The sequence below is a fragment of the Bombus terrestris genome, chromosome 4, assembly GCF_910591885.1.
Source record: "Bombus terrestris chromosome 4, iyBomTerr1.2, whole genome shotgun sequence".
In the NCBI taxonomy this organism is placed as follows: domain Eukaryota; kingdom Metazoa; phylum Arthropoda; class Insecta; order Hymenoptera; family Apidae; genus Bombus; species Bombus terrestris.
The window spans coordinates 11,153,863-11,224,115 of NC_063272.1; the positions used below are offsets into that span (position 1 = coordinate 11,153,863).

Sequence of the window (70,253 nt, forward strand, 5' to 3'; positions counted from 1 at the left end):
TTTTCGTATACGAGATGAAAACAAAGAATTATTTGTTGGCTCTTGATCGGTGATGCATTTTTCCATGCTTTTTATAACTTTTTATTTTTCTTTTTAGTCCTTCGACAGGCGAACAATTTCTATTGTTTTGAACTTAGCTTCCACAGCAACTACACTGATAGATGAAAACCAGACGAAAAGAACATTGGTTCAATTGCAGATGAATGTTTGTGAGTATTGAAGCGGATCTTTTCCTGATCTCTCACACTCTTATTGCATTGGGAACAAGAAAGATTTTTTCATTGTAACGCAGAATTTTATAATATGCAATTGATTCTTATTTCTTGCATACGATGAATGCAAAACCATTTTTCTTCGGTTTGACGTATTCTTCACGTAGAGATGTTCGAGGACGTTAAAGGAACACCTTGACGATCAATTTGTCTTCTTTGTTTGCCATTTTTCATTTCTAGTGAATCGTTAACCGTTTTCCTCTTTTTAAAATGCATCTTTTCTTAGAATGTGTTCACGCAAGAATAGTTTCGAAATGATTAATATCTATGGCACTCATATTAAAAGATATCACTTTCTTCTAAAGATTAAGAAAATCTTCACTATAAAAGAGTATAAAAGATTTATTTATCTTTCAATGAATAACTCTTGCATGCATCGAGTTTCTCATTACAATATTGTCTTTTATGTTAGTGTTATTTCAATAATAGTCAACGATATATGATTGTTTCAAAGCAATAATTTACTTAAAAAGTACAACATTTGACAATTTTCTGTCATCGATTTAAAATCAAGGATTATTCAATTAATAAATTTAAAATGTAATAGTACACTTTCTGCGTGCATGAAACGAAAGAAATAGAAATTAAAATCCAGTTAGTAACTGTACAATGAAGTTATGAATAATTGAGTTAGGACAAATGAGTTTTCTGCTGTAAGTAATAGAAAACTGTTTCAGAAATAGAATTGAAAATTTCATGTCATGAGCTTGCTTAGATATTATAATGTTAAGCATAACAAAACCCATATGAATTGTTCATAATGTAAATGCATATTTCAGTTATATAAGCTTTTCAACGTAGCATACACCGATATAAAATGCAGAATATATTTCCACGTAACAGTACTTTTATTTCGTCAGTGAAAAATACAGATTTAATTATTTCTACCTTACTTAGCAAATGAAAGATACGTAAAGAATAATGAATTTGATAATATATAAAATTTATATTACTACGGGGATCTTTTAATTCTTAAAACAACTTTAATTCCTACACACTTTCAGTGGTGGTACCGTATTCATTTTTTATGTCATTTCCAGAAAGCAAGGGAAATGGTTCGAAAATGCGAGCGACACTGGCGAAGGGGACAGAACGCAACAATACCGTACCATTATCAAAACGATCTGATAATAATAATAATACCCTGTTATCGTCCTCTTTTATAATTTTCCGCGTAAAATATTTCTCTTGCGTCTTTCTTTACGGTCTGTTGCACATGCAAATGTCATATACATATGTATTTAGAATACGCGATACGCAAACAACATAACTTATTTTCTTAATCTCATAAATTATAATATTGCTGAACAACGTGTTCTATAATTTAGTAGAATACGCTATGTATATGCTAAAAAAGTTCATTGAAGATTTCGAGATGCTGGATGCAAACGATGCAAAGTGGAACAGATGCAATTTTCCAAAAATAAAGTAAACAAAAAACGACACTTATTGTTTATATTTACCTGTGAGGAACGAAGGATATAAAAAGTAAACGATCAACTTGGTATAATTATAGTTTCCGAACGTTCATGAGAAATATATTGGAATTTTTCGATAACAAAAGAGAGAAGAAGAAAGACCATTTCGCTCATATTTATATCGAATTGAAATGAAATTTCAATTATCGAGTTCCTGTGCAAAGCATAATAAATTTAAATCTTTAATGACGAAGGTAAAAATCAAACAATAGCATTAGTCATCGCGATACGTGTTGCGTTATCGAATCGTATAATCCAGGATATTTGGCGCGGTGGCTAATGGATCTGCTAGCGCGATGTTATCACAAAGACTAAGATTGAACGAACGACAAACACGAGGGCGGTCTTGGCCGATAAGGGTCAAAGGACCAGACTAACCTTCGTACCATTCCCGAACTGTCGGTGAAATTGTTTGCGAATGAAAGCGAGATACAGAATATATTCCGGTGAATATTCATGATCAAACGAACACGAATCGTGAACCTTTAATATTTGCTAATGTGGGGAATATTTAATTACGTGAGATATTTTGCGTATCAACGCTGGAAAATGAACGTTACGTTTTAATTGGCGTTGCTATTTGTTCGCATGTTTTCATTCTCTTTACGCTCAACTACCCGAGCAAATTATAATTACAATCTTCTATCGCACATACATTGAAATTTACGTAAGAAACTCTTCGAGTCTTTTCGAGTCTTCGTCTATTGTAACATCTCTATTGTGCTCTCTGTGCATTGTGCTCATGCGGAGTATGAACACCGTAATTTTTGAAAGTAATATGCGATGATATGCAAAGAAGACCGGACGAAAGATTCGCTTTTAACTTTACCTCGGAGGAAGGAAGGTAAGATGAATTTTGAATAACGTAAGATTAAAGTATGGTAAGGAGGAAAGACAAAGTACAGTCGAGATATACGCTTTTCCTTTGCTGGAATGTTTATAAGCCTGTCAGTTTAATATACTGAATCCCAAGAAGAGGTACTATTGTGCACCGTTATAAAACGTTTTGCTGATTAAATATATACATCTACCTGGAGGAAATGTGCATAACGTTCTATATGTATCAAGAAATATTGCAGTAACATAAATACACGTATGTACGTGTAACTAGAACAGTAAGTTCCGGTAGACTGAAAATTTTATCAAAATCGTAACACGAAATATTTATTGAAGTTGTGAAAAATATTTAATCTCGCGAACTGCTAATTCCAGCGTACATTATATAACTTTGTATGTTGCCAATAAACTGAGTATTTTCTAAAATTTTAATTAGTATCGTATCACAAAATGTATACAATTTTATTAATGTTAATACTGCTTATTTTATTAATCAAAGATTCGAAACGATTCAAGTACCATCAAATGAGAATACAGAAAGAAGGAAGAAATATTGAAGTTTCCTATATTCTATAAAAAAAATGTATTATTTAACGGTTTAATAGTCATTTTTTATTACTTATTTTTGAATTCTCGAAATATTATAAATTCATTATAAATTTGAACGAATATCAAATAAATTTATTAATTTTCATAGGTTCTGAAAATAATTTATGACAATTAGATATATTAGGCCACCGTTTTCTAAAGGATATGATATTTTAAAGAAAATAGATGCTTGAAATTTTATTTTATAAAAAGAGCACTAAAAACGTTTCATATGGACCAATTAAATAATCTTTACGCGAAAGAAAATAGATATCGCGCAATATATATGTGCAATAGTAAAATATTAACAATTGTTATACTTCAGTTTCTAAAAAACTAATGTTTCTACGATCCAGACTCTAATCGTCAGGAGCAAGAGCACGGAGACTTTAAAGTTATTTCAACAATAAGTAACGATACCATTGAGGCATATTATGACAAAAGAGACGTTCAAGATAATTAATTAATCATACAATATTTGCATATATCATGCACTGTAATTGGCAACTAACATTTAGCTCACACGAATAGTTAGAGACGTCGAAATTCTCGGTGCAGACGGAAATGAAAGGGTTAACGACGGAACAATACGAGCCTGCTCCAAGCTACCCCATAATGACGTCGTCCGTCCGCGGAATATGGTTAATTATGTGCTAGCAGGCTTGCCTGACATCGACTCGAACAGGGGGAGACGTGTCGTTAATTTTATAGATAATTAGTGGAACAGAGGCGTTCAAGTGCTTGCGCAGGCAGGAATGAAATGCAAAAGTGCGCGGTGAAACCTGCTGATTGCATTACAGGAAAGACGAATAGCCGTTTCGGTGAATGGGCTCGTTAACTTGCACGCTTACAAATTGGCCACCATTTTGGTCGGCCGTTCTCCCCTTTTTCCGTAGTTTTACTTTTTTTCCTTCGCTCCTTCACCGCGCCGCGCCAACGAAAATCCACTGAAGCTAGATAAGAAGGCCAGAGATTAGACGCTTATGCCAATGCCGAACCTTACATTAGGTATCTCGTATTAAGTCTCGTATCTGCGTAGGAAAACGAGATGCCATCTAATGGCTCTATAAAAACCGTCCACCGTGAGAGATAATAAATGGAATCTTATTAATTCATTTGCTGAGCTGTGAATATTCGATGCCTGTCAAATTATATTGTTTGCTTTATAAAAATATTTCGAGGAAGGACAGATAGCGTTTAATTTATATAAAATTTGTGGAGTCAAAAAATTGTAAGTTTCTCTGATAGTATTTCACATGTATTTCCAAACTACTTAATTTCGGCGTAACGAAGTGGAATAATTTTGGATGTCAAAAAGGTGACGCTTATTTCCAATTCTTTTTGTGATTACCAATCTTCGCGGAAACACATTATTACGATGTATAAATTATAATGTAGGTACATCAGTGTGGTCATTGGGGACATGTTTTTTATCTGTTCGTAACGTAATAGAATACTAAATAAGGCAGTCAAATCATAATTTTCGATTTTCGTTCAAAATTTTCGAATCATGGAACTTGTTTTGATAATAAACAATCAGGAATGTTGATTACTGGTTTTTCTGCAAATTTGCATATCCAATGATGAGCAAAAGTATTGACGTGGATCAGCTGCTTTTGTGAAACTGTGTGTAAATTTATAAAACTCGTGATTCTTTATGTAACCTCTTTTTGTAAAATATAATTTTCGAATTCGACGTTTAAATATATCGGAAGCAAAGGTTGAAAATAATTATATTAATTATATCTTTTAAAAAATTAGATAGACAATCGTACATTTTACAGGTTTACACAGTATTGTTAATATGTCAGGAAAACCTTGCTTATGTCAGTACTTTTATCCAATACTATATTATTATTGTTTATTATTTGTGTATTGTTACTATATTACACTTTATATCGTAGGTTGTTTGAAACATAATTATTTTTTTATACATTGCATAAACATAAAAATATCGTCACGTATATTATTCGCTCAATTTTTTTCTGTTACTTTTTAAAAAAATACCTCTCGTATTTGCACATATTTTTCCAGGATTACTACTAGAGTCAGTGTCCAAATATTTGGAAACTATTTTATTTGTTTTGCAATGATCGCAGTAGTTGACAGAAGCGTGATTTTCGACCGGAATTCAAACGCATGTGTGGCAATTGTTAACAAGTGAGTGCAACAAGAAGCTGACACGGTCCTTGATTTTTTGATACGATACAATATGACGTTTCGTGACCCAATCCATCATGATTCTGTACGCACACAGCAGTTCACATAGGAGTGCGTTGAACGTGAACATTATGTAAAAGTTAAAAAATCAATATCTCGACATGTGTTTCTATCTTGTAAGATACAAACTCATACGAACTATGTATAAAATAGTACAAAGTTATATGTTAAGCAATTTAAAAAATAGACGTTTCTTAAAGTAAAATGAAGAGAATTTTAAACAATTTTTTTTCTCCAAATTATCTTGCAATTTATTATGCGAAAATACTTTACAATATTATATTTTTATTTTAATCGATGTTAGTGTTTAGAACAGAGAGTTTTACAGAAGCATTTGAAAGTATGTCAAAAAGACGAAGAATTTTTCTAATTTATTGAATTTAATACAGCATTTAATATACTTTATCAGCATAATTTTGCATTATAATCTTTTTGATGTTGTTACGAGAAAGAAATTTATTAAAGGCTTCCCTACTTAATTAGATTTTTAGCTGCTGATTTAAGATTTAATAATCTGCACGTACAATTTTTTGTTTAATTTGCAATAATGTTAATATCTCCGAATAAAAATGATTATATCTCCAAATTCTGTGACGCCAATTCACAATGAATAAAATAAATCTATAATACTTGGTGTCTTTAGTAATCATTATTGACAACTTCACATACGCTTCCGCTCAAAAATCCTGGGACATTCTTTATTTTTAATAAAGTTTGGATCTTTAATGTAGATTATGAACTTGAAGTTACACGTATTTTATAGTATAAATTATAATACATTATCGTCTTATAATACATTAGATACTTTTCTCCATTCCTTCCAACCGCATACACTTCTCGATCATTAGCGACAAAGTTGATACTGCTTTCGATTAAATTTGACAGTATTGACCAGAGTCATCGAGTAATTTGATGCTTTGTCGTGTCAAGCATCGAATTAAACGATACTCTTGCATATCTTTTAATCACTGTTTATAGTGATACTCGATTGAACTTCTAATTATACGAAGCTTTCTAGCTGTGTAAGAAAATTAATAAACGTTTTATTTTGATAATTAATAACAAGAAATTTCAAAATTAACTTCATTGTATATTGAGGAATATTATTGATTAATTAACGTTGTTAATACAACGTTGTGTGAAAATTGAAAATTATTTATCGTAAATGGCGTAATGGAAAATTCGCCCATGAGATTAACATCTATTATATTGAAAGTATCAGTTTCTTATTTATCTTGCACCGATAGACGCGAGGCACATCCCACGCCTGATTACATATTCGATTAAATGTTTGCATCGTTGTTGGATCGCCCTAAATTATATGATAGCATAGAAAATGCAAAAGTAGTTGTGTACACAGCGAAATTATACCAACACAGTCGTAGTTTTCTTGTCTGACAGTATACATAGTTGCCATAATGTTAGTTCAGTTGGAAAACGCAACACCTCGGCTGGCCTCAAGGGAAATGTCGGAAAAAGGACCCAACATTGCTCGACTGTTGCTTTCACACGTTCGAATAATGTATATCCTTCTCGAATGCTTATGTAGCAGCCCCTTGGCCCATTAAAAATGTATCCCTGTCCACATAGTTACGATGTTGACTCATTTGCAGACATCGTTTACAAGAAAACCTTTTGCACCGTTGCCGTTTCCATGTAATCCGCATTCTTTCTTTCCTCGAGCCTGTCCTTCCTTAAATAATTTATGGGGTGGATTCGGTGGTGATATCACTTATTAGGGGTTCTGCTATACGTAAAAAATGTATATCACGTCGTAGCTCAAAATGTTCTTCATTCGTTATTATTTCGACCCTCCCTTAAGTGAATATCCCTCTTCAAAGCCATGCTTAGCCTTTTCCGGACTATAAATAAGACCTTTTTATTACTTCTTGCGTAAAAGGAGTCGAAGTTTTCATGTAGTTTTCATTATATCAGCTTCTTACTCTGGTTGAATGTCCATTCCGTTATTTAAAAATGTAAATTTGTTTGAACGTTCATTGTATGAATACTTTTTATAATATTATTTTGATAAAAATTGTCAAAATATCCTACAAACTTATTCTAAAAATCGAACTTATTACTACAAAATATCTATCAGTACAAATCATATTTTGATTTTATTTCATCGCAATGAACCAATAAACTCTCTCCATCAATTCACCATATGTATTGATACATGTTTCATATATCTTTCATTTTTTAAGCTATCCTCGCATAAAAGTCCAATAGGAGACGATAAAATTGAAGACGATATTAGAGTCCTACTGTTCTTTTCGAATTTCGTATTTTTATTATAAGTTTTTAATAAAGCTTTAAATGTCTCATATTTGTATAATATTTTTTGCTCGATTATACTCACAGAATACTGACAAAGTTAGTGTTAAAACCTAAGCGGATATAACCATTTTGCTGCTATTAAATAATATGGAGCCCATTTTGCGAAAAGCAGGTAATAAATAAAAAGAAAATTTACACCGCAAATTTTGTTTTATCAACCATTTCTTCTATATACGATATAATGGATAGTATTATTAATTAAAGTACTGAAGGTAAATGACTTCAGCACACCATAAGAGTTATTAATATCAATTCAATTAATTTGATGCTTATAATATTGTTTATTATTAATTTTATATTTATTGCTTAAAAGCAAAGCTAAACGGGCGGGCGATCCATAACTTTATAATGTTTTATGGGCATTCTATCATTTCCATATAATAACATAATCAAAACGTTAGATTTAACAATCGTGTATCAAAAATATCTACGAATACAAAGATATATTCTTGTCGTTACTAGTAAATTGAGTTAAAATTTGGTTAATTGAAATTTAATTTTCAGTTCCGAATAACAAATGAAAGTCATGACGATTTACATAAATTTTTAGCGAATTTAACTATAAACATACTTCAGTTTAGAATAAAATATTTAGTTCTCATAATATTATCATAAATACAGCCTACAGTATAAAAGTATTAACATTTACACTGTAAAATATAATAAATATATGGTTTAATTCAAATCAACATACTTTCTACTTGAAGACTACAGAAAAAAGAAACGTGAGGAGAAAGAAACCAGAACATTTTTGTTGACTTTCTGATTTTGTTATTTTGTGATTAAAAAATAATATTCTGATATGATATAGTTGAAGACAAAAACAACCTATTACATGCATATAAGCTTTTTAAATGTAATTTTTAGTTTATAACAAAGTTTTGAAAAAAATGTACGACTATTGAGATAAACATATTTGAATATCTTCCATATTTTAATATTTTGACAAGCGATATCTGTAAAATTATGAAGTAGGTGAAACAATACACGTTTAGTTCCAAAATTAAATACAAAAACAATTTCGGTAATATAGGATTGACTGAGACAACGTATTTAAATTTTGAAACTACACTCTCGTAAAAAATATTCGGGTTCTTTTCCTGCAATCTTCTCGTTTATAAAGATAGTCAATATTATATGTACGTATTATTTAGCTTTCACGTATTTGTCTCAGTATTACCGAGCAAATGCGATTCAAGCTGTTTATTAAGAATTTTATCCGATTCTAGTTACGGTCGATGATCGGTACCGAGTGGATGAATCGCTTTAAATTCGCTGAGGAACTGAATGAGGATAAACGTAAAATATATAGTATATAAGAGGTAGCCGTATGATCTTCGTGCTATAGACCCGGTAATGTTTAAGTAAATAATAGACGTTATTAACGAGCACAGAAGGAAAGCTAAACAACCAGGTGCCATATCGCTCATTCTCATGTTTGTACGATGATCTGGTTGTTTGCTGGCTGCCATTCCGTAAGTTAGTCCCAATCCCAAGAGTGTATTGAACATCGGTCCGCCAAAGCAAGCTGCATATCCCATTCGTGGAAATCCTTGTCTAGCTATGGCAACGTTCGATATGAGATCTATAAACAGATTTCAGTTAATATCTGGTCAATAGTTAACGTTCAAGTGAAATATTAGATGATTGGATCCACAACCAAGAGCTACACAGTTCGTGTAACTACTTTTTAAATATCCAACAGCTAGTGGGGTGCGTTATGGAGTTTGCTTCTTTTATTTATACTTTATTGAACGGTTTTTAATGGAAAGTAAAGACGATAAAAACATGCGATGGTGGAATGTAGTTTAAGCGTCATGAGGATAATATTTACACTGGCTACAAAAAGTAATTTGCACACTATTGTATTTATTATAGCATTTACATACTAATAATTAATTAGGTTCAGGTATATTAAATTTCACATCATTTAGCAGTACCTTCATATGACTAGAAAAATTTGAAATGTAAAATGATAGAAAGAAAATACACAGTTTTTCGTCGCATGAGACGTGTCAATATTAAAAAGTATGTAGACAGTAAGCACAAAAGTCTATGACGCTTGACATCTTAATTTTAAATTCAAGCATAAGTTCCAATAATTTGTAAGTGTAACTTTGTGAAGTGTGTAATTATACATGATTTACTTATATTAAGTTTCAAATAACCTCAAGGGTTAACGTATAATGTAATTACGTGGTTTCAGTCGACCATGTCAAACAACAGGAAAGCTAGAGGCAATTCAACGCACGAATTATTTTACAATAATATTGTTCCACTCACCACCTACGCTGTTTCCCCACGCGAGCAACGTAATACCGAGCATGGCGTCCGATATACTGAAAGCGTATCCTACACATTGGAGGACTGCCATCACCTCCCCGGCTACCAAATAGACAGTCAGCATAGCAGCCAAGAATCCGAAAAATGCAAAAGCCTGCAATTAATTTGTCGCCGGCCGTTATGAGCAAGCAGTTGTACGAGAGCGCAGCGAATACGAAAGCTTGGCGCGAATGGCGAAAAGGTAGAAAAAGTACTCACGTTATGAAACTTTGGTACGCGATCCACGTGGGTCATTAGAAATACAATTACACCAATTACGGTACCGACCACCAGGAATATTGGCACCACTGAAACCGGGCCAAAATGTGTTTTCCAAACTACGGAACGAGGGTGAAAATGAGATGGCAGTTGTGATAGCTGACCGAAGATATTTTTAACTACTAATGAAAGCTAGAAAACTTCTTATTACTTCGGTAATTATCGTTTTCAACAACGCATGTGAGAAATTCTCGATTAAATTAATCTTAAGATCAAAACTCAAGTATGTATAAAACGTAAAGGATCTTTTATATAAGAGACTTCTTTTCTGGATCTAGAGTTCATTAAAATAAGTGTTTATTTGGTTGATAGTATACATCACACACGCTGTATGATTGTTACACGACTATGTAATTTTTAATAATAATTTATCTTCCTGGATAGTCATATAGAAAAAAAAGAACAAAAGATCAGTTGGAATGGGTACGTTTATATTACGTAATATATTAATATTAAAAAAGTGGTGGAAAGAAGTGGAATCGGTGTATAAACATCTGTGACAGTTTGTTTTAATTTCGACTAAACTCTGGCAATTTGTATGTTACAAAAAAGGGCATGCTTACCTATATTTCACCACGTGAAAATTTTTCCGCGAAATCTCCAGCTTTTATTAGTGCTGGCAATTTATAACGGCGGCCGTAAAAGGCGCGACAATTAATACAACTAACCGTTTAATAGAAACAACGACAACGTCGGTGTCACACACAGCTGGAAGCAATTTAGCAACTTGGTCCAACCTCTCTTTACCGTAGTCATGTTCACAAGCGGAATAAATAATTGAAGAAGAAGCATGACAGGCGAACGTATGATTAAAATAAATTTAACGAGTCGATTTGCACTTGTCCAATCTTCTTCTCCTATCGGATTAATGTCATAGAGAAATTCCTTAAAAAGTCCCTTTGGCCTGTCAACGTCTTCTGCCACGATCTCTTCTGGCAGTGTTGTTCTGTTTTGCCTTTGTTCTTTTCCCAGCTCGACCGCAATTGCAATATCTGATACGTGGAAGATTTATTATTGTACGAAAGATCTGCAGAAAGGAATAAATGTCTTACTAATAAATAACATCTCTATAATATAATATTAGTTATATTAAACAACATCTCTCTAATAAAATGTAATTTTTTAATGTGCGACTTGGTTTGCGTAAAATATAGCTATAAGAACTTGTTTCTGTAGGAACTATCGTACTAAAGATAAGAAAATCTTTCTATGATATTTTATAATCCATTGGGACGTTTTCCGTGAGAAATGGTATATTGGTGTCTATTCTCCAAGGAGTGAAAGTCCAGAAATTGAACCTACCTTCCTTAATTTATTTGGCTTGACACGTAAGTTTCTACATTCTTTAATAATCCCTTAACGGAAATTAATATTTCCATAGAAATTATTTGTATAACATATATATAGTATACAGTGTATTAAATAAACGATCAAAAAAAAAAAGATTACCTACGTGATATCGGATAAATTTGAGGTATAGTATAGATATACGTATACCAAAACAGCGTAAGAAAGAAAAGTTGACGAATTAGAATGCGATTCTAGACGAATACTATACTATACTATACTCTAACTTGATTGTTAAACATTTGTGAAAGGTCTATTTCAAAATTCATGAAAGCGTACTGTACGATTTTGATTTAATGAAAGTGAGAAAAGTGTATGATCAATTGGGGAAACAACATGCATACCCATCTTAGTTCGCAAGCTAACGGCACGACCCTTTACGGGAATCCTGGGAATGATGTCTTTGTCCTTGTTCGCCAAGTAAGTGCGCAGGATATCTGGATCGGGTACACTTGGGATCCTGCCTGCGAAAGTACATAAGGGAACCTTGCAGGGAAAGGATCGATAACTACACTTGCGTCGACATCCTTTTTTGTCTTCGCAAGTAGAAGTATTCATTTCGAAATGCTTTCAGCCTTTGCATAGGCTGACATTAGTCCGCGTAATGTTTTACTTCGGTTGCAAACCGAGCAAAGAACGTAACAAACAGTACATATCGTACATGTTAAACAGCATTCAAACACGATTCCTTCGTGTTTTGTTTCTCTGGTCGGTGGAAATTATTCTTTTTCTTAAATCGTAGGTATTGTTTGAGAAAACAAAAGTACTTATTTTCCTCGTGTTTGTATTTAATGAGTTGAGAATTATAGAGTGATGTAAATCAGTCGATTGAGTGTTCTCATAAAACTATTATTTTTGTAAAATTCATTTCATATTCATTATATTTTTTAAGCCATTGGCAATCTATCGTGGCTGATATTAAAGTTATATTTTATTTTATTATGAAACAACAGTAAAAGTTATGCAAATATTTTGTACATTTTATAACATTATATTTACTAGGTACGAATATGAAATTCTAGTGCTTTGGGTTAGGTCTATTAAAATCTATTAAAACTCGCGGAATATCTTTCCACTCGTATTTTGAATACTGTTCTCGTCGTATGTTATTAAACTTCTCTCGAAACAATTTTCTCATTTGCATATAATGTAAACAAAATTATAGCTATAAATGTAAAAATATTCACGTTCTCGTCATTATCCGAGAACTATAGGCAACGGATTTATGAAATGTATTCAGACATCGCATTAGCTATAGAAAATATTAAAACTTTGTTTCCTTGTTTGCTTCTCTCACGAATCTATGCTATTTCTAAAAAAAATATGTCGAGAATTAATGACGTGAACAACCTGTATAGCTAGTATGTAAAGAAGATTTATATTGTTTGAGACGGAAAACAAGATGTGTATTAACAAGGAAAATACAGATGGCTGTGAAATCGAGTAAATATTTGTTTCATTATTTTTTATCGGAAAAATCTATCGTCAGCCACATTCGTTACTGTGCAACGTCGATATAGTCGACTGAAACTTTATCGAGGAGTTTCTCCTCCACTCGTTACAACGCGTAATTGTAATCGAACAATATCGTTTTCTTAATTAAGTCGGGTTTTCAAGCTGCTTTTGTTGTTTCCAGTTTATGTTTCCTTTCATATTCTCATTTTCGAGAATAACGTTACACGTCTGAATTACGTTTATATCTAGGGAAAGTTATTCGTTTGAATAGGGCTTGTCAAGGATTCAATATGAAACCCTTTGTTTCCCATGGAAATTCTGGGAAACCCCTTTCTTCCGGCCCGGATTTGGTCACACCACTGAATGATGCTTTATCAAGCGTTTCGGAAAGTTATGCAGCATTAAACGCACTTTTTAGCCTCTCCTCCCGGTTCTCGTATATCTGCATTATCACCACCAGGCTGATGAACAATAGGTAGCAAAGAACAAAGCCTGCAATTAAAATGTATCAGCATTAAAAAGCATTACCGTCGTTTGGTCATGCAGGTGCGCACAAAAGTCAGAGTAATTAATTGCCACAAAAGCGCAATGTGACACGGAAAAACTTGCGGCGCATTGTAAATCTCTCCTTAAATTAGGGAATGGTAAAAAGGACTTATTAGTTTTGCTTGTTTTTGCATCGCAGAGAGCCGGATGTTTTATTCGAGCCCATTATGCGTGAAATTATTCTGAGAAACTCACAACAATGGAACAGTTGGGCTAATAATTAGTAGCGTTGTTCTAATGATCAATATTAATAAATTTATCGATTGAAATTAACAATCGTGGAGCTTTCTGGAGATTATGTGTTAAGATGATGAATTGAATTAATCTCATTGGAAATTTTATTTTCTTTCTTTTTCATTCAAAGCTAAATTTCAAATAAATAAGTAATTTTTTAAAAAAGTCTGTTGTTCGTACGAAAAGGAAAATTTAATTTCTTGCCTGTTATCTAGAAAATGAACTAATATTTTACAACCGCTCTGCCGTTTTTTGTAACAGACGTATGTATTTTTTCCATAAATTAAAAGAAATATTGAATATTTTCAATAACAACTAACGCAGTAATGAAATGTACATACATATATGTACGAAATAAATAAAAATAATATAAATTTTCGAGTGAGTTGTGCTTCTATGGGAAATATAATAAGTATCATTCTTTATTAATAATTTCTAATAATTAGTAAATATTACAATACTGGCATGCATATTCCTCAATCTACTGCAATACTGATCATTTCAGCATTAAGTACTTCAATATATTAACTAGATACGAATCGAGAATAAGTACCGACTTCAATTGTTGGATCATTGAAATGAAATTTTGACGAAATATTTGTAAATTTTTTATCAACTTTTTTAGTCTTTTAAAGTTTGAGAGGCTTACGAATCGCAGCAGAAATTCGCGGGGGTTAAATTGTGAGGAAGCCGGGACGATGGCAGAAGGATCGTGGCTTTGCTTAATTAAATTCATTCCAGAGTTATCGTTATTGCCAAATTAAACTGCATACGTATGGCTCACCCACAGATAAATTTTTCCGTTTCTGAGCATGAGCATGAAGCATGGCATATTTGATCGCCACCCCGTTTTTACCCCCTTTATATCTCTTTTACACTTCGTCCAGATAATTTCATGCAGATCTAGAGGGCGTACTATTATTTTTTGCTCCTCAATCCTTTTTCAAGGAATAGCGAAAAACGAATAAATAAACGGAGATATATGAAATTCATGCACATAAGATACTCAGTAATCTCCAAATAATTCTATTATTATAATTCCAAGTCTTATAAAATAATGATAACGAATGATGAAAACTTTTATTTTTAAAGTAATTTAGAAAAACTAAAATAAAACTAAATAAAAAGAACAATATTTCTTCTGAATAGTTGAACGAATATTTTACTTGTTAAATACGGGATGTCAAAGAAAAGAGCTTAAAAGCATTGGGAAAAATTAAAGGAAATCGTCATATAGAGGAAAAAGATCACAGTAAACATGGATCAAAAAAGAAGAAAATGTTTTCGATGTTATAGACAATAGAAATATCGTTCCGTTTGAAATCCTTCCCGATTTTTTATTTTCAATTCCGTGAACCCTTTGTTGAATTTCAAAAATGTTCCACTAAAAAAGGCGAAAAATGTAACATATCGTGTTTTTCTGGTCTGCAATTAAAATGTAACGATTTATTTCGATTAAATTTTATGAAACTAAATTTCCAGAAAAGATCGAAAATTACAGGAGCGACCAAACGCATTGATTTTAACTCAGTTACCAAAGCCCCTTCTAAAACAGGCTTCGTAACGTAACATGCAACGTTCCAAAGAACTCTCTAGAGTTTCCTCAAAGTTCCACGCTTTCTCGGAACATTCGACTCGAGAGGTTCCTCCATGTGAAAGTTGAGGGGATTGCGAATCCAGCGTTCGAGTCGGGTAACAAAGATAACGGAATAAAAGGCGCGATTTGATTCTCGTAAAGGTTCGATATTGAGAGAGGTGTACGTACTGATAGCTTCCCAAAGGTGAACCGTGCCATCTTTTATGACGTAGCTGATCCAGCATACCGTAACGATGTAAAAGCATGCGTCTCTCATCAAGGGTTTCAACAGGACTCGAAAGGGCTTGACTACCGCAACAGAGCCGGCGATAATCGCCGTCACGAAGACACCGGCGCCGATTAATTCCGTGAACATTATTATCCCTTCGTCGGTACCCGATACGAGGGACGTGAAGATGTCAGGAGCACCGTTTCCGAATGCCAATATCGTCACCCCGGCTATATTGTCCGACAGCTGCAAAACACTGGCTATCACCGCCAGTGACGGGCAGAAGCTACACAGACAGAGGAAATGAAAAAATGGTGGGACAATCGTAGGATGTTTGGTGTTGAGAATGGGCAACATGGTTCGGACAAACATCGTCTCCTGTTAATCGGATTTACATTATAGGTGTTACATCCAATATGGTATGGTAACAAATCAGTTTAGATGAAATCTATCTCTGTAGGATGTCCCAGATCTTTTATGCAAAATTGGGTTATACTCTACAAGTAAAAGTAAGAAAAAGCGTGCAACACAGGATCGTGTGGTCTTTCGGTCGATATAACGATTAAACGAGCATTAACTTTAATGACGAACAGTTCAAATAAAATTGACTCTTTGATCCTCAAGATCGTTAAATACCACGGCACTAAACTTCCTCTTGCGAGAAACTTTCAAAGAGAAAGATTTTACCAAAAATTAATAGACATCGGAAATTAATATAAAAAATTCGTAATACTTATTTAAAAATGAGGAAACATCGATAGAAAATTTATAATGTAATAAGTTCGATTTTTCATAAATATCAGCTCTGTAACTATAAGAATAACTGTAAGAATAAATTACGCTTCGAAGCGGAATTAATATAAATATCGGTAATTTGTTTCCATTCATTTCGTTTCACCGAATATAAGATTGGTCTATTGTTATTTTTATGAAAGTAACAAACCTTTTAGAAGCTATTTAATTACAAATTCCCTTACAATTTTCATTCCAAGAAGGAAAACCTAATTAAAACTGTCAGTGCAGTTTATTCAATTAACCATCATTTTCTGTGCTTTTCTTCCAAAAAATTCCCAATACCTATGAAAGTTTCTCCCAATATTTCCTAACTTTTAATTTGCCTCCCGCGGCCAAATCGATATCATGTACATATCGTAAAAGCGTGTGTCGAAATATACACAGTGATCGTATTAAAAGGTGAAACGTGACAAGAACTAGAGAAGAAGAACGGTAATGATTAATTTACGACGATCGCAATTGCTTTGGTTCGATATTTAATTTGGGAACGTGGAGCAACAAATTACTCACGTTATCTCATTTCTGCCTATTTTATTCCCATGTACATAGATATGTGCGTTTTTCTTTATCGTGAATCGAATTTCGATATAACCGCATTTCTAAGTACACTCCGTACGGCACGTTAAATGAATTAGGTTTCATCCGATACGCGTTTAGCTGTAAGCGTTGAAGGAGGAGCAAAGAAGAGAAGAAAGCAATGGAGGACGTGTTATACGACAAAAAAGTTGGCGAGCAAATTCGTAATTAATTCCTTTCCTTTGTCACGTCCGGCAGAAAGGTCCTTCACGTAGAAAGAGATATTGGATTTAATTGTTTTAATAAATTTCACAGGAAAGATTATCCTTCAATAACGATCTTGTCATGTCATTTTATCATAATTAAAAATTAATTCTATTAAATGTTTTTCAAAGATAAAAGGACAAACTCTAGCCATTTAATACCAATACGACACGCAAACGTATTTTATGTCAAAAGTATCTATATTGAGTCATATTCTTCAGCTTTACTTATGTATCATCTGTCTTCCATACGTGTTAATACAATATAATCAAATAAAGTAAATAGTTAAGCCTCGAATCTTAGATTTTTGACACAAATCAGTATTGATATTTTTACGTTGAAATAAATGTTGGACCGTTTCGCAGGGAGACGTGTTTATAGTATAACGCGTCAACGAGGATCATAAATTCTCGTTACGATATAATAATCGACACTACGAATCAACCGATCCCCTATTTTGTTTAAGATAATAGAAATAAAAGACAAAACAGAATTGCTCGAATGATCATAACATTGAGTTAACAGTTTAAATATACACTTTATTTCCAACAACTTTGGAAGAATGCGAGTGATACGTGTAAAAGTGTTTTCAGCAAAGAGTTAATAGCAAGTGAATTGTCTTCTGTGACAGTGGCCCTAGATTTAGAAGGAACTAGTGATGTGTGCTGGCAGCCACCCACCAACGGTCGCTCGTGGGTGCAAGTGGCCGTCCAACATTGTACATGGAAAAAACCCACTTTTCCCATTATTTATCAGAATGAACGATAACCCGAAGAAACGTTTCGACTTGAAATATGCTTGTAGTAATTAAGCGCCTTGACCGTAAAAGATGGTAAATTTTATAACAGTCCTTAGGATTATTGTGGGTCTGAATAAGTAGGTTTATATAGTTGATGGCCATCTTGATCGAGGAATGGATTATAGTATATGGTAGAGTCTTGGGATGTAACAATAAACGTGGAGCATCTAACTTTCGAAAATTTACTAAAAAATTGCTATTTTCTATGTAGAATAGTCGAAAGTAATAAAAGATAAATGGAAAGTACTCGAATACCCTTAGATACTTTTTATATGCTTAGTTAAAACATTTTTGAAATCTCGTTAGCATTGAGACACGACTATCGTGATTATGTTGGTAAAATTTGAATCGGATCTGAAATAGTATAAGATACAAGATGTTAATTGGAAGTATACTTTTCGCAAAGATCACAAGAATATTTGAACAGTAAACAATTCGCTGTATTAATAAGTTAGAATACCTATCTAGTGAGACAATCTTTAGCACTAATTATTGTATCATATTGTATTTCGAATTGATTTCAAATTTTACTATTATAATCACGATAGTCGTAAGTCATTACGATGCTAACAGTATTTCAAACAAAGTCGTACAATGCACATAATGTATTCATGTAATGTAGCAAGTGTACGAATATTTTCATGAACCACTGTATATGTATATTAGTAACAGAGTATACTTCTGTTGAATCCTATTGTGAAATCATATCACTCGACTATTTGATCCTTTCCATGTGGGACGGACTATTGCTTTTGACCCATTGCATCGAATGTTCTGGATGATCATAGCTATATCTATTGAGAGCAGTCACAATAGGCAATAGATTGTAACTGCTTAAGTCGCATTTAAGTTATGTACGTGATACATACGTGTTAGAATTTTATTAGGGATGAAAGAGGCCGGCAACCGTGTTGCAGGAGCAGATGGTTTCTTTTTAATGACGGAGCATAAAGCTTTCGCCGACCATTTGGATTAAAATTGAATCGCTTTCCGCATGAGAATATGTCGATTCGCACGCACACGATGAGCTATAATTCACCCTTTACTGAACACAATGTGCCGTGAAAGACTTTATGCGTCACCTAACCATCGATATCGGCACTTTTATGGAAAATCATAGAAATTTTATTTCCCTCATAACTATTTTATTAACTATCATTCTGCGATTTTCCTCGCTTTTGATCAAACTTACGTACAACGTCTATGACGTATAAAATATCGAAATAAGCAACGTTGCTAGATGCCTTAGTACCTTGACAAAAAAAAAAGTAATTACGCTTCCTACGACGAGAATTTAAAAACTAAAGAAAAAGAAAAGTGAATTTTGAAAATGGAGATGTGAATGTATATTTGCATTTCGTTAAAGAGGAGAAACACATATATATGAGAAAAATAATAATTAGCAAAATAAGATATATGTCTCTGAGATTATAATATATGAGATTATAATAAATGAAACAAAATATCTGCAAAATGAAATCTATTTTGTAAATCTTAATCGGATTCTACAAAATAATTTATATTGAGGATGATAATTGAATAATTAATTGAAGTGCATATCTACGATTGTGTTACATTAATACTTAAATAATTAAATTAGTTTTACTTAATTAGCTAAGAATTCATAACGCAGATGAAGAATAATTCGAAATCTCGAATCAGACCAAATCAAAATTAAAAGATGTCGTTATGAAATTCAATATAAAGATACCATATTCTTTGTCCAATTTAATTTCAGAAACAATTATGAATATCATCATAAATTATTCCTAGTCTCTTTGTTTCATCTTATGAATAAAATGAGATAATACAAAGAATGAAAAATCGTAAACAGAGCAGTGAATAATAATCTAATATCGTAACTTTATAAAACTAGTACTTTTCTGTTCTTTATACGAGAAACAAAATGTTTAAGGTACTACAAACATTTGGAAATATTTAGCAAAGGCGATTCTCCTTAATTTCGATAAAAGAATTGAGATGAATGAAATTTTAAGAAACAAATTTTCAACTCTTGTATAGACAATCAAAATCGTTATCACGCATCCTACTCCTATAGATAAGATACGTAGCGATAATATTACTTTCATACATTCCCGAATATTCTAACTATTTCTTGTAACCTATTAAATATATCATTTTAAACGGTTTGAATAGGGGGACTTATATAATATTATAGAAGATAAAATTATATAAAGATACCTATTTTTCGTGTAAGAAAGGACGGAATCTTTTTAAAAGATTATTAAAGAATTTATAAATGGCTATTCGGATATCCAGTTGCCCACGCAAGGTTAAATATAAAGTATTTTAATCATTAGCCAGAAAGATATAAAGTCTTTAATCTTAGAAATAGCTACTCACAAATTGTCCGCAGTAGTTCCTAAAATTAAAAACAGATATAAAAGCCATATGACCATTATCACCAGTCCTATAGCGAATAAAAACGTGTTCTCCGAACCAAAGGAACAAAAAAGGATTTCCGTATATTGAATTACGGAATCCGTGAAACAATCTTTGGTTTCTTTCACCCATCTACAACGATCTTCAGTGGGAATGTTCCAAACGTATGAACAATCGTCCTATAAATGAGAAAGTTAGATTAGAACTATAAAATAGAATATAAATTAGAAGCATAGAATAGAACTGGCAAACTATGAGTTCGATATAATAAAATATGCCAGTTGGAAGATTATGAATACTTATGCAAATTTATACATTTATGATCATAGTTAACGAAAACCGAGATTTGTTTCGGTCTTTAAATATTATGATGAATACTTTAATTTGAATATTTTGTACATGTACATATCTATATTCTGTGCATTTTTGCATATGTACTTACATATTTAAATGTACAAAAATTCATCATCCGATAATGAGAGAATGTTTTATGAGTAATGTAACGGTTGTTTAAATTCAATTCTACGTATCGTGGACAAACCAAATGATACTCAGAAACTAAAATATTTTACAGTGCAAAAACGTCATATGACAGTGATACATTAAATGGTACCCTTTCAATGCTAATTTGGAGAACAAAATGGAAAATATGTATTATGTAAATGTCATTGTACCTTACGTATCGGTAAGTACCCATGTCTCAAAAAAGCGTTCGAATTCATCTGGAGTTTCCACTTATATTTTCTTTAATATTAATATAACTTTCAACTTATTTTTTATGAAATTGAAATGATAGATACTGTCAGTATTGTGACAATATTGAATTGAGATACAATTGAGTAAGATTTCAACTGTTTATTGGAAGTGATATTTTATTGAATTTTTCGACAAGAAATATTTGACTCAAATTACTGACACGGATGGCACCATGTGACATTTAAATAGGGTTCTGTGTCTAATGTTCTCAAATAACGATCTCGAAAAAATCATAGTGCTTTTCACGTTGTGTACAATTTAGAACGTCGCGTCGTTGCGACGATTGTAATTATAAATTCGTTTGAATCATAAATTTGAAGGTGCTCCGCTCATTCGAACAGAAGTTTCGTTAATCCCCGATTAAATAAACATAATTGAATTGATTTATCTGATCGTGATATCTATTATATGAAGGAGAAATAGTAAGAACAGATTCGAGTAAAGGAAATTGTACCGTACTTTTAATATAAATTACAGACGTCATTAAATTAAATAACACAAGCAATTAAATTAATAATTCAACGTGTTCGACAGTTTCGCAGGGAAACGCGTTCACAGTATAGCGCGTCAACGAGAGGCGTAATTTCTCGTTTTGATACGATAATCGACGTCACGAATCAGCCGATCCCCTACTTTGGTTAAGATAATGGGGGTGGTTGAATGATTGAAACACTGAGTTAGCAGTTTAATTATACACATTATTTCCAACAACTTTGAAGAATGCGAGTGGTGCGTGTAGAAGTGTTTTCAGCAACGGGTTAATAGCAAGTGAAATGTCTTCTGTGACAGTGGCCCTAGATTTAGAAGGAAATAGTGATGTGTGCTGGCAGCCACCCATCAACGGTCGCTCGTGGGTGCAAGTGGCCGTCCAACATTGTACATGGAAAAAACCCGCTTTACCCATGATTTATCAGAATGAACGATAACCCGAAGAAACGTTTCGACTTGAAATATGCTTATAGTAATTAAGCGCCTTGACCGTAAAAGATGGTAAATTTTATAACAGTCCTTAGAATTATTGCGGGTCTGAATAAGTAGGTTCATATAGCTGATGGCCATTTTGATCGAGGAATGGATTATAATTCATGGTGGGATCACGGAACGTAACACAACAAAACCAATGAAATTAATTGTTGAAGAACAGAATATGCTTAGAATTGAGTTAAGAGAATTAATAATGTACTATTGTGGAAGATCCATTGGCCACAGGCTGTGAAGAATGGGAAATTCCGAAGGACCATATATCTGAAAAATTGAAAAAGGTGTACGTGATCATCTTGGGTTATTAACAGCTGTGAAAACAAGTGTACGTTGTAAGAGTACCGAAAACACAGGTATAAAATGGGTGTCTTGGTGGGAAGAATAATCAGTAGTTGGACTCATAACTGAGTTGCGACTAGTTGCAGTTACAAGTAAGCTGCGAGTAGTTGCGGGTCAATCGTTGCTCATGAGTTGTGGAATCATAATCAGTATGAGTTGTGGAAACAATGTGATTTGTGGGATCATTGCGAGTTGTGGAGTTGTGTTGGAATTGTACCGGAGCTGTGGTGGACTTGTGTCGGAGTTGTGTCGGAGTTGTACCGGAGGTGGAGTTATGGCGGAGTTGTGGTGGAGTTGTTTTGATACAATAAAATAACAAAATTTTAAGACAAGATAATGTAAAGATTACGAAAATGTAAATTTAGTTTTAACTTGTAAACAATATAAAAGTTATAAAAATCGGTATTGTAACAAATTGTTGAACGCGTCACTTTACAATAAAAATAAAAAAATTAATTAATTTGTTTGTCTCATGGTGGAAAAGTGATAATCGGCAAACACTAAGCATCGTTAACGGTTGACCTTCTGGATTGCTGTTAGTGATACGAGCCCCGGGTATATAAGAAACAACTGACTCCGGTGAGTGCTGGGACACTCCGGTGGGACACGGTGGGACACGGTGGGACACGGTGGGACACGGTGGGACACGGTGGGACACGGTGGGACACGGTGGGACACGGTGGGACACGGTGGGACACCGTGGGACACGGTGGGACACCGTGGGACACGGTGGGACACCGTGGGACACCGTGGGACACCGTGGGACACCGTGGGACACCGTGGGACACCGTGGGACACCGTGGGACACCGTGGGACACCGTGGGACACCGTGGGACACCGTGGGACACCGTGGGACACCGTGGGACACCGTGGGACACCGTGGGACACCGTGGGACACCGTGGGACACCGTGGGACACCGTGGGACACCGTGGGACACCGTGGGACACCGTGGGACACCGTGAAATGCGTGCGTTTTAGGCTTAATTAATCTTAAGATAGATACCTATGTTTAGTGCATTGTGAGCTCATTCTGTACAACGATACTTATCCATCTTGGAACGAAAAATTATACCCGCGATTTGTCGGTTCGCGATCGCTCGGTTGTTTCAAACTGTCGCGTGACGTACTCGCTCGTGCGTATTCCGGGTACGTGCGGGTCAACGTGCACTGGACAACTCTTTGGATTCGTAAGGCGGCCCAAGCACACCTCAGTCTTGGTGACTGTTCGAGGACTGCTCGACGTTCGCACCGGGTCGTGGGAGTTGTCGCGCCGTTGATGCTTGCGAATCCGTTGGGGATTCAGTCGTGGATCTGCACTCCTGTCCGATTGGTACTTCGGTACTCGGGCAGGGACCTGTAATTTAACGTCCTCCGTAATCCTGATCGGGCCCGCGGGGGTGGGCCCCACTGTTCAGTTGAGGCCTATGCCTTCGTAATCCTGTTCAGCGGCCCCTCCCCGGGTTCCACATGTTCAGTTGGAGTGTGTTAAGTTGCCGGCCTATGTGCTGGATCCACGGATGGATCACCAGCGGATCACTGGCATCATCGGTCGGCGCCATCGACCGCGACTCGTATAAGTTTCGAACGGCGAAACAGGAATCGAGTTATGGTCAATACTTGGGCTTTCCGCTAATCCTTCGGGTTATCCGGTGCACGGGGGTACGTCGCGTAAGTTTGTTAGTTCGTTCGTTAGTTTCACTTTCCTTCATTCGTTCCAAGTTAGATAAATGTGTCTTTGATACCGAATGCTGCCAATAGGGATGCCAATTATTGTACAATATTTGTACGGATCTATGTAATCGTTGTGTGGGAGATAGATGTCGCGTTATGTATGTTTTGTTCTACGTTTGTAAAGATTCATGTAAGTGCTGCGTTGGAGATATGTGTTTCGCAGTTAGGCTACGAAACAACTATTTCTTTACGCAGGCCCATGGTCAAGTAGAGTCGTAACTCGACATTCTGCCAATGGGTTGAACGTCGAGATGGATGTGTAATGTTAAATAACCCATGGGCGGGTCTCTTGCGTAGTCACCTCCTCGTGGTGAGACCTGGTAATTGGCATCGTTTTCCAAGGATTAATCAACTGATTAATTTTTGGAAAGCGATGCCAAGCTAAGAACTACGCAGCAGTCCGGTTTGTATCTCCAAATGCCGCGAAAAGAATTTTGGATGATCTAGGCTGGACTGCAACGTGGGATACCGTGGGACACCGTTGGACGACTTTGGACGACGTTGGACAACGTTGGAAGGCGTTGGACATCGTGGGCAAAGTTGGACACCGTGGGACACCGTGGGACTTCGTGGAACATCGTGGTACATCCTGGGACATCATCGGACATCCTGGGGTATCCTGGGACATCGATAATTTTTTGAAATGATTTGTGTAGTCGTTCTATACAAAATGAATTTTATGTGGTGCATGTTTACTTTTAAGATTCTATTGATTCATGTAATCGTCACGTTAGAGATATATATTATGTGATATTTTGTTACTTTCAAGATTTTAAAGATCCATGTGATCAGTCTATGCGAGATAGATGGTGCGTAATGTTTGCTGAATTTTAAGTTTTAGATTTAACCATTAATCGTAATTTTCAGCCGATATAACCAACGTCTTACCTTTAATTGATCATAATATAGGTCTTATACCTTAGTAAGGTACCTTAATAATCCTACGTACCTAAGTGAATTATTAGCGTACGCTGTGAGACGTCGCCTACCGTCGTGGGGCATCGCAGGAATATCGTGGGATGAGCGTGTTTTAGTTTTAATTAAATCTAAGATATATATATATGTCGGAGATGAAAGAACGCCGGAGCTCCTCCTTGGATTCGCGGGAACACCGCAACTCTGTAACTTAGATTAAACAAATGCCGCTCCGATTGTTCGAGATTTATGATCATGAGCTTGGGCTCGAGGCGACAATCAGTCGCCGAACGTAGCCGCGGTCAAAGGGATGAACGTTTTATCTAACAAAGGCACAGAGTAACTCTATTCCTCTCCTTAAAAGAAATAGTCGTAGCGACACGTGGCAGTAAATACTTCAATAGTTTCTATCCCGCGGCCCGCCACACGCAGATTTCGTCCTCCGAGTAAGATGATCGCCGGGTGTCGGCATGCCTTTGTGGCGTATGTTTAGCTAACGTGAGGACCCGCTATAGATCTTAAGATTTAGTCAAGCGAAGTCCGTCAAATAGACTTTGTTGCAACTACGGGAAGATAGGAGAAACCTATCCTCCACGAGCGTTGCCCCCCGTCAACAACCTCCCCTCAAGGGCGGCCAGCATCTCTTTCAAAACGCCGATATGGAGATCGACCAATTAGCAATAGCGCTAATTTCCCTCACCTTTGGAACGAAAGCTTTCTTTGACGAATCCGAGGATCTCATGTCCTTAGACCCACCCATTATAGTTTTCCTCGACGGCATCGTCGAGACGGAGAGTCACTCTCCGGTACGATCTCGACGACGATTCAAGTAACTCTCGGATACGTAGTGATTGCCCCACGCATTAACATTGAGTACAACTTAGACGCTAAAGAAGCGTAGAGTTCGTCATCCCGTTGACCGTGGATTCGTTATTGAGCCTAGGATCATTGTCATTAGCTTCTCGAGTATCAATTTATCGCGATTACTTGTCCAATTCCAACATGGTCATGTTTGCACTAGTAAATATCTCCTCTATTGCATAGTGATCACGTCTAGTGTCAATAGGAATTCGTTTACGCCCTTAACCCTAACTCTAATCGTAACGCCAACCCGACATCAGAAGTGGGATCAGTGCCGATTATAACAGTGTTAGAACTTACGACCATCGTGCGCGAGTAACCCAGTCGCTAGTGCAAAATCGAGTGTGAAACCTAACAAGTTTTCGCTACCACGTTTTAACCCTTAAAATCGCACGTTCCGACCCCGCTGCACGGGGCGCAACTGTCAACCTGATTATGAAAGAAAACCATAATTTCAATAACGAGTGGCGAGTCGACTTCTACGTACTGGAAGCATCATCGGGTAGATCAAGTCATCTGGGTGAGTCGTTTCCATTTTACTCCGATTCGGGAGCCGAGCGTTCACTAATTAAAGAGTCCGTGGCCTCGAGATTTCTGGCAAAAGAATGACTGACATATTAGTAATGCGAGGGGCAGGAAATACTTGTATTAAACATACGCCTCCCATTTGTTCATCGTGTGTATTAATGATTTTTACATCGAAGATAATTTCTCATGTCCTTGCTGATAGTTATCTAAAATATGATATCGCGATTAGTTGCGGAACTCTAAGTCTGGGTTTTGACGTAACATTACACAAAATAGCCTCGCTATGTGTAAAACAAAAATAATTAATGTCTGTAATGAAACCACTGCAAACGAGATTGTCGTTAATGAAGCTGAAACTGATGTACATGGTAATAATAAAAGTCGATCAATTTCTCTTCTCGACAAATTCAAAGATTCATTCGTTACGGATTCCCTACGTATTCGCGTAAATACAGGCTGGTTAGAAATACGATTAATTGATCCTAACATCACCGTATGAGGAAGTCCTTATAGATTTAGTGAGGAGGACCGAAGAGCGGTACGTGAGAAAATAAGCGTTTTAATTAAAGCAAAGAACATAAGGCCTAGTAATTCGCCATTCGCGAGCCCTACGTAACTCGTGAAGAGAAAAGCGGCTCAGATATATTACGAGTGGATCCCCGAGAACTAAATCAAAGTACCGTCGCGGATCGGTACCCTTTACTCCTTATTGCGGATCAAGTCGCGAGATTGCAAGAGGCGAGATATTTTATTAGCCTGGATATGGCCAGCGGGTTTCACCAAATTCCTACTTATCCTAATTCAGCGGAGTATACAGCGTTCGTTACTCCCGACAGACAATATGAGTAGATAACGATGCCGTTGAACTGAAAAAATTGCGCCGTCCGTCTTTCGGAGGGCCATTCGCAAGGCCCTAGGCAACCTCGCTCATTCGTACGTTGTTATTTATTTCGATAACGTTCTAATTATTGCCGACTCGATAGATCAAGCTTTAGGAAGATTGAACACCGTATTAGATACCCTCGTAAAAGCAGGATTCTCTGTTAACATTGCGAACTGTTCCTTTTCTAAAGACATCGGTGCTCTATTTGAGATATGTAATTCATAACGAAGAAGTTCGTCCGAACCCGGGTAAAATACACACCTTAAGCTCTTTACCTGTGCCAACAGCCGTCACACAGTCCAGGCAGTTCATAGGGTTAGCTTCGTACTTCCGAAAGTTCATCCCTAAATTCTCACAGGTGATGAAACCCCTGTATGCGCTCATCTCAAATAACAGAAATATAACTTGGACAGATAGGCACGAGAAAATAAGACAACAGGCAGTTTCCGCCCTGACCGACGCGCCGGTGTTAATGATATTCGACCCCAATTACCCGATAGAACTACATACTGACGCTAGCTCGGAGAGTTACGGGGCGATTTTGACGCATCAAGTCGAAGGTAAAGGCAAAGCAATAGAGTATTACAGCAAAAGAACTACCCTCACAGAATCTAGGTATAATTCCTACGAACTAGAGACGTTAGCAGTCGTAAACGCAGTCGAGCGTTTCCGTCACTATCTACATGGATGGGAATTTCTTGTCGTCACGGATTGCGACTCGTCGAAAGCGTCGAGTAATAAAGTACATTTAAATGACAGGGACCATCGGTGATGGGCCTACTTGCAGACTTTTGTTTTTTGACATTATGTATCTGGAAAGTAAACGGACAGCCCACGTAGATTTCTTCTCGCGAAACCCCGTAGATTTAGACCACCGTAAAATTGATAAAATTGCGGAGAAAGAAATCAATCTGGCCGAAATATCGGAATACTGGCTACTAGTCGAACAACGTCGTGATTCTCAAACCTTGGGAATCGTCAAGAAATTGCAAAACGATGAGCTCGCGGAAGACATCGCGAATACATACGAATTACGGTCCGATACTCTTTACCGTAGGATACAAAGAAAAGGCAGGACTCTCTGTTTACCTATAGTCCTAAGAGGTTTTAGATAGTCTGTTATTAACCATGTGCACCAGTCAATTATGCACTTGGGTTGGGAGAAAACGCTCGAGAGACTGTACGAGTATTACTGGTTCGAAGGGATGGCGAAGTACGTTCGCCGATTCATTGAGAACTGTCATGCTTGTCAAGTTTCGAAAGCTAGTTCAGGTAAGATACAAGCCGAACTACATCCTATACCTAAGACCAGCATACCCTGGCATACGGTCCACATGGACATAACAGGCAAGTTGAGTGGTAAAAGCGATTCAAAGGAGTACGTCATTGTTTGATCGATGTGTTCACTAAATTCGTATACCTGCATCGTACTCGTAAGATAGATTTCCGTAACACCATTAAAGCGCTTAAACCCGCTATATTTTATTCGGAAGTCCCTGCCGGATAGTAGCAGATCAGGAAAGATGTCCTAAGGGTAATGAATTTCGAGAATTCTGTGAAAGCAAACGAATTAAAGTTCACTCGATAGCGACCGATGATAGAGCCAATAGACAGGTAGAGCGTGTTATGCGTACATTGAAAATACGTTCACGACAGTAGAAACGACCGGGCGGCCGTGGCAAGACGCGATTGGGGAAATGCAGCTAGCGTTGAACTGCACCGTCAACCGCGTGACCAATTCGAGTCCTTTACAACTACTAATCGGTAGATCGGCGAGACCGTATGACCTATTGCTACCCGACAATATCGAAGAAAAAGAAGTCGATATCTCCGATGTAAGGCAGCAGGCCGTACAGAACATAGAAAGTAACGCCCAATACGACAAAGAAAGATTTGATAGGAACAAAGCTAAAGTGGTTAGGTTTAACCTCGGCGACTTCGTACTACGCAAGAACGAGGAAAGAAACCAAACCAAGCTAGAGCCGAAATTCAAGGGTCCATTTGTAATAACCGAGATTTTGGAAGGAGATAGATATATTCTAAAAACGCTAGACGGCAAACGATCGTATAAAGACAGTCACGACAGATTAAGAAAAATGCCGGACAGTCGCGTTCCCGCTGAGTTGGACGTCGGTAGTGACGGCAATAACAGTGACCACGACGACATGAGTGCCTCGATCTCGGAAGATCCTTAGCACAAAGACCGTAGCACCTTACGGAGTACGTTATGAAGCTCGGTAAAGGGGCAAGTGATGTGTTCACGCGCACCATGAGCTATAGAGTTGTGAAGCTCGGTAAAGGGGCAAGTGATGTGTTCACGCGCACCATGAGCTATAGTGTTATGAAGCTCGACTAAGGGGCAAGTGATGTGTTCACGCGCACCATGAGCTACAGTGTTACGAAGTTTGGTGCGGTCGTGCGATCTAGAAAAACGAGATCCATTGGGGTACGAAATCGAGACTGGTCCATTTTGCCGTTATGACCCGACTGATAACCCACAGGATGCAACTAGCACTTCCGATACTAATTACAACGTTACTAATTCATGTTCTCTTCTATTCCTTTTGTTGTCAAACCCCCGAACAAAACTTTGTTGTTACACTGGACCCTCAGCTTATTTAGACATTAAGTTAAATTTTAAACAATGTTAATTGTACCGAGACTAACGTTAAGAAAACTCAATATTGTAGCTACACCCGAGGACGTGTGATAGTCAGAATGGCCGTGTCGGAGATGAAAGAACGCCGGAGCTCCTCCTTGGATTCGCGGGAACACCGCAACTCTGTAACTTAGATTAAACAAATGCCGCTCCGATTGTTCGAGATTTATGATCATGAGCTTGGGCTCGAGGCGACAATCAGTCGCCGAACGTAGCCGCGGTCAAAGGGATGAACGTTTTATCTAACAAAGGCACAGAGTAACTCTATTCCTCTCCTTAAAAGAAATAGTCGTAGCGACACGTGGCAGTAAATACTTCAATAGTTTCTATCCCGCGGCCCGCCACACGCAGATTTCGTCCTCCGAGTAAGATGATCGCCGGGTGTCGGCATGCCTTTGTGGCGTATGTTTAGCTAACGTGAGGACCCGCTATAGATCTTAAGATTTAGTCAAGCGAAGTCCGTCAAATAGACTTTGTTGCAACTACGGGAAGATAGGAGAAACCTATCCTCCACGAGCGTTGCCCCCCGTCAACAACCTCCCCTCAAGGGCGGCCAGCATCTCTTTCAAAACGCCGATATGGAGATCGACCAATTAGCAATAGCGCTAATTTCCCTCACCTTTGGAACGAAAGCTTTCTTTGACGAATCCGAGGATCTCATGTCCTTAGACCCACCCATTATAGTTTTCCTCGACGGCATCGTCGAGACGGAGAGTCACTCTCCGGTACGATCTCGACGACGATTCAAGTAACTCTCGGATACGTAGTGATTGCCCCACGCATTAACATTGAGTACAACTTAGACGCTAAAGAAGCGTAGAGTTCGTCATCCCGTTGACCGTGGATTCGTTATTGAGCCTAGGATCATTGTCATTAGCTTCTCGAGTATCAATTTATCGCGATTACTTGTCCAATTCCAACATGGTCATGTTTGCACTAGTAAATATCTCCTCTATTGCATAGTGATCACGTCTAGTGTCAATAGGAATTCGTTTACGCCCTTAACCCTAACTCTAATCGTAACGCCAACCCGACATATATATATATATATATATCTGCTAGGCTAAGTCCATTGTAAGCGCTGCTTGTACAGAAGCGAAAAGTTAAGGGCTCCTTTATTTAATCCTTTTAAATATGAAACTATTAAATAGAACAATTGATTTCACAGTGTTTCTAGTTTCAGTTTTTAAACTTCGCAGCAAGTTAAAGTCCTTCATACGAAAGGTTGCCAGTATGACTGTAATTTAATGTACTTTAGTTTAAGTAAGTTTTAGTTCTGAGACTTCGATTAAGTTAATTTTAAGCCTCATTGTTGGACGGTAAAGGCGGACGAGAAACAGCGAAGGACTTAATCTTTGTTTTAAGTTTTAATTTTAAACCCTAGTCCAAGTCTTAACTTTAAGTCCAAGTTATAAACATTAATATTAGAATTAATTTTTTAAGTCTTAGTTTTAAGCCTTGTTTTTATGTTTCAAGTCAGGTCAACATTACTGTCAAGTTTTAATTAGAAGTCGCGTCGTATTTGTTTCATTCCTTAGTTTTAGTTTATTTGCGAAGATTGATGTATTTAATTGATATATTTATACAGAAGAACAAGATTTTGGTGATCATTCTGCTCTTTTTGTTGATTTTTTACTATTTTCATTGGCCGTAATTTGTTTATTTGAATTATCGGGAATGTGTGTAGCGAGTTTCTGAGACAGAGTACTTATACTTGATAATATATTTTATTTATAATTTTGTATGTACAAAACATTATGTGGTTTCAATATAAACCACAACTACATTACATCGGTGACGTCGTATGTGGTACAAAAATAATATGTATCACGTCTGTTCTCACATCTCTTTTAAACAAATTGGATTTGATTTTAAGATATAGTAATTTTTAATTTTATAGAATTATTGCAATACTGTTAAAACAATGCTACAAATAGTATACAAATTTTCTTTTTCTTTTTTTGGTAATTCATAATTAAGTCATTATTAATCAACGCAGAATCTTCACTTTAACAAATCAGATTCATGATATAATAAAAACAGCTTTGTGATAACTAGAAATTTAGTTTCGCCTTTTTTAATTAATTTACATTAACAGAATCGAAATTCTTTTAGTTCCAGTGTAAAGTAGGAATATGATTTAAGATTTCAGAATATTAATAATAGTGTAATGTAACAACATAAATTCAAGATATTACAGTTAATATCATTATCTATTTTAATTGTAATAATTATAGAAACCAACGGAGACTGATTAATCTTTTACTATTTACAAAATAAGCGGCACTAATGCTGGTCATGTAAAATATGGTCATTTGGAAACTGCTAAGTTTGTTCTTTTACTAGCTCCTAGTTCGAAACCAAAAAGTTGCCAGGATGAAAATGTGCGATGCGAAGTTTATTCTTTCAACTCGCGATATTGTTCGCAAATGCAACTTCATCTCGTTGCTCGGGCAGAACACAACATAAACGGTCTTTCATGGGAGTTAAATGAGTGCACGAGGCTCATTAGACAGTAACAGCTCATCCTCTTCCTGTTGTTTCTTGTTGTCATGTCACAATGAGAAAAAGATCATAGAACGAGCTAATGAGCGCAGGAGGAGCGAGCTAGACTCGTCTAGTTTCAGTAAACTGATTAGTTTGACAAAAGTAATTCATGGTGGGATCACGGAACGTAACACAACAAAACCAATGAAATTAATTGTTGAAGAACAGAATATGCTTAGAATTGAGTTAAGAGAATTAATAATGTACTATTGTGGAAGATCCATTGGCCACAGGCTGTGAAGAATGGGAAATTCCGAAGGACCATATATCTGAAAAATTGAAAAAGGTGTACGTGATCATCTTGGGTTATTAACAGCTGTGAAAACAAGTGTACGTTGTAAGAGTACCGAAAACACAGGTATAAAATGGGTGTCTTGGTGGGAAGAATAATCAGTAGTTGGACTCATAACTGAGTTGCGACTAGTTGCAGTTACAAGTAAGCTGCGAGTAGTTGCGGGTCAATCGTTGCTCATGAGTTGTGGAATCATAATCAGTATGAGTTGTGGAAACAATGTGATTTGTGGGATCATTGCGAGTTGTGGAGTTGTGTTGGAATTGTACCGGAGCTGTGGTGGACTTGTGTCGGAGTTGTGTCGGAGTTGTACCGGAGGTGGAGTTATGGCGGAGTTGTGGTGGAGTTGTTTTGATACAATAAAATAACAAAATTTTAAGACAAGATAATGTAAAGATTACGAAAATGTAAATTTAGTTTTAACTTGTAAACAATATAAAAGTTATAAAAATCGGTATTGTAACAAATTGTTGAACGCGTCACTTTACAATAAAAATAAAAAAATTAATTAATTTGTTTGTCTCATGGTGGAAAAGTGATAATCGGCAAACACTAAGCATCGTTAACGGTTGACCTTCTGGATTGCTGTTAGTGATACGAGCCCCGGGTATATAAGAAACAACTGACTCCGGTGAGTGCTGGGACACTCCGGTGGGACACGGTGGGACACGGTGGGACACGGTGGGACACGGTGGGACACGGTGGGACACGGTGGGACACGGTGGGACACGGTGGGACACGGTGGGACACGGTGGGACACGGTGGGACACGGTGGGACACCGTGGGACACGGTGGGACACCGTGGGACACCGTGGGACACCGTGGGACACCGTGGGACACCGTGGGACACCGTGGGACACCGTGGGACACGGTGGGACACCGTGGGACACCGTGGGACACCGTGGGACACCGTGGGACACCGTGGGACACCGTGGGACACCGTGGGACACCGTGGGACACCGTGGGACACCGTGGGACACCGTGGGACACCGTGGGACACCGTGGGACACCGTGGGACACCGTGGGACACCGTGGGACACCGTGGGACACCGTGGGACACCGTGGGACACCGTGAAATGCGTGCGTTTTAGGCTTAATTAATCTTAAGATAGATACCTATGTTTAGTGCATTGTGAGCTCATTCTGTACAACGATACTTATCCATCTTGGAACGAAAAATTATACCCGCGATTTGTCGGTTCGCGATCGCTCGGTTGTTTCAAACTGTCGCGTGACGTACTCGCTCGTGCGTATTCCGGGTACGTGCGGGTCAACGTGCACTGGACAACTCTTTGGATTCGTAAGGCGGCCCAAGCACACCTCAGTCTTGGTGACTGTTCGAGGACTGCTCGACGTTCGCACCGGGTCGTGGGAGTTGTCGCGCCGTTGATGCTTGCGAATCCGTTGGGGATTCAGTCGTGGATCTGCACTCCTGTCCGATTGGTACTTCGGTACTCGGGCAGGGACCTGTAATTTAACGTCCTCCGTAATCCTGATCGGGCCCGCGGGGGTGGGCCCCACTGTTCAGTTGAGGCCTATGCCTTCGTAATCCTGTTCAGCGGCCCCTCCCCGGGTTCCACATGTTCAGTTGGAGTGTGTTAAGTTGCCGGCCTATGTGCTGGATCCACGGATGGATCACCAGCGGATCACTGGCATCATCGGTCGGCGCCATCGACCGCGACTCGTATAAGTTTCGAACGGCGAAACAGGAATCGAGTTATGGTCAATACTTGGGCTTTCCGCTAATCCTTCGGGTTATCCGGTGCACGGGGGTACGTCGCGTAAGTTTGTTAGTTCGTTCGTTAGTTTCACTTTCCTTCATTCGTTCCAAGTTAGATAAATGTGTCTTTGATACCGAATGCTGCCAATAGGGATGCCAATTATTGTACAATATTTGTACGGATCTATGTAATCGTTGTGTGGGAGATAGATGTCGCGTTATGTATGTTTTGTTCTACGTTTGTAAAGATTCATGTAAGTGCTGCGTTGGAGATATGTGTTTCGCAGTTAGGCTACGAAACAACTATTTCTTTACGCAGGCCCATGGTCAAGTAGAGTCGTAACTCGACATTCTGCCAATGGGTTGAACGTCGAGATGGATGTGTAATGTTAAATAACCCATGGGCGGGTCTCTTGCGTAGTCACCTCCTCGTGGTGAGACCTGGTAATTGGCATCGCTTTCCAAAGATTAATCAACTGATTAATTTTTGGAAAACGATGCCAAGCTAAGAACTACGCAGCAGTCCGGTTTGTATCTCCAAATGCCGCGAAAAGAATTTTGGATGATCTAGGCTGGACTGCAACGTGGGATACCGTGGGACACCGTTGGACGACTTTGGACGACGTTGGACAACGTTGGAAGGCGTTGGACATCGTGGGCAAAGTTGGACACCGTGGGACACCGTGGGACTTCGTGGAACATCGTGGTACATCCTGGGACATCATCGGACATCCTGGGGTATCCTGGGACATCGATAATTTTTTGAAATGATTTGTGTAGTCGTTCTATACAAAATGAATTTTATGTGGTGCATGTTTACTTTTAAGATTCTATTGATTCATGTAATCGTCACGTTAGAGATATATATTATGTGATATTTTGTTACTTTCAAGATTTTAAAGATCCATGTGATCAGTCTATGCGAGATAGATGGTGCGTAATGTTTGCTGAATTTTAAGTTTTAGATTTAACCATTAATCGTAATTTTCAGCCGATATAACCAACGTCTTACCTTTAATTGATCATAATATAGGTCTTATACCTTAGTAAGGTACCTTAATAATCCTACGTACCTAAGTGAATTATTAGCGTACGCTGTGAGACGTCGCCTACCGTCGTGGGGCATCGCAGGAATATCGTGGGATGAGCGTGTTTTAGTTTTAATTAAATCTAAGATATATATATATATATATATATATATCTGCTAGGCTAAGTCCATTGTAAGCGCTGCTTGTACAGAAGCGAAAAGTTAAGGGCTCCTTTATTTAATCCTTTTAAATATGAAACTATTAAATAGAACAATTGATTTCACAGTGTTTCTAGTTTCAGTTTTTAAACTTCGCAGCAAGTTAAAGTCCTTCATACGAAAGGTTGCCAGTATGACTGTAATTTAATGTACTTTAGTTTAAGTAAGTTTTAGTTCTGAGACTTCGATTAAGTTAATTTTAAGCCTCATTGTTGGACGGTAAAGGCGGACGAGAAACAGCGAAGGACTTAATCTTTGTTTTAAGTTTTAATTTTAAACCCTAGTCCAAGTCTTAACTTTAAGTCCAAGTTATAAACATTAATATTAGAATTAATTTTTTAAGTCTTAGTTTTAAGCCTTGTTTTTATGTTTCAAGTCAGGTCAACATTACTGTCAAGTTTTAATTAGAAGTCGCGTCGTATTTGTTTCATTCCTTAGTTTTAGTTTATTTGCGAAGATTGATGTATTTAATTGATATATTTATACAGAAGAACAAGATTTTGGTGATCATTCTGCTCTTTTTGTTGATTTTTTACTATTTTCATTGGCCGTAATTTGTTTATTTGAATTATCGGGAATGTGTGTAGCGAGTTTCTGAGACAGAGTACTTATACTTGATAATATATTTTATTTATAATTTTGTATGTACAAAACATTATGTGGTTTCAATATAAACCACAACTACATTACATCGGTGACGTCGTATGTGGTACAAAAATAATATGTATCACGTCTGTTCTCACATCTCTTTTAAACAAATTGGATTTGATTTTAAGATATAGTAATTTTTAATTTTATAGAATTATTGCAATACTGTTAAAACAATGCTACAAATAGTATACAAATTTTCTTTTTCTTTTTTTGGTAATTCATAATTAAGTCATTATTAATCAACGCAGAATCTTCACTTTAACAAATCAGATTCATGATATAATAAAAACAGCTTTGTGATAACTAGAAATTTAGTTTCGCCTTTTTTAATTAATTTACATTAACAGAATCGAAATTCTTTTAGTTCCAGTGTAAAGTAGGAATATGATTTAAGATTTCAGAATATTAATAATAGTGTAATGTAACAACATAAATTCAAGATATTACAGTTAATATCATTATCTATTTTAATTGTAATAATTATAGAAACCAACGGAGACTGATTAATCTTTTACTATTTACAAAATAAGCGGCACTAATGCTGGTCATGTAAAATATGGTCATTTGGAAACTGCTAAGTTTGTTCTTTTACTAGCTCCTAGTTCGAAACCAAAAAGTTGCCAGGATGAAAATGTGCGATGCGAAGTTTATTCTTTCAACTCGCGATATTGTTCGCAAATGCAACTTCATCTCGTTGCTCGGGCAGAACACAACATAAACGGTCTTTCATGGGAGTTAAATGAGTGCACGAGGCTCATTAGACAGTAACAGCTCATCCTCTTCCTGTTGTTTCTTGTTGTCATGTCACAATGAGAAAAAGATCATAGAACGAGCTAATGAGCGCAGGAGGAGCGAGCTAGACTCGTCTAGTTTCAGTAAACTGATTAGTTTGACAAAAGTAATTCATGGTGGGATCACGGAACGTAACACAACAAAACCAATGAAATTAATTGTTGAAGAACAGAATATGCTTAGAATTGAGTTAAGAGAATTAATAATGTACTATTGTGGAAGATCCATTGGCCACAGGCTGTGAAGAATGGGAAATTCCGAAGGACCATATATCTGAAAAATTGAAAAAGGTGTACGTGATCATCTTGGGTTATTAACAGCTGTGAAAACAAGTGTACGTTGTAAGAGTACCGAAAACACAGGTATAAAATGGGTGTCTTGGTGGGAAGAATAATCAGTAGTTGGACTCATAACTGAGTTGCGACTAGTTGCAGTTACAAGTAAGCTGCGAGTAGTTGCGGGTCAATCGTTGCTCATGAGTTGTGGAATCATAATCAGTATGAGTTGTGGAAACAATGTGATTTGTGGGATCATTGCGAGTTGTGGAGTTGTGTTGGAATTGTACCGGAGCTGTGGTGGACTTGTGTCGGAGTTGTGTCGGAGTTGTACCGGAGGTGGAGTTATGGCGGAGTTGTGGTGGAGTTGTTTTGATACAATAAAATAACAAAATTTTAAGACAAGATAATGTAAAGATTACGAAAATGTAAATTTAGTTTTAACTTGTAAACAATATAAAAGTTATAAAAATCGGTATTGTAACAAATTGTTGAACGCGTCACTTTACAATAAAAATAAAAAAATTAATTAATTTGTTTGTCTCATGGTGGAAAAGTGATAATCGGCAAACACTAAGCATCGTTAACGGTTGACCTTCTGGATTGCTGTTAGTGATACGAGCCCCGGGTATATAAGAAACAACTGACTCCGGTGAGTGCTGGGACACTCCGGTGGGACACGGTGGGACACGGTGGGACACGGTGGGACACGGTGGGACACGGTGGGACACGGTGGGACACGGTGGGACACGGTGGGACACGGTGGGACACGGTGGGACACGGTGGGACACGGTGGGACACGGTGGGACACGGTGGGACACGGTGGGACACGGTGGGACACGGTGGGACACGGTGGGACACCGTGGGACACCGTGGGACACCGTGGGACACCGTGGGACACCGTGGGACACCGTGGGACACCGTGGGACACCGTGGGACACCGTGGGACACCGTGGGACACCGTGGGACACCGTGGGACACCGTGGGACACCGTGGGACACCGTGGGACACCGTGGGACACCGTGGGACACCGTGGGACACCGTGGGACACCGTGGGACACCGTGGGACACCGTGGGACACCGTGGGACACCGTGGGACACCGTGGGACACCGTGAAATGCGTGCGTTTTAGGCTTAATTAATCTTAAGATAGATACCTATGTTTAGTGCATTGTGAGCTCATTCTGTACAACGATACTTATCCATCTTGGAACGAAAAATTATACCCGCGATTTGTCGGTTCGCGATCGCTCGGTTGTTTCAAACTGTCGCGTGACGTACTCGCTCGTGCGTATTCCGGGTACGTGCGGGTCAACGTGCACTGGACAACTCTTTGGATTCGTAAGGCGGCCCAAGCACACCTCAGTCTTGGTGACTGTTCGAGGACTGCTCGACGTTCGCACCGGGTCGTGGGAGTTGTCGCGCCGTTGATGCTTGCGAATCCGTTGGGGATTCAGTCGTGGATCTGCACTCCTGTCCGATTGGTACTTCGGTACTCGGGCAGGGACCTGTAATTTAACGTCCTCCGTAATCCTGATCGGGCCCGCGGGGGTGGGCCCCACTGTTCAGTTGAGGCCTATGCCTTCGTAATCCTGTTCAGCGGCCCCTCCCCGGGTTCCACATGTTCAGTTGGAGTGTGTTAAGTTGCCGGCCTATGTGCTGGATCCACGGATGGATCACCAGCGGATCACTGGCATCATCGGTCGGCGCCATCGACCGCGACTCGTATAAGTTTCGAACGGCGAAACAGGAATCGAGTTATGGTCAATACTTGGGCTTTCCGCTAATCCTTCGGGTTATCCGGTGCACGGGGGTACGTCGCGTAAGTTTGTTAGTTCGTTCGTTAGTTTCACTTTCCTTCATTCGTTCCAAGTTAGATAAATGTGTCTTTGATACCGAATGCTGCCAATAGGGATGCCAATTATTGTACAATATTTGTACGGATCTATGTAATCGTTGTGTGGGAGATAGATGTCGCGTTATGTATGTTTTGTTCTACGTTTGTAAAGATTCATGTAAGTGCTGCGTTGGAGATATGTGTTTCGCAGTTAGGCTACGAAACAACTATTTCTTTACGCAGGCCCATGGTCAAGTAGAGTCGTAACTCGACATTCTGCCAATGGGTTGAACGTCGAGATGGATGTGTAATGTTAAATAACCCATGGGCGGGTCTCTTGCGTAGTCACCTCCTCGTGGTGAGACCTGGTAATTGGCATCGTTTTCCAAGGATTAATCAACTGATTAATTTTTGGAAAGCGATGCCAAGCTAAGAACTACGCAGCAGTCCGGTTTGTATCTCCAAATGCCGCGAAAAGAATTTTGGATGATCTAGGCTGGACTGCAACGTGGGATACCGTGGGACACCGTTGGACGACTTTGGACGACGTTGGACAACGTTGGAAGGCGTTGGACATCGTGGGCAAAGTTGGACACCGTGGGACACCGTGGGACTTCGTGGAACATCGTGGTACATCCTGGGACATCATCGGACATCCTGGGGTATCCTGGGACATCGATAATTTTTTGAAATGATTTGTGTAGTCGTTCTATACAAAATGAATTTTATGTGGTGCATGTTTACTTTTAAGATTCTATTGATTCATGTAATCGTCACGTTAGAGATATATATTATGTGATATTTTGTTACTTTCAAGATTTTAAAGATCCATGTGATCAGTCTATGCGAGATAGATGGTGCGTAATGTTTGCTGAATTTTAAGTTTTAGATTTAACCATTAATCGTAATTTTCAGCCGATATAACCAACGTCTTACCTTTAATTGATCATAATATAGGTCTTATACCTTAGTAAGGTACCTTAATAATCCTACGTACCTAAGTGAATTATTAGCGTACGCTGTGAGACGTCGCCTACCGTCGTGGGGCATCGCAGGAATATCGTGGGATGAGCGTGTTTTAGTTTTAATTAAATCTAAGATATATATATATATATATATATATATATATCTGCTAGGCTAAGTCCATTGTAAGCGCTGCTTGTACAGAAGCGAAAAGTTAAGGGCTCCTTTATTTAATCCTTTTAAATATGAAACTATTAAATAAAACAATTGATTTCACAGTGTTTCTAGTTTCAGTTTTTAAACTTCGCAGCAAGTTAAAGTCCTTCATACGAAAGGTTGCCAGTATGACTGTAATTTAATGTACTTTAGTTTAAGTAAGTTTTAGTTCTGAGACTTCGATTAAGTTAATTTTAAGCCTCATTGTTGGACGGTAAAGGCGGACGAGAAACAGCGAAGGACTTAATCTTTGTTTTAAGTTTTAATTTTAAACCCTAGTCCAAGTCTTAACTTTAAGTCCAAGTTATAAACATTAATATTAGAATTAATTTTTTAAGTCTTAGTTTTAAGCCTTGTTTTTATGTTTCAAGTCAGGTCAACATTACTGTCAAGTTTTAATTAGAAGTCGCGTCGTATTTGTTTCATTCCTTAGTTTTAGTTTATTTGCGAAGATTGATGTATTTAATTGATATATTTATACAGAAGAACAAGATTTTGGTGATCATTCTGCTCTTTTTGTTGATTTTTTACTATTTTCATTGGCCGTAATTTGTTTATTTGAATTATCGGGAATGTGTGTAGCGAGTTTCTGAGACAGAGTACTTATACTTGATAATATATTTTATTTATAATTTTGTATGTACAAAACATTATGTGGTTTCAATATAAACCACAACTACATTACATCGGTGACGTCGTATGTGGTACAAAAATAATATGTATCACGTCTGTTCTCACATCTCTTTTAAACAAATTGGATTTGATTTTAAGATATAGTAATTTTTAATTTTATAGAATTATTGCAATACTGTTAAAACAATGCTACAAATAGTATACAAATTTTCTTTTTCTTTTTTTGGTAATTCATAATTAAGTCATTATTAATCAACGCAGAATCTTCACTTTAACAAATCAGATTCATGATATAATAAAAACAGCTTTGTGATAACTAGAAATTTAGTTTCGCCTTTTTTAATTAATTTACATTAACAGAATCGAAATTCTTTTAGTTCCAGTGTAAAGTAGGAATATGATTTAAGATTTCAGAATATTAATAATAGTGTAATGTAACAACATAAATTCAAGATATTACAGTTAATATCATTATCTATTTTAATTGTAATAATTATAGAAACCAACGGAGACTGATTAATCTTTTACTATTTACAAAATAAGCGGCACTAATGCTGGTCATGTAAAATATGGTCATTTGGAAACTGCTAAGTTTGTTCTTTTACTAGCTCCTAGTTCGAAACCAAAAAGTTGCCAGGATGAAAATGTGCGATGCGAAGTTTATTCTTTCAACTCGCGATATTGTTCGCAAATGCAACTTCATCTCGTTGCTCGGGCAGAACACAACATAAACGGTCTTTCATGGGAGTTAAATGAGTGCACGAGGCTCATTAGACAGTAACAGCTCATCCTCTTCCTGTTGTTTCTTGTTGTCATGTCACAATGAGAAAAAGATCATAGAACGAGCTAATGAGCGCAGGAGGAGCGAGCTAGACTCGTCTAGTTTCAGTAAACTGATTAGTTTGACAAAAGTAATTCATGGTGGGATCACGGAACGTAACACAACAAAACCAATGAAATTAATTGTTGAAGAACAGAATATGCTTAGAATTGAGTTAAGAGAATTAATAATGTACTATTGTGGAAGATCCATTGGCCACAGGCTGTGAAGAATGGGAAATTCCGAAGGACCATATATCTGAAAAATTGAAAAAGGTGTACGTGATCATCTTGGGTTATTAACAGCTGTGAAAACAAGTGTACGTTGTAAGAGTACCGAAAACACAGGTATAAAATGGGTGTCTTGGTGGGAAGAATAATCAGTAGTTGGACTCATAACTGAGTTGCGACTAGTTGCAGTTACAAGTAAGCTGCGAGTAGTTGCGGGTCAATCGTTGCTCATGAGTTGTGGAATCATAATCAGTATGAGTTGTGGAAACAATGTGATTTGTGGGATCATTGCGAGTTGTGGAGTTGTGTTGGAATTGTACCGGAGCTGTGGTGGACTTGTGTCGGAGTTGTGTCGGAGTTGTACCGGAGGTGGAGTTATGGCGGAGTTGTGGTGGAGTTGTTTTGATACAATAAAATAACAAAATTTTAAGACAAGATAATGTAAAGATTACGAAAATGTAAATTTAGTTTTAACTTGTAAACAATATAAAAGTTATAAAAATCGGTATTGTAACAAATTGTTGAACGCGTCACTTTACAATAAAAATAAAAAAATTAATTAATTTGTTTGTCTCATGGTGGAAAAGTGATAATCGGCAAACACTAAGCATCGTTAACGGTTGACCTTCTGGATTGCTGTTAGTGATACGAGCCCCGGGTATATAAGAAACAACTGACTCCGGTGAGTGCTGGGACACTCCGGTGGGACACGGTGGGACACGGTGGGACACGGTGGGACACGGTGGGACACGGTGGGACACGGTGGGACACGGTGGGACACGGTGGGACACCGTGGGACACGGTGGGACACGGTGGGACACGGTGGGACACGGTGGGACACGGTGGGACACCGTGGGACACCGTGGGACACCGTGGGACACCGTGGGACACCGTGGGACACCGTGGGACACCGTGGGACACCGTGGGACACCGTGGGACACCGTGGGACACCGTGGGACACCGTGGGACACCGTGGGACACCGTGGGACACCGTGGGACACCGTGGGACACCGTGGGACACCGTGGGACACCGTGGGACACCGTGGGACACCGTGGGACACCGTGGGACACCGTGGGACACCGTGGGACACCGTGGGACACCGTGGGACACCGTGGGACACCGTGGGACACCGTGGGACACCGTGGGACACCGTGGGACACCGTGGGACACCGTGGGACACCGTGAAATGCGTGCGTTTTAGGCTTAATTAATCTTAAGATAGATACCTATGTTTAGTGCATTGTGAGCTCATTCTGTACAACGATACTTATCCATCTTGGAACGAAAAATTATACCCGCGATTTGTCGATTCGCGATCGCTCGGTTGTTTCAAACTGTCGCGTGACGTACTCGCTCGTGCGTATTCCGGGTACGTGCGGGTCAACGTGCACTGGACAACTCTTTGGATTCGTAAGGCGGCCCAAGCACACCTCAGTCTTGGTGACTGTTCGAGGACTGCTCGACGTTCGCACCGGGTCGTGGGAGTTGTCGCGCCGTTGATGCTTGCGAATCCGTTGGGGATTCAGTCGTGGATCTGCACTCCTGTCCGATTGGTACTTCGGTACTCGGGCAGGGACCTGTAATTTAACGTCCTCCGTAATCCTGATCGGGCCCGCGGGGGTGGGCCCCACTGTTCAGTTGAGGCCTATGCCTTCGTAATCCTGTTCAGCGGCCCCTCCCCGGGTTCCACATGTTCAGTTGGAGTGTGTTAAGTTGCCGGCCTATGTGCTGGATCCACGGATGGATCACCAGCGGATCACTGGCATCATCGGTCGGCGCCATCGACCGCGACTCGTATAAGTTTCGAACGGCGAAACAGGAATCGAGTTATGGTCAATACTTGGGCTTTCCGCTAATCCTTCGGGTTATCCGGTGCACGGGGGTACGTCGCGTAAGTTTGTTAGTTCGTTCGTTAGTTTCACTTTCCTTCATTCGTTCCAAGTTAGATAAATGTGTCTTTGATACCGAATGCTGCCAATAGGGATGCCAATTATTGTACAATATTTGTACGGATCTATGTAATCGTTGTGTGGGAGATAGATGTCGCGTTATGTATGTTTTGTTCTACGTTTGTAAAGATTCATGTAAGTGCTGCGTTGGAGATATGTGTTTCGCAGTTAGGCTACGAAACAACTATTTCTTTACGCAGGCCCATGGTCAAGTAGAGTCGTAACTCGACATTCTGCCAATGGGTTGAACGTCGAGATGGATGTGTAATGTTAAATAACCCATGGGCGGGTCTCTTGCGTAGTCACCTCCTCGTGGTGAGACCTGGTAATTGGCATCGTTTTCCAAGGATTAATCAACTGATTAATTTTTGGAAAGCGATGCCAAGCTAAGAACTACGCAGCAGTCCGGTTTGTATCTCCAAATGCCGCGAAAAGAATTTTGGATGATCTAGGCTGGACTGCAACGTGGGATACCGTGGGACACCGTTGGACGACTTTGGACGACGTTGGACAACGTTGGAAGGCGTTGGACATCGTGGGCAAAGTTGGACACCGTGGGACACCGTGGGACTTCGTGGAACATCGTGGTACATCCTGGGACATCATCGGACATCCTGGGGTATCCTGGGACATCGATAATTTTTTGAAATGATTTGTGTAGTCGTTCTATACAAAATGAATTTTATGTGGTGCATGTTTACTTTTAAGATTCTATTGATTCATGTAATCGTCACGTTAGAGATATATATTATGTGATATTTTGTTACTTTCAAGATTTTAAAGATCCATGTGATCAGTCTATGCGAGATAGATGGTGCGTAATGTTTGCTGAATTTTAAGTTTTAGATTTAACCATTAATCGTAATTTTCAGCCGATATAACCAACGTCTTACCTTTAATTGATCATAATATAGGTCTTATACCTTAGTAAGGTACCTTAATAATCCTACGTACCTAAGTGAATTATTAGCGTACGCTGTGAGACGTCGCCTACCGTCGTGGGGCATCGCAGGAATATCGTGGGATGAGCGTGTTTTAGTTTTAATTAAATCTAAGATATATATATATATATATATATATATATATCTGCTAGGCTAAGTCCATTGTAAGCGCTGCTTGTACAGAAGCGAAAAGTTAAGGGCTCCTTTATTTAATCCTTTTAAATATGAAACTATTAAATAAAACAATTGATTTCACAGTGTTTCTAGTTTCAGTTTTTAAACTTCGCAGCAAGTTAAAGTCCTTCATACGAAAGGTTGCCAGTATGACTGTAATTTAATGTACTTTAGTTTAAGTAAGTTTTAGTTCTGAGACTTCGATTAAGTTAATTTTAAGCCTCATTGTTGGACGGTAAAGGCGGACGAGAAACAGCGAAGGACTTAATCTTTGTTTTAAGTTTTAATTTTAAACCCTAGTCCAAGTCTTAACTTTAAGTCCAAGTTATAAACATTAATATTAGAATTAATTTTTTAAGTCTTAGTTTTAAGCCTTGTTTTTATGTTTCAAGTCAGGTCAACATTACTGTCAAGTTTTAATTAGAAGTCGCGTCGTATTTGTTTCATTCCTTAGTTTTAGTTTATTTGCGAAGATTGATGTATTTAATTGATATATTTATACAGAAGAACAAGATTTTGGTGATCATTCTGCTCTTTTTGTTGATTTTTTACTATTTTCATTGGCCGTAATTTGTTTATTTGAATTATCGGGAATGTGTGTAGCGAGTTTCTGAGACAGAGTACTTATACTTGATAATATATTTTATTTATAATTTTGTATGTACAAAACATTATGTGGTTTCAATATAAACCACAACTACATTACATCGGTGACGTCGTATGTGGTACAAAAATAATATGTATCACGTCTGTTCTCACATCTCTTTTAAACAAATTGGATTTGATTTTAAGATATAGTAATTTTTAATTTTATAGAATTATTGCAATACTGTTAAAACAATGCTACAAATAGTATACAAATTTTCTTTTTCTTTTTTTGGTAATTCATAATTAAGTCATTATTAATCAACGCAGAATCTTCACTTTAACAAATCAGATTCATGATATAATAAAAACAGCTTTGTGATAACTAGAAATTTAGTTTCGCCTTTTTTAATTAATTTACATTAACAGAATCGAAATTCTTTTAGTTCCAGTGTAAAGTAGGAATATGATTTAAGATTTCAGAATATTAATAATAGTGTAATGTAACAACATAAATTCAAGATATTACAGTTAATATCATTATCTATTTTAATTGTAATAATTATAGAAACCAACGGAGACTGATTAATCTTTTACTATTTACAAAATAAGCGGCACTAATGCTGGTCATGTAAAATATGGTCATTTGGAAACTGCTAAGTTTGTTCTTTTACTAGCTCCTAGTTCGAAACCAAAAAGTTGCCAGGATGAAAATGTGCGATGCGAAGTTTATTCTTTCAACTCGCGATATTGTTCGCAAATGCAACTTCATCTCGTTGCTCGGGCAGAACACAACATAAACGGTCTTTCATGGGAGTTAAATGAGTGCACGAGGCTCATTAGACAGTAACAGCTCATCCTCTTCCTGTTGTTTCTTGTTGTCATGTCACAATGAGAAAAAGATCATAGAACGAGCTAATGAGCGCAGGAGGAGCGAGCTAGACTCGTCTAGTTTCAGTAAACTGATTAGTTTGACAAAAGTAACCTTTCGTGAATTGCGCCTCAATTAACAATACCTAATTATGATCATAAAATCATAATCATAGTACTACTAAAAATCGAAATTCTGTAAGTAGGGAGTGTGTTAAGTTTATGGATTGTGGTTAACCTGACAGACAAGATGAGAAGTCTTTATAATCATCTTTGGTAGTTCTTTCAACTAGGACGAGTGTGATGTATTTTCGAAATCGTTGATTACATTAGAAAAAACTTAAATTTTTAGCTGATTTTATTTTAATTCGATTGAAGATAATCAACAATTTTATAATTCTTCCAAATCTAATGTATCTAAAATTTTTTTAGTTCTGATATATTGAGAAAAATGGAAAAACTAAGTCGGTTAACGAGAAAGAAAAATCATAAAGATTTGTATTTAAAGAACTATTGATACGTATCCTTCTGTACTCCTTCTACTTCAGCTTCATATTTCAAGGCAATTTCTCGCTACAATAAATTATTTCAATGCGAACTTCTTTTAGCTCTTTGGTTGCTTCTCTGTGAGTTTAGTTGGACAATTGAGGATTTTTAACGATTTATAATAGGAGTCTGTCAAAGAAAAGGAGGTTATTAAAGATGTGTAAAAATATATTATTAAGATATATAGGATATATGAAAATATCTGTTGTATTATGATATGCAGTATAATTAAACATATGATAATAAAACTTATTATCGAAGAAACAAAAATATTACACACCAATGACAATATTCATAAGATACGTTATGTATGTATATTTAGTAAAATTTAAATTCTGCGATAAAATAGTACGATGTTTCGATGAAATATAAGAATAATATCAACGATTATAAATAAAATAACAAAGAGGAAATCTACGATAATGTAAATGGACGAATTCTGAATTATTACAATCTTAAAACAAACTATACACTTTGGAACATTTAACATGTTACTTTCAACCCAAATATATCCTGTATTGTTTAAAACATTCTGTATTTTACTTTCGTGAAGTGTAACATTTTGTGAAGATATAAAAAAAAAAAATAAAGATTGCAAATAAAAATTTATCTAAAAACGAATATGATCTTATTTATAGAATTTATAACACCCTTATTTATAGTGTTCAAAATTAATTAGTGTACGTAATGAATACTTCATATATATGTACAATGTTTCCCGTAGTGCGGTGGCGTTGACAGTTTTTGTTGGCGATTTTGAACATAATCAATGCGTTCAACACCATACCCTGGGATGGGATAGTTGAGGCTTTTGAATTCTTCGAGGTGCCTCCCTATTTTGTTCGTGTCATTCAAGCCTACCTGAACGACAGGTACCTACGGAACATAGGAAGGAAGGTGACGAACACCTGTCACCATTGCGGAGAGGGCGAGGTCACGGCCCAGCACACGCTAGAGTTTTGTCCGGCATGGGAAATCCCCCGCCATGTTCTGTGACTCGCAATTGGCGAGAGCTTGGGCCCCTCGTCAGTCGTAGATGCGATGCTGAGGTGTTCCTCGCGGTCCGCTCCTATTGTGAAGAAATAATGCTCCCAAAGAAGCGGGCAGAGTGGGAAACGATAAGCACTTCTCACCCTTGTAAGGTTTCGTGCCGCTCTAGGTGGTCATAGGGGTCGCCACGTGGAGAAGGTTGCGGGTCCTCCTCGGACCTGCACGACGGCTCAGGGGATGACGTTGAGAGGTGTGGTCACAACGCCCAAATTTGTTCTCCGGCAGCAATTTGAAAGAAGTCCCGGAGCACTCCTTTTAAGCGTTAGATAGGGTCCATGAGGATTTCCCCAAATATACAAAAAAAAAAAAAATATATATATATATATGTACAATTTTCCTTATATTGCCTTGAAACTTAATACCATGTAAAATATTAATACTTCAGTTCATAGAAATATCTTTATATATTGATATTATTATGCGCATAATTATAATGAACTATATATATCTTTTAAAGTAATACAAAAGGCAACGGTATTTGTCATACAACTAGATAAAAATATATTGAGATATAAAACTTTGTTTTTAATTCCTGTTTGACAGAAAAAATATATCAAAGAAACTTTTCGTTCCGTACGGAAATAATGTTTCAAAAAACTTGCATGTCCTTTTTTAATGTAATTCTCGTACAGAGGAGTGTAAAGAATACTTTGACGTAGCAACACGTGCGCGGTTGGAATCAAGCCTGGAAAGCAGGTCAAAGCAATATGTACGTTTCATTCAAATTAATAGTATGCTCGACATCCGTCTGAACTATGTGACTGAAATTATAATATTATAATATAAATAAAATATATTCCACGATATACGTGTTCGTTGCCTGAAAATGAACAAAATAATCCTCCGAAATGTGGAAAAGATTACGTTTTATATGTTTCTACAAACGATATCCACGAACGTTGACATATCAGGAATTTAAAAGATTTCATTTACGCACATTTGATTTATTTCTGTATGAGTCATCATCCTCCAGCCACCTATACCATGGCATTTACAAAGAAACTAATTCAATTATCTTTAAACGTCACATTTTTTGAAGCATCTCTGATTAAATAATATCAAAGGGAAGAAATTTGTTAACGAACCACGTTTACGGAAACCAAGAGACCCCGTCTCGTTATAAATTCGGCTAAATTAATATGGCGCATTTATTTCGTATTCCTGGTCGCCTCGGGATTTATTCGACGGCCGGGAAGTCTAAACACTTTATTAGATTGCATTCAGAGTCGCGAAAGAGACGCGATTTCCCCCAATTTATAACTGCGCTTTTATTCTCTGAGCGGTAGATGCGCGGCTGACTTTTCCGGCTTCCTGTTTTGCTACTTCACGTTCGTGCATACATAATAAAGCACGAGTGATATAACGCTGGAATATGCAAAAGCTTCTTTTCGTCGCGTAAGATGGCACGTATAACTAATATAATGACGTTCTCCTTTCTTTGTTATGGTATTTGAAATTCTAAAGCCGCGGCTTTCGTTATATTTACTGTTTCTCCTATGCAGGTGTGAGATATTTTGTTCGACGAATGCATCAAGCGGCCTGAATTTTGGCGAATATGATCCTCTGTTGTAAATATTTGCCTCGTGCATGTTTGATCTGTATAATATTATGTGTAACATCGTCATATTACAGTAATTATACATTTACTGTATATATTTACTCAAATTACGCGTTATTACGCGTTGTATTGGATTTTAATTGAAAATATTAATTTATCACAAGACAATTTCAAGGAAAAATCATACCTTGCATTATAATCTTCATTTCTAAACTTTACATTTAGGAAAAAAAGTTCGATCTATGATTTGAGAAAATTTCATCCGCGGCTTTTATCTGTGCCATTTATCTGAACGAATGGAACTTTGAGTTTTCTTCACAACTAGCAGGTGACACATACAGGCTTTTCTACAGATACACTTTCCTTTTTCATGAACTACATTAGCGCATAAGTTTTCTTTTTCTCTTGAAAAACTTATTCCTTGATACTCGCAGTATTTTCTACAAGTGCTGCTCAATTCTTTTTCAGAGTATCTCAGATAGATAGAGATGTATTCTTCTAAAATATTTTTGTTACATATCATAATTACCTCTAATGTTATGTTCGCTATCAATAATATTATATTGTTCTTCTTTTTAGAATTAATTTCGAAAATCTGTCTCTCTACACTTTAATTAAATACGATAAAATGTCCAATAATAAGGATATTATTTATTAAATCGAATTTATTAAATCGAAAAACTACAAAATTTTAAGTGAAGGAATAAGATAATAAATATAGATCAACCTTTCACGCAGAAAACTTATGAAATTTGAATAGGAGCATATCAAAAATACACAGGAAGTTTCAATATTTTACAACTTGACTATTATCCTAGAAGAAATGTCTCCCTTAAACATACTTCCGTAAGTTTCTACTTTAGTCAGGCAATTTCGTAAAGCGTTCGGCCAAATATTTTATAAGTAAACGCGAGTTTCAAAGCTTTTAAAAGCATTTTCGATGCATTGTCTCAGTCCTCAGTATTGATGATATTGTAAACTGTAGTCTCTTAGGCAAAATACATTGGAAAAAGGATGGCTCGCCATAGGAATTTAACTATTTCGAATGTAAATATTTGGTTTTATTCCTTATTTGTTGCTTAATTGTCGTATCAAGAAATAATGATTTTAGGGAAAATGAATCGAACTGTTGAAGCAAAAATTGTTTTTTCTATATCAGTAAGTCATCGTTGCAGCAAATGAACAATGTGTATAATACTAGTATCTATTGCTTCAAATTTCATAATACAATATAAATTGGAAATCTGTAATAAAATGTTTTCATTTGAAACTTCGTTTCCGAGAAAATCGAGTTTAACAACTTGTCAATTTACGCGAAGTTGGCTAATTCCCGATTGAATACGCGCGGACAAAATCGGCAGCTGGTTATTCCACATACATGAAAAGATAAATCTAAAATGTGGAATGCAGTTTTTTCATTTGAAATCTCGTTTTCTAGGAAATGAAATTTGAAAATTTATCGAACACACATCGTATCGGGCTAAACACGTCGAAACTCGATTTTTAAAAGAACGAAATTTCAAATGAAAAAATTATATTCCGCATGTTCTTAATGTGTGAATTATATCTTTATTTAAGTTCCAGAATTTTTCATGAATTTTTGATTTCTCGTATAAGTTGTACGTTGCCAACTGAACGGCGGAAGTTTTTAGTACAAAGCTGCCGTACGAGGTGTAGGTTTCCAGCCAAACGGCCTCGACGTGAAAGTATTAAGAACTGTAATTTGCGTCCTGAACAACAATGTTAAATCCCTACTCGACCAGATATTCTCGCCACCACCGTTGTTGTTATAATATAAAGGTAGTATAAAAAATATTCTTATCTTTTTATATAAAAGTGTGAACAATAATATTATCATTAAAAACGAGTAACAAATGTAACAAATTGTACAAATGACTCGAATAAACATTTTTATTTAAAAAATAAATCATTCCTTAGAATCTTGCTCAAGAATAGCAATGTCATTATGATCGTTTCTTATTAATGTCTACTGACACTATTTTTCTTCGACAAAATAATAATTTAAATAATTTATAAACGATCCAAATTGTAAATATAATTGAGATTAGCATCATAGATATAACATCCAACAATAGATATTGATACCATGTTAACTCTGCAGCTGCTGTTTTTAAAGAATTTGGTCCATGACGAAGTAAATATTCTATCCAATAAACTCCTTCATCCAATGGCGGTATTGGCCGATCTTTGAACTGCGAAGAAGCTTTTCGTGCCATATCCATGTAGCTGTGAATTATATTATAATTATTTGTATCTTCCACCCCATATTCCACATAATATTAAAATTGATTAATAAAATTTTCAAATATTCAATTGCAAGATGATTCTTATTATATTTCATAATAATTTTATTAATTAAATTTTAATTATTATAGATTTATTATGGATTTATTGAATTTGTTACTTCAGTAAACATTAATTTTAATATATTCTCTAAAATATTTGAAAGCACATTCATATTTCATTAAAAATGTAAATTAATGTTAAGTATCTCAATAATGTGATAAAGAAGATACACATATTTTATCAAAAATTGTTCGATAATTATTTTGTAATTAATTGAAGGATTTGTTATGTATTAAATTTGCATGACTCCTGGTTTTAGGATAATACTTTATACTATTGTTTGCAATATACAAATTCTCTGCATCAGCTGCTAACGTAGCCTTTTATTTTACTCTGCAGCTCTACATAAAACCCTATGTTTAGCTATGAGATGCAGATTTTCTTATCGCGATTCTCTCCGCAAATTTTTTATCTTGTTTATATACGTGTGTAATATACGTATGTAAATTTCACTTGTTAACTGCTCATATATTTTTCAAAACTAATGTAATATTTTAATAACACCTTCTCTATGATAATTAAGTTCAATATTAAGACCAATGATTTAAAGCTTGTAGCTCCTCATTCTCCAATAAAAATTTTTTACGTTTAAGGAAAATGTGAAAGAATCATTATTCAAATGTGCAGTTTCTCATTTCAAGTTTACTCTGAAAACTTTCTTCAAACATTTAAAGCCCCTTTCTCGATCGAAACGAAAGCAAAATTTCATCAAATTTACAAATGTCGAGGATCGCAGCAAAGTTAATAAAGAATTGAAAACTAAATAATTTTCACATTCAGTTTTCAGAACTGACGTCTCTCATTTATTAAACGTTTACTCTACTTAAACGATTCAGTACGTCAACAAATGTTTACTCTTTCGACTCGTGTACCAGAAAAAATGATTTGCGTAATTAAAAAACAGCATGATAGTTAGAAAGTTCTCAGCATAATTAAAATTGGCAACTGGAGCATTGTTATCCTCGATTTGCATCGAACAATTTCCAATGTTCTTCCACTTTAAAACATCTCGTACAAGGCTAAAACACGTATCGTATGTAATCTAGTACACTAATTTCATTATTATACTTGATTACCTATCGCTGCAACGATTCAAGTAAACAAGCAAGTTTCGACTTTGGCTAATTAATCCTATAGACTCGTGGTACAATTTTAATAGACCGTTTTTAATAGATTTAATAGATTCACCGACTATATTCATGGTTGCGCCGATAAAATTTCAAACCGTTTAGATCTGCGATGTTCACCGACGAAGACGTTTACACTTGGGAGTAATTGTAATCGTTAACAATGATTTGTAGCGGGACAGGCGATTAATGGGGGAGGCAGCGAGGGGAGTTTGCAGTAATTAATGTACGATCGATTCGAAAATCGACGATGAAATTCAGTACGCGTGGCCCGTTTATCGGGAGGCGATTGCTATCTGCCAAATGCATACCGCCGATACAATTGTAATGCAGAAACGTTCCTCCGATGTTACCCTCATCTGTACGGGCGAGAACGTTTAACCGATGTTTACAATTTCCAGATGATGAAGAGTGTCTGTACACCGAACACCATATGCCATCTGCGTTTCTTGGAATTTTGGTATAGTTTCTTGGAAAATGAAATTTTTGAAATTTGGAAATTTCATTGAAGAAGGAGTTACTAAAAATCTCTTCTTTATAAAAGGTATTGCTAAATATAAATATCTTCGATTATCTCGTAAGTACTATAAAATACTTAATTGAAATATTTTTTAATAGTTTGTAGAATATTTTTCAATTGTGTGCATGCAATCATAAAGGAAAATATGTTATGTCTGTAGATAGCTGATGAAGTAGAGCTAGTGGAAAAATCTCTTTGACGTTCTTTCTCTCACTTGATTCTTCGATTCGCTACCCGAACTATGAAATTTCCATTTGCACGAAGAACGAAGATTCTGATTACCTCTTGTTCACGAGCAGTTCGCTCAAAGCGTTCGATACTAGCGCGTATGAAAGTTGACGGTAATCCAGCTTCAGAGCCAACCCCTTTTTCACGAAGTAGGCCATGTTCAAGTGCTGATCTCCAAACAGGGGTATACCGAGAATCGGTACCCCGCAATAAACTGCCTCTTGAGTCCCTAGCAATCCGCCGTGTGTAATAAATAGCCGCACATTCGGGTGACCTGGTAATTTTCAAACCAATAAAGTTAAACCTTTTGTGATATTTTTTCTTTTCTTTTTTTTTTTTTTTTTTCTTTTCTCGCGGAGTAATCCCGTGGAAATAATAAATGTTAGGTTCAGTAATAAGAACATATTGTATGGAATGATTTACACATTCTAGGGAGCTATAATGCACATAAAAGTTCGATTTTATAAATACATGTTACTTAGTAATCTGTATTCTTAAGTAACATCTTCATTCTTTCGCATTGCTAATAATTTACACCAAGCGATTGTTGTAACTAGGAATAACAGAAAAAATAAAAAGAACAGGAAACTTATTCAAAAAGACGGCTTTGATCACATAATTAAACAAATATTATTCTTCCAGTTGAATAGTTATAGTTTCACATATGTATATACCTACGTATATTCACAAAAAGACATAACGCCAAAGATACTTCAATTGAAACGAAAAAATATTTTAGGGTAACTTCATTTAAATACTCCGGGAGATCGCAAGACATCGATTTGAAGGAATAATGTATCAAGAAATTGAATAATGAACAAATTTGTCAATAACGCTTCGAATCTCGTTTGTGCATCTAAATCAATTACTTGAACAGCGATCGTTTGCATACAAAGCGATCTGATTGCTAACAGCATACGAAATGGAACATACAGGTAACGTATGTGGAAATTTGGATCCATCCCAAGATTTAACCTAGACCTAGCCTAAATTTAAGCCTGTCCTAATTCACACATTATTCTCCTAGTCCTATAACTTGCTCTTTATTTACGATGTACTAAACCCGTGAATTGTACAGAATTCTATAACGCTCTGAACGTGACACGTATGTCAAATCATGCGATATCGCGATATTAAATTACAGCGCTACCTCGATAAACTTTAATAATAGCTCGTATAAACAGATTTTATTCGAAACAAAATAGCCGAGCGAACTGCAACCAAAGGAAATTATGTACCGGTTATTAGTAACGTGATTTAGAAATTTTCATAGCTTAACACTCTTTTCATAAATAATAATTAAAGACAGCAAGGTGTTACAAGGTAGATTTCGTTTTTGGGGAATTGAAAATCGTGGCGAATATTTCTGGTCGTTTTTCGTTATCTACTTTCATATTCATTAAATCAAGTGAGATTTTGCAATTTATTTTACATATTGTTTTATCATGTATATATTTATTTTAGTAAAAAAAAAAAACATTGTAGATATTGAATAAATATGGAACGTGATACACAGGGAAATATAAAAATGATCGATAATAAAAAGTAAAATTGAAGTTAATTTGAAAAATTATGTGGCTCACATATTATCGTACATCAGAAATGAATTCTATATGGTATAAAATATATCTAGAAATGTATCTTATTTTTCACATTCTTTAGATGTTCTATTCATTTAGTTCGTTGATGTACGATCGGAATATTATTGAAATATTTCTTATAAATTTTCATCTTTCTGTTAATAATAGCAAATATTATACAATCGCGGCTCACTATATCTATGTAACTACAATTCAAAACATTGATTTGCTCTCCTTTTGAAGGTCCACTTCTTCCGTATTGAACAAACTAATTTTCGGCAGGCAATCTCAGAGGAACGAAAGTTTCGAGTTGCTTTTTGAGGCTTGTTGCTCGACAATAGTGATGCACTTAACCTTATTTTTCAAAGTTCGAAGATTAATTTACTTCTGCATAAGGCACGCTTGCATATCTTTTTTCTAAAGCATTTTTTCTCTAATATAATCTGGAAAAATATCAAAAAAAGTGTTCTGTGTGAAAAATAAAAAATTGCTATTCATTTTGTAGTATAGAAAAAATGTACAAGTTAAATACTTTTTTAAAAAATCTTTCTCGTTTATTGGTCATCTGTTACAAATGACCATACACAAATATTGTAATCTTAAGTTTAAACATAGTACTATAAATGTCTTATTAAATGCAAATATTTTATTTTCAGGAATAAACACATATACGTATTTAGCAGTGCAGCTCTATTGATAATTAAAATATTCAATACATGAATTAGTATCCAGTCGCTTTCAAAGGTATTCGTTAATTTTTAAAAATTTATATGGTTTATAATTTTTTTCTGCTCTTTCGCTGGTTCAAAAATTCTGTTGAATAATTCAACGAACTCACATCGTATTTTCTACCATTCTGTTTTCAGTATTTTATAAAACTGATTTCTACTTTGCGTTTCCTTTTCACCTTTAGTTCGATATAAATCCCATATGTATTTTAGAATATTTAGGTCAGGGTTTCATGTATTGCAGCATTTTTAATATTTCGACAGCCAGAAAGAATCAAAAATAATGGAAAATTAATAATCGAGGAAAGAGTATTTAATGATTAGTCAAGTAGAGATACACGTGCTTTTGACTGATAACGAACTGATATCAATTTTTAGAAGTATCTATAAATTGAAAGAATCCAATTCTTCCGTACTATTTCTATGTATACTTCATGTTTTACTGAAGTATACTAAACTGTAATAAAGATTTGGGTTTCTAAGCGTTGCTTAAAAAGAAGCTTAAACAAGTTTAAAATTTTCACGAGCATAAATTGAAATATATCACTTTTCTATTAGAAGATAACAGCTGTGTACTTCCTTTCGGGGATTCATCTTATTTAGTGTTTCCTTAGGACATATAAAACGACAGAGATACAGAAACTCGAGGTAGGTTAAACGCTATATAGATAGCGTTGAATATCATATTATAAAATAAACTACAATTATATCTGACTATACAAAATTATGATTATTGACAACAAATGGGGCGTAGATAGTATAGATAGATAATGCGTATAAAAGGTGCTCGATATTCGGGCAAATTGATCTATAAATTATTTAACGTTAATGCATACTTTAAATCCGTTTTATTCGATTTCGGGGTTCAATATCCGGAATCATAAATGGAGTTGTCGATTGTATGAGAGAATGTACTGTTGTCCTATTGATACGAACACAGATACATGAAACAGATTATTGGTACGAACCAGTAGGTCAAGGGAAAAAATCGAAACCTTTGAATTATTTGAAATTCAACTACTCGTTGTAACTGCGGATACGCAAAACAAAAATACATTTTTTCATTTAATTTCACGATAAAAATATAATCTTAAATGTATTCTTTTTCAACACGAAAAAAATATAAAATCAATGCGCCTAAATTATTAAACTTAAAAGTATACGTATGTGTATTTATATCTTTCAACTTCCTCGTACAAAACAGTGTTATATATTAAAAATAATATATTTTTTGATGTCACAGTAAAAATGAACATTGTCAAAAATGAATATTGTACGATAATGAATTACTGTTAGTTATTTTTACTAATCCTATTGATTAGTGACTATTATTACTTATTATTAATTAATGATAATAAATGTAAACTATAAGAGAATGATAAACACGATATCTTATATTAAGCAATATATTGTACATTACCATTCTAATACTATCTTCTATATATTTAATGATAAGGTAATGATAATTTGGTACTAAGCTTCTACACCAATACGTCTCCTTTCTTTAAGATAATAGATTCTTTGTCAGTACAATAAACGTTGATAATTACTAAAGAAATAATTACATCCATTAATTTACATTCAATCTTTCCTCTTTTTTAAATTTCTATTCCCTTTTCTCTTTCTATTTTAGGAAAAATATTTCATACGTCACTATATATAGTTATATGTAGAAAACGTGATGCGATACTTCTAGGCTACAAATATATGTATCTTTGATCGGTGCACCCAACAAATATTTTAAATCGTTTTTGTTTTGTCAAAAACAACGACCCTTCGTACAAACTTTATTCCTAGCTTTCTAACGACTAGATTTACTCTTACTAAATTTATCTTTTCATAAAAAGAATTATGTAATCAGATCTCTCTTGCGTTACAATTAACTGCTACAGTTTATATTTTCACGTCGTCTATCGCTTATTTAAGTATCATTGAAAGTACTGGCTAGACTAATATTAAAATGAGTACATAGCATAAATATTACTAGAATATGTTCGTCGTCTAGAATTTTACTACATACTTTTACTCCAACATAACATACTTCTTTCTACATACTTTTTTCTTGCAACATAACATACCTCTGTTCAGTCGATCAACATTTTGCTCATAAATGTACAGATCGAAAACCCGAACCAAGAACATGAGAAAGTTACGGAACCTTCGACACGGAAAGTAGCAAAAACCACGCATAAAAGCATTCGCAGGTTTTTTATGACCACCATAGGATAATATTCTCTCGATGCTTAAACTTTCCGGTACTAGTAAAGAAGAATATATACGTACACAATATGGAGAGCTGGGGCGCCCATTCGATGCACTTAACGTTCTTGGGCAGCGTGGGCATTTTCCCTCCGGTGCACTTCCATAGTATTTGCTGCGGTACTTGCTCGAATGCTCTGTAAAAAGCTGCTAACGCCTGCTCCGACATGGTGGACGAGTCTATTTGCGATCCTAGACTAAAGTAAATAACACCGTTTTTGCTGTGCGAGTCAAGAAAATTCTGAAGATCTTCCGGCAACGATGGTGGACTTGATGACAGTATGTGAATACCACCCAGTTCCTTGAATCCTGGCGCCAAGGCTCGCGAAGTGCTAACTGCTGCATGTCCGTTTGTTAATACCAATGATATTCTCGATCTTAGAGTGTCAAAGTCGGGCAGATCGTCACCGAAATGTCTTTTGGCAATTTCGTAACCTGGCTTATCTGATAAGTATCTGTAACAGAATTAAAAGTGTCGAGTATTGACACGACGGATTCCACATAAAGTAGGTACTCGCTTAAGGTATTAAATTAGAAAATATGGAAGTACTTTGTTTAACGTTCTAGCACGAACAGCATTGGTTATTTCGATTAGAAGATTTATGAAACTTGTTACTCTTTACTCCGTCTAAATAATTACTTATTGCATAAATAAAACTACGGTTGCAATATTACAAAGAATTCGTAAAAACAAATGTACAAAATACTATGTTTCATTGAAAGAAGATCATCCATTGGAAGACGACCATGCATACAAGTTTTTAATACACAATACACAAAATTATACTTATTATGTTAAATTCTTGAAGACAAACTAGGCTTATAAATGTCTCATTTCAATTAATTCAATACTACGTATCATCTCTAAATATAATGATCTAGTTTAACATAATTCAACTGCTGATTTCTATGTATTTATGGGAAATTTGAAGGTGCAAATGAATTTGTATAATATTTCATAATGATTCTACAAAAGTAAACACGATACAGTAGTATTAGTTTGCTTCACCTGTATGCAAATTTGGTGACTAGAAAATCCACAAAGTTAATGGATCTCTCAAAGAAATTCATCTGATCCGTTAAATCGTTTATCCAGCACGGGATATAGCTAGGGATTTCAGGATTCCTCATAATCTCGTTCGTCCATGGTAGAATAACGCTACTGGTAGCTCCAACTGCAATCGGTATGTTCAAAGTATGAACGATACCAAGAAAACAATCAGTGGCAAAAAGCTCGATAATGCAAACGTCAAACTTTTCCTTCGATCGCAGAAGCTTCTTCAGCGCCGGATGATTCAGCACAGAATCGCATGATGGTGCACCACGATTAAGCACCGCCCTAAGTACTTCCCATTTAGATGCTTTAAAAGAGTTTGGCACTGTCTTGGTGCCAACCAAACTTGGTAGACTTGAACTTATATCAATATCTGTAAAATTAGGCAAAGGCGTTTTCTGAGGGAAAAAGTTCACTGACACCACCTGATGACCATTTTCAGCAAGTTTCTTCAATAATGGCTCGAACACGATGTAGTGACTTTTTGCTTGATGCGGGAATAACACCAAGATTCTTGCACCATTAATACTGAATATTACACAACTAATCACTGTTAGTAGAAACTGGAAATTCATTACGACGGCAAATGTCGAACTTTGACTTTAGTGTACAAGAAGAAAGAAATTATTCTCAAAAACTACACATGGGGATAAGGTTGAACATTACGGTTACTGTGAGGATAGAAGGTCGAACGATACGAGTGGAATGGCCAAGAAACAATAATGACGAAACGATAAATGCTCGGTGTCGATATGGAACAAACTGTGACAGTGTAGTTAGTCAAGGTTGTTTCCATATCTACTCACATTTATTATCTTTTTATCGTTGACATGATACAAATTTATGTATACGTGAGATTTCTATTTAGGAAGTTGTTTACATGTTTACTGTTACGAATTTTTTATTTGGACAATCTTGCGTAAGAAATTTTTAAATTAAATTTCCACAATTCCATAATAATATGAAGTATGAAAAAGATTAGAAACACTTGATGTATTGATATATAATATCATATTGGAGAGAAATAATTAAAAAATTTGTTATTCAGTTTAATTTCATTTCACGTTAATTAATCCTAGACATTTAATATATATTTTTGTTTGCCTGTGAAATTTTCTGACAAAAAATTTAGCATAAATAGAACATTTTTGTTAATACGGAATCAACATTAGATGAATAAATAAAGATATCTAAGTATTTCCATATAAATATGGTTCACAATTGTAACGACACTTTTTAAACAAACGCTTCACCGATTCACAATTCTCTAACTACTTTACAAGGACTCACTGACAACGGTCGAACATTCCTCTCAACAATTTGCTTATAACTATCGAGAAACTTTCTCTAAGCTAACCACGCCACACTTTTAAAGAATTCACACACACAACACACATTCTTGCTACGTACTATAGAGCCAAATTTTCATATGGTGCCATGCATTTCAGTCTTCAAGTGTATTCTTAGCATCGCTTTTCATTCGCAGCAAAAGTTATTTCCTCTTCAGTTTTAGCCCCGAGAGTTTAGATTTTAATACCTATTTTTAAATTTCGTTTTATTAAATAGAAACATCGTAACATCGTAGAAAAAATTAATAAATAAAAAATTTATGATTTTTCTCATCTAAAAGTTTTAGAAATTATGTGTATATTATTTTGTGAATTATCTATTTAATCGCTGATTAATTCTTTCGTTTCACCGACGAGGGAAAAACTAGAAATACAACCATCGGATATTTTCTCGTGAGCGGGATTAAAGTGGTTCATTATTAAGAAATGCGCCGGGGAATAAGAATAGTACGGTCTAGGGATTGAAAAGGAGGGAATTGGAAGGAAAGCGGGGTAGAAAAGAATCCACCTTTTGTGCCGTCCATTCTCGCACTCAATTCGATTGAAAAATATGCCAATTGTAAATCGTCGAATGCAATATTGATCGGAGAATTTCTTCGGTGGATTCTAAATGACTTTGCGTTGCGGTTATGTCAATGGACTAGATTAATTAAATTAGCTTTGTTATTTGCGATCAAGCGTGATAATTTTCGCACGTTTAAAACATATAAAAAGTTCTACACAATTTGTAAAAGTACAATATACATATAATATATTCATATATATATGATGTGACAAACATCTCTCTATATATATGTACATCCATTAGTATTATTTCAGATTTATTGAAATGGTTTAATTGGTGTTGATATAAGTTGTTAAAACAAACAATGTACACTTGTATCACTGAAACTTCAATCAATAAGGTAATAATAATTACATTATTATCGTTATGTAAATAGAACTCCAATTTCATTATATCGCAATCAAAAGTAGTTATTATTTTAGGTACATATTTTAAGTGGAAAGGTCCGTAAGTTGCGTGATAACAGGCCACTTATCAAATTCGATAAAACCATCTACTTACGTGCTCATATTGCGTGAAGGTTATCTAAGTATGTAATTACATACATTGAATCTATCGATAGAAATTTTCAAATATGTTGCATATCATATCAATCTATGCATCTGACGTAATATCTTCATTCTATACTACAAATATTTGAATTTCCAATTTAAAATTTGAATTCTCATTTAAAGAATTAAAGATGCCCTCTGGTATTTCGAAAAATGTCAAAATGGCAAAAAATCCAATAGTACATTGACGATAATAAGAGACCTTCTTCGAGCCAAATAATATTCATCCGAGCCAATTTCTGCTATAGCTGTATAGTGTATAGTGTTGTATACTGACGAAATATGTCTATACACATATACTTATTTATTTTCATAACATTATTTTAATTATGTAACTATCTGTGTAATACATATATGACATATTCAATTACGCATTACAGATCGATAATTTCAATGTTGGATCGTAACAGAACGTTGAATATGTTTCTAAGCAACCAGAATGTGGTTAAAGGAGAGGCACGTAACAATTCTATTCTCTGCAAAATGACATTGCACTTCAAATGACGTCAGCATAGTTGAATCAGTCCTGAGTATCCTTGTCTTTGTCTTCCTGCAAGCTTCGAAATCACTTCAATGCGAACTACTACTTGGAAATTCAGTTGTATTGTTTGTAAATTCTATCTAATTCAGAAATTGAAAATTCAGTAGCAAGAAACAACTAAAATACACGAAGCTCTTGATTACTGAGAATGATATTTGGATTGAAACGTAATCTGTGAAATGATCTAATAGTAAAATATTCTGTTGTTTCAATTTCTTACAAATCTTAATAATTTAAGCACGAGGAATTACTTGAGTTTATCGAGAATTAGGAAACTATTGAAACTTAGAGAATCAGCCAAGAATTTTTCGTAAGAATTAAAAACTATAATAATAAATAGAATCTGGATTTATATGCAAGTATTTTGTAAACCTAATTAAATGAATGGAATTTAAATAGCGATTTCTTTCGTCCATTAAATCTGTAATGAATTCCTTACTTTGAATTTACATTGTACTGTATCTTTAAATTTTCCATAAATGTATGAATATCCACAATCTAGTTATAAAATATTTCGTTAAATTTTCTGTTATCATAAAACTATTAATATCACAGAGCTCGTAAAAACTGCAAACCTTAGTTCAGAAGAAAATTCTTCCATCTCTGGCTGGCTACGATGTTATCTTTGTACTTTAAAGGAAGAAAAATATCAGTGTCTTCCAGCAACCGCCAGTTCCAAAACCTGGAATACAACTATCCTCGAAACGTGCACTGTCTTAGCAGCAAAGTTTGTAAAAACGAGCAGTCAAAAAAGACCTGCGTCAAAGTTTCTTCCCACATTCATTGCATAAAGTTCTTTTTCTAAATTATTTTATGTAACAACTTCTTTCTTGTTGTATCAAGATGAGGATAAAAAGAAAAAACACAAAATGTTATTACTATTTTCTTGATATTTAATATCATCTAAAACAGTTTAAAAAACTTGAACGATATTTATAGACCTACTACAATTTGATATGAAATTAGGTAAAACTTTATAGAATGAAATAATAATTTATTTAAATGAGAACAAGATTAACAATGAGATGAAAATATAAGATGTTTCATCAAATATATATTGTTCAAAAATAAAACAATCAACTGTAAAGAAGTTTTTCGTTATCAATACAACATGAGAAATTTTAAATATGTATCTTCTAAAAATGAGAAATGCAAAAATGAATCGAAGAATTAAATAGGTGGTTCTCGTTATCAATGAAATACCACTAACGAAAAGGTAATGAATTTTTTTATACGCGTCAAAACTGAATGGCACTAGAATTAATCAAGCATCAGAAAAAAATGCAAAAAGAAAATCTTGTTACCAGACGAGATGCAATACTGAAAAAGATAAAATTTAGTAGATGATGTTCAGTGTAGCCATAAAAGAGTCATTAACCTTTTCAATGCAAGGTCCATAAAAATAAATCGCCTGTAAAATCAGGGGAGAATTTATTTAAATTTTACAGACTGTAACCGATTATCGAAGATCTTAAAATATTTAACTATACGTCAATAACGTTCCTCCTGAAAATTCATTCGAGAAATGAGATGAACGATTATCCAATAATGACTAAATTACATTATACGAGAACAATATTCACAAAAAAGAGAACGAAAGTTCTTGCAGAAGCTACGACCGCTGATATATACATACGCAATTTCGCAAAAGCTACACTATCGTCCATAATTATGTACTTTTTGGATACCTGTTGAAATTCGTCCAGAAAATTAATATCTTTATTAAATATTCAAAGTTATGATTTAAGAAGGTTTTTGAACTGTTAATTCCCTACATTTTAACGTAACTGGCATTCAATGCACTGCTAAATTTGAACGCAAACAAGAAACATATTACATCATCGTTATATCAGAAATATGTTGTAAGCCACCAAAATGAAAATTATGTACACAGCACATGATAAAGTGGATAGATATATGACAGCTATACCGACTGTGAATCCGAAGAATTTGATGACTTTCAATATTATCGTCGATACTCTCAATCAAGGGCAATATCCTATAGTGCATATACTCGGTTTTAACTATGGACCAAAATCAGGAAAAGAAGAAATTTTGTATTCACGTTTACAATATTGATTATACAATTTCTTTCATAAATAAAAAATCGAGAGAAAGGGTGTGTGTATGTGTATAGATATATAATCTTAAGCATTTCCTACAGTGCACATATTATTTTCCATACTTACGAACGATGGTGCATATAAAGGATCATACGATCCACTTCGTTTGTTGGCCGCGTCTTAAATCAGCCCACGAAATTAAATGGAACCGCCCTGGTAATTGCTCCCTCTTATTCCGTACTTTAATTAGTCGTCGACGATATCGTGAAACTTTGCTGCAACGGGTGGTGCGAGAACCCGGGAAGACAAGGGGCATAACATTCTTCTTACAGGCTAGCGCTTGAAATTCAGATAAGAAAAGCTTTACCGTCATCTTCCCTTGTCGCCGCATTTTACCTTCGTTTCGCTGCCTTCGCCAGTAACTGCTATGCATTGCTCTTTTGTCATTGATTTTTGACCAGCTGCATTGCGCGGCTGTTTAATGCTTTATTACGCTCGTACACGTTTTGCGTGACTCACAATGATTACAAATTCCTTTTTTCCTCGTTGAATGAGGTAACCCGAAGGATCTGAAAACTTAAATCCTGCTTAAAACGAAGAAATCACAAACTAGAAGATAAAGTAAGTAATGGAATGTGATGTGTTCAATTTCGAATGGTTTAGTATTGATATTTAATTAAATTTATTCACTTCTACACTTAACTGGAGTTGTGATATTAGTGGTAATTTGGTTGTCTTTATATAATCGTAAGAAAATTTGTTGTAACCCGAAAATATATCCTGGCTTAAAATTTATATATAATCTAAAAGGAATAGAAATAGGATAAATAAGTCCTCCAATTAATTACACATTTGATGAAATAAACTAACGTTTAAAACAAGTTTATACTTACAAGTCTTATCTACAAATTTTCTTACTAATGCTTTTTAATTTTATTATACGTGCTTCTGTGATAATGTAATGATAAACTTTATAGCTAATAGAATACTGTATAAAAGTTCTACATGCACTAATTCATGCAATTAATTATTTTTGATGATACAAAGCAAGTATCTAGAGTCCAAATTATCGTCGATAATAGTTATAAACGTGTATGCGCCTATATAATGTGTATGTACTCAACATGTTTTACAAGACTACGTTAGGCAAGAAAATTGAAAAATTTTTATATTCTCTGATAACTCTATTATTTTTACAAAAAAAGCCCTGAAACGAAAAAGTAAACAAAGTATTCTAAGTGTCTATCCTAGAAATGTTCAATATATTCTCAATTAGTGATGTCCAGCAATCTTTTTAAAAGAATGTATTTTTGCTAGAATATATTTCCTGATACGATCATTGCTCCATTCTTGTATTTCACTTCAATTACAATTAATCTTTTCCGCCGATATTGAATATATTGATGAATATGAATATTCGATAAATAGAAATGAAATCAACATTTCCAAATGATTTGTGAAATCAAAACTATTTCTCGGAATTGTCAAAACGTCGTGTATAAATTGCCTCGATTTTGCGTATAAATTTTAAAAATATTGTCACTTTGTACAAAATCACCTTAAATTTTCACTAGAATAATACATTCCTGGTAGACAGAGGTAACATTTTTCAATTTTAAAATAGTAGTCGAAGGAACCAAAGTGCATCTATATCCATAAAACAGCCACGTGCAAATCTCCGAGGTGTCTGAGGCCTGAGGGGAAAAAATTTCAGAAAGTACTGCAAAGAATACTACAGGATATAATGCTTTCGTCGAAAGCAAACTCAGGAAAAAAACGACCAAGATGATGAAGAATGCGGTAAGATTTAGTAAAAAAATATTGCGCTAAATAATATTTCCTTTTAACAAAGCACATTACATTACACTTGTAACGTTTCAAAAATTATTAAATTACTCGAATTCAAAAAAAGATTAGTGTGTTATTCGTAACTTATAACGATGATACGTTTATTGACTGTTTAAGGAATTCCACGTTATATCTATTATCTAAAAAATTCTTATATGGAACAATATATTTCAGAAAGATATATTGCATGTTAAGAAAGATACTTGTTATGAACAAGACGCAATACGTATATATCTTTCTCCTAAGTTTTAAAATGAATGTAAAATGTGAGAAATAATAGATTATTATGGTGGACTATATTTAACTATATTATACAATATACAGAAAATCGCATATACGTATCGTTCTTTACTTGTCATTCATGTGTCATTCAATATTTGTCTTCATTTATTTAAGTTAGAACACGCTTTAAACAAGTTTAAAACACATAAGTATGTCAAACATTGTGAAATGTATAAAGTAGAAATCTGTTTTTGGTACAATTATATTATAATGGCCTCGTAAAAGTTCTCAAGATAAGTTAGTGTAAACCTGATAAAGAGAAAGTAAAGCTATCTTTCAAACAAGTTTGCCATAGCCAAGCAATTGAAATTCAGATAAGAGAATTCACTCTGTTTCTCACCAGTAAAACTATGAGATACAATAGAAATAAACACGATAACAATTATCATGATGAATATTACATTTGATGTTAGAAAAGAAACAAATCTTGCCAACATGGCATATGAATCTATTCACAACAAAACTATCTTAATTTTTCTCATTCTACATCATTCACAGTCTTTGAAGAATATCGTTGACTAATTCTTATTCTTTATTAGGATCACAAGAATACGATGATAAAACTAGAAAATACTCCATGATTTAGAAAACTTGGCAAAAGTAGCCTTAAAATCATTTCAAAAAAGTAACTCGAAGAAAATGTTGAAATTACGAACCACGATATTAAATAACTTTGAGTTGATATTGGCAAATGTAATGAAACAGATAAATCTATATCAAAATCATGATCGTAAGATACTTTTAAGAAATGATCCAAAACAGGAAAAAAGTGTTTATAGTATGCTCGTCATTCTGACAAAAGCATTTTGAAAATGCTATAATATTCGATGTGCTTTGTACTAAGCTGAAATATGAAATTCACGAAAGAAAGATTTCCACTGATATTCACTTGTACGGATGGAAATAATAACGATGCACTAAATACGAAGCGTTCATGCCAGACCTATATACTGAAAATTATTGTTTCGTTCACGTACTTCCGCGGTTAGAAAAAGCGAGCATGAAAACTCGCATTACCGCAGCATTTGCGTAACCGGTGCATACAAGAAATTTAAAGGTAAATGGTACAAGGTAAATGGTGTATTATTTTTATGACACGATAATTCGAGAAAAGGATAGTTTTTTGTAGCAATCATATACTCGATTGTAAAGAACGAAAGATTTTCGGTTTTGTGATTCACAAGTTGGAAAAATTGCACGGCTTTACATGTACATATTATACACATACGCAGTCTCATGAGAGTATTCGAATACTTGTAGACACTTGTATGATATATTATATGCATTGTACTAAACATTTTGAAACATTAGCTTTGTTATGCAATTCGACTATCTTGATTACTATTATGGTATATAGTTTGAGACAAATCGGGGAATATATTATCTACCTCTGTATTTAAATTTCAAATACTGTTATATATGAATATGTAATAATAATTTTATAATAATATATTCCATTATGTTATACAAGATTCGTTGTTTTGGAATAACTGTTGCATAAGCAATGCCACAAGGAAGTTATTACACAAAATATGAAGGGTCAGAGATACCACTTGAGTTAAAATGAAAAATTCGCTTATGAAAATAAACATGAAATTCGTTATAAAAAATATACAAAAATGCACGTAACATTGAAATGCGTGCTTTCGATAAATCTTTATGAACAAAAATTACAGTCGTTAGTAAAATTCATGGACAATCAGTGCCTGTACGTTGTATGGGAAAAATGCCACAAATTATCAATCAATGATTAAATAGTGCGAAGTTATTAAGTGAAAAAATACCGGCAATTCTAACGACTGTCGAAGATGCCACGGTTAATTCGGACAAATCATTACTTTTGATTATTGTAAAACGATAAGACGTGTACGAACAGCCATAAATAAGAAACGACTTGGAAAACCCAATGGAAAAGTGATCTTTCTCCATGACGCTGCTCGGCCAGATTCTGCAGCTGTGACACAGAAGTTATTGCGTAAACTTCAGAGGCAAGAATAGGAACATCAACTTTATACATACTCCGAAACTCACCATGTGATACTCATGCGTTTGGCCATATGAAAAAGATATAACTGGAAACATTTCAGTACAGATGACGAAGTATAGCAACCTCAGAATTATTACGCGAAATCTCATGCAAACCTCTGGAATGCAGAATTCAGAAATTGGGAATATGCTATCTGTATTTTGTAAAGTAGTGGGTAGCTGATAATTTACGCTAGTAATAGGATGGATTTTTTTCACGCGTTCATATTTCTTGGATTGACTCATCCTTGTATATAATCCTTGTATATATTGAGTTAATCTCACGGCTCCATTACTTGTATTTTCAAAAATGAATTAGAATAGTATAATGAGAAATTCTTTAATTACAGAGAAATCTGGTTGTGACGGAAATGATTCGCATAGTTATAGTTATGAATATTCTTTAACAAACATATAGAAATGTACAGTTATAATATCAAAGTATTTAAAAAGAATAATTTACATTAGAAAAATGTTACATTACAAATTTTCTTTTTTAAATATGGGACAAAAATATTCAACAACACGATCGGAAACTACATTTATTTTGCTTAAGAATAAACGAATTCTTTTCTACAAAAGCATACTTAAATGAAAATGTCATAGTCTCAAAGACCTTTCCTTTCCTTCCCTCTTGTTTTTTTACTTTAGGAAATGCCATTCGCGAATTCTTTTGTTCTTAACATTAATTACTTTCCGACGACACTGGAAATGTTTCCTGCGGTAGATTTACTTAACAAAATACTAAGAAGTCGAAAGGGTAAGAAACAGTATATCCTTTTTATCTAGCTACCAGGTGAAATTTCTAGCAAAGAAGCCTCTACATTCGTTTGCTTCCATTCGATATTATAATAGTTTCTCCAGCTATACGAACTCAACTTTCTTCCGATACTACTAATAGAACGTTGTAGGAGTAACGTTCTTTAGCCAAACTTCTCTTATGACATGCTCCAATGAATTTTCCCTCTTGTTCGTCGAATACTCATGAAACATCGTTACTTTAATTTCTTTAATTATTTACAAGATTGAATTTTATCAGAAGTTTCTTGTTTTCCAGTGGCATCAAAAAGTTTCTACCGCAAAACTTACTTCAAGGAAATTATAAACTAATTCTAACAG

General features: G+C 35.6%; 2 protein-coding genes across 3 annotated transcripts; both read right to left on the reverse strand.

The window, feature by feature from the left end:
- Positions 1-8,961: 8,961 nt before the first annotated feature.
- On the reverse strand, positions 8,962-21,194 carry LOC105665703 (mitochondrial sodium/calcium exchanger protein). The gene is made up of 10 exons (XM_048405578.1): positions 21,191-21,194; positions 20,940-21,055; positions 20,463-20,676; positions 15,681-16,034; positions 13,547-13,627; positions 12,025-12,144; positions 11,002-11,325; positions 10,274-10,392; positions 10,016-10,169; positions 8,962-9,317 (listed from the first exon to the last, which is right to left on the reverse strand). The coding sequence occupies exons 1-10, from the start codon at positions 21,192-21,194 to the stop codon at positions 8,962-8,964; spliced, it is 1,842 nt and encodes a 613-aa protein (XP_048261535.1).
- Positions 21,195-46,343: 25,149 nt separating this feature from the next.
- Positions 46,344-60,674, reverse strand: LOC100646290 (UDP-glycosyltransferase UGT5). Of its 2 annotated transcripts, XM_048404932.1 has the most exons (5): positions 59,866-60,674; positions 58,881-59,311; positions 54,344-54,563; positions 52,154-52,294; positions 46,344-48,741 (listed from the first exon to the last, which is right to left on the reverse strand). In XM_048404932.1, exons 1-5 carry the CDS (start codon positions 60,483-60,485, stop codon positions 48,660-48,662), a joined length of 1,494 nt encoding a protein of 497 aa, XP_048260889.1. In that variant the 5' UTR covers positions 60,486-60,674; the 3' UTR covers positions 46,344-48,659. The 2 variants fall into 2 exon arrangements, with proteins under 2 accessions (XP_048260889.1, XP_020718418.1); XM_020862759.2 differs by lacking the exon at positions 46,344-48,741 and having other exon boundaries at positions 51,945-52,294.
- Positions 60,675-70,253: the final 9,579 nt, after the last annotated feature.

What these genes read in the sequence shown, in the direction of transcription:
- LOC105665703 (XM_048405578.1), bottom strand. An exon ending in CCGGGAGGAGAGGCTAAAAA is followed by an intron (nt 12,145 to 13,546) that starts GTGCGTTTAATG and finishes GTACTTTCGCAG; the next exon opens with GCAGGATCCCAAGTGTACCC. An exon ending in GTGGGGAAACAGCGTAGGTG is followed by an intron (nt 9,318 to 10,015) that starts GTGAGTGGAACA and finishes ATCTGTTTATAG; the next exon opens with ATCTCATATCGAACGTTGCC.
- LOC100646290 (XM_020862759.2), bottom strand. Translation starts at nt 60,485, where the DNA reads ATGAATTTCCAGTTTCTACTAACAGTGATTAGTTGTGTAATATTCAGT. An exon ending in GTCACCAAATTTGCATACAG is followed by an intron (nt 59,312 to 59,865) that starts GTGAAGCAAACT and finishes ATTCTGTTACAG; the next exon opens with ATACTTATCAGATAAGCCAG. An exon ending in GCCCCAGCTCTCCATATTGT is followed by an intron (nt 54,564 to 58,880) that starts GTACGTATATAT and finishes GAAAATTACCAG; the next exon opens with GTCACCCGAATGTGCGGCTA.